Raw genomic sequence first — 72,089 nt, 5'->3', positions numbered from 1 at the left:
CAAATTATAATGAAAACTCCCCAACTTGATTGTGATTGATAGTAGGCAAGCGGGTCTACCGTTACAATGAAAATTTCCTAACCCAGTCTTCATACAAGAAGAGACGTTTGGTGACTTCCCCGTCGCGTTTCTAGGGTAACGTTAAGAGCTATGCAATTTAATACAATCTTGCTTACAACGTGTACACTAGCTAACCTAGAATTCTGTATATAATGTAAAATTCCGTAGCGAAGCACGGGTTCATCAGCTAGTCAGTAATAAGAGAGGTATGTCTTGCGGACAATGGACAGAAGCAATTAAAATGAACTGTAATGTCATCCCGGTTTGATCTCTCCCTGGAAGGAGCCTTAATTCATCCCGTTGCAGAAGATGTGACGAGTTCGAAACCTTACCTCATGTACTGGGGTTCTGTCGTAAGGGAGAGCTGATGAGGATCCATCTGCACAATACAGTTCGCACATTGATTCCTGAAGCCTCCGTAAACAACAACATTTGGAGATCCATGAAGAAGTAGGACAAATGATTCCACAAAACGATCTGATATTGTTGTCATCGACCGGGCGAAAGGTATGGGTATGATGACTGATCCCACTGTAAGATTCGAGGAAAATGAACGGCAGACTCGATTAGTGTGTGAGGAGAAAAAGGTCATATATGAACCATGCCTTGAGGATCTCGGAAATAAGTACGAATTACAAAATGGGAAGTCATGGGCCTTATGACTGGCGCTAGAGGGTTAATTCCTAAGGAGGAGCTGAACTTCTTAAGAATAAACAAAATCCCGGACACATCCAGACCATAGCGGACTCAGGGTTGAAAAATTAATTGGCAATTGTAATACACCACTAAACTTGTACTCCATAACTTGAAGATCCATATATTGGGCTTTCTTTCTCAAATAAAATCTGAAAGAGGCAATCTACCTGATGGTGACAATAGTTATCTTGAGTTATGACTCAAGCCCTGATTAATCCAAACATCATAAAAATAAATATTATTCATATGAACTGATTAGGAGGCCGAACTTTTGATTCCCTAATTGGGACGGCTATCATGTGGATTATCTCTCCCTTGATATAAAGTTTTTTCATGACAAATACTGTGCAACTTTTTTGCTATTTTATGTAATTTCATGTTACCTTGAACTATATTATAGGTCAGTTAAGTTGGTATTGAACTTTTATGTGAATCTGAAAAATATCGTTATTAATGTTTTGCTATTATTGTATTATCGTTATGTTATGTTATGTTATGTTATGTTATGTTATGTTATGTTATGTTATGTTATGTTATGTTATGTTATGTTATGTTATGTTATGTTATGTTGTGTTGTGTTGTGTTGTGTTGTGTTGTGTTGTGTTGTGTTGTGTTGTGTTGTGTTGTGTTGTGTTATTTTATGTTATGTTATGTTATGTTATGTTATGTTATGTTATGTTATGTTATGTTATGTTATGTTATGTTATGTTATGTTATGTTATGTTATGTTATGTTATGTTATGTTATGTTATGTTATGTTATGTTATGTTATGTTATGTTATGTTATGTTATGTTATGTTATGTTATGTTATGTTATGTTTATTGTTTAACAGATAATATAGAAAATTAGTAAGATGTATAATAACTAACTGGTAGTGCCAGTGGCAAATATGTCTTTATGTGGGAAACCAACTGCAACTGACAAAGTTTTTTTTTAAACTGATAACCTTTGAGTTACGGTAACACACCAAAATAATTGTAATGTTTTGCTAAAGCTGGGATGCACAGCTTTTTTGTCCTTCTGATGTTGCATTTTTGTCATATATGCAGTTGTCATAAATACTTACAACTAATCTATACTAGACTTAACTAAAGTTGGCGTCTGACAGGTAAGGTTGGAGGGAGGAGCACTGCACGTGCCATTTCACGATGTTGCCACATTCCAGCATTCCTTTCTACATACTCTTACCCCTCGCTTCCGGCTCACTTGTTCCCTCCATCATTCTGACCGCTGTGATCTGTTGTAGACTACCTGGCCAGGCGGTGTCGTCCCATTTGCGATCACTTTTATACAAACAATCAGGTTCTTATCAGTGACAGTGACAGGTTTGGCAACTCCCAGCAAGACGAGCTGCCCTGAAGTTTTATCCCCATGGCAACCGCAGTCGCCCCACCCTCGTTTCCATGGCAACCACACAGCCACTCCCTTTATCCCGCCTCGGCAGGCAGTAAGCGGACCTCCCTCTAAGAAACGTCAGACGCCAACTCTTATTATTAGCAGTATAGTGCAATTATTTTGCTGTTTTAATTGGTGAAAAGCAATTCTAAGTAACCCGTTACATGCTCGTTCATCTTTAATTTGTCATTTCATGAGTGAGTCTTAAACGTATTTCTGTTACCGCTGTAACCCTGACTGAAAGGTCACATAGTTCTACCAGGCACATCAACATTTGATATACGGTAGTGATAAAGCTATTGAAGAACCAATTTCTGAAGCAACATCACTTAAGCCATTATTAACTGTGAAATAAACTGACCGGAAATGTTAATGGATGACTTGAATTTTCAAAGGAGAAAGCTTGTTGTATTTCCTGCGGATTTTTCATCGATGCCTTTCGAAACAAGGAACGTTGAATTTTATTTTGCATGAAACATATCGTAAACACCCTCAATCACAGTCCTCCAGACTACAATCGCGAGACATCGCAAAGATGAATACTCCATTTTAAATACATTGCGAATCGAATCACTTCGCATACAATTTAAAAACACATGTTCACGGTCAGCTGTTCCCGAAGCAAGGTCTATAGGCCTATACAGGTGAGGGTACGAATGTTACATATGGAGCCGCCATTTTGGGACTCAATGTGAGGGATCCCTACAGCATTTCTATGTTGCATATAGGCGAGTTTCGTAATTAAAAAATGTATTTAGGAACTGTTAAAATTAGTTTTAAATGCTTCGAACCACATGTAATTACCTAATAGTTTACCTATAACCTGTGAATTGTGTATAATTTGCCATCTATAAGAACTCGGGTTTAATAAATTGTGAACAGTTGCAATGTAGGTAATTAAAACCAGATTATAGGACAGAATTATCATAATATTTTTTGAACTAGTAAACCTAATTTAGGGTACCTGAGCATGAAAAAAATAATATAATGATAAAAAAACTGTGGATGGTTAAAATTACATATTAACATATGGTACGCGGGAGGAACCAAAATAAAAGGGTATAGAATCTAGCCTTAAACTGCTGGCAGGAAATTACCTCAGCTGATAGTCTGTTTGGTGGCCTAAAACAACATTATTACAATAAATATTACAGCCATATGCAGGCTACATTTTTTTTTTTTTTTTTACAGTCTGCTTTACGTCGCACCGTCCCTGATAGGTCTTATGGCGAGGATTGGACAGGAAGGAACTAGGAGTGGGAAGGAAGTGGCCGTGACCTTAATTAAGGTACAGCTCCAGCCCAGCATTTTCCCGGTGAAAATGGGGAACCACGGAAAACCATCTTCAGGGCTGCCGATAATGGGGTTCGAACCCACTATCTCCCGAATTCTTGATACTGGCCGCAGTTAAATGACTGCAGCTGTCGAGCTCGGTGGCTATATTCCTAGTAACAGGAAAACATGCATATATTAGAAAACTGCGATACATTACAATAGTGTATGCGCCTCTGTAGCGTAACGGTTAGTGTTATTAGATGCCGTCATCGAGGCCCGGGTTCGATTGCCGGTACTGCCAGAAATTTAGGAATGGCAGGAGGGCTGGCAAGTCTATGTCGTTGAATTGGTATATAAAGCTCTCACCTCCAATGGAGGTCTGCTTGCAAAAAGAACTCACCACCTCAGGATGAGGCTGTGAGTCTATTATTATAATAGAGTGATACAAATAGTACATAATAATAATATTAATAAGAATAATAATTGTACCGGGGTACACCTTCTCCGGCCAGTTAAACTGCGCGCCTTCTATAAGGCCATCTATGTAAACGAGCTTGATCTGATGTTATGCAAGATACTTGGGTTTCAACTGTTAGATGTCTCTACCATCGGTCTAAGTGCCCCCTCTGGCGGGATCAACGATAATTAATTCTTAAGGGAAAATTGATTTTTAGCATTGGTTAACTTTATTTTTTGAAGATTGTTTTGTTCATGTATCAAAGTTGTCAACACTTCTGCTGGTTCCTTCTCCAATATCAATCAACCTATCCGAATTTGGTAAATATTTTCTCTAGCCAGTTATAATCGAGGGGTGTGTACAGGAATCCAGCCTATCGGTAAAGAGTTCTGGAATGTTCCCCTCAAAAATGCTATAAACTCTGGGCGCTTTAGGGCCGAAAGGTCATGCTCATCGCTCCAGTTTAGTGAGTGTGGCGTGTACTAAGGGGGCAGGGGCCGCGGGCTGCGTTCGGTAGGCCCAGCAAAGCAAGATAATGGCAGAATTTTCATAAACATTTGATGAAATGAAAAATGAAATGGCGTATGGCTTTTAGTGTCGGGAGTGTCCGAGGACAAGTTCGGCTCGCCAGATGCAGGTCTTTCGATTTGACTCCCGTAGGTGACCTGCGCGTCGTAATGAGGATGAAATGGTGATAAAGACGACACTTACACCCAGCCCCCGTGCCAGCGAAATTAACCAATTAAGGTTAAAATTCCCGACCCTGCCAGGATTCGAACTCGGGCCCCTGTGACCAAAGGCCAGCAAGCTAACCATTTAGCCATGGAGCCGGACTGAACATTTGATAGCTCCTACAGATAGCTTGAGGGGAAGGTTTCAACCTCTTTCATTTCATGTAAATTTCTTAATCTGGTGGTTTAAATGCGGAAGTTTCGGCCAGTCTGAGGACTCTGTTCTATTCCCTACTGGGAAATATGTAATGTAAGGGAACAAAGAGTGATTACCCTCTGTTGATTCCCATTCGACTTGGTATGGGGTGACGGAAATTCCTAAACTTTAAAAATTCTTAGTACTCTTTTGGTATTTAATGTTTCTCATTTATTCACCCCGCTGTAGAACAGGCGTAGCCTCTGTATTATTGGGCCGTAAGCCCACTTAGGGTTTTAAGTTTTTCTAGGAGTGCAAGTGTTTCGTCTCCTTTGGATTTTGTCCATGGTCGGTTACAACCAGCCTTTACTTTTGTCATTAAGGCCATGTGGTGTGGGCAAAAATGACCCCTGTAAAACGACTGTGGTGTGTAGAATTGAGTCTGCTGTGAAGTCCCTCGTGGGATAGGAAGTTATAAACTGTTGAGCAATAGACAAGCCCACTTCGGGGCTACCTTGTGTAAATTTACTTTTAATTAAGAGCAACTGATTGGTTGGAAGTGCACTATTATAAACTGATGCGTCTGAAAGGCTGAACTATGATATAGTTGGAGCACAAACTCCTACAAAGGGTATATCCCTGGAGTTTCTCAGCTCTTATAAAATGTTGTACCTGCCAAGAGCAATCCAGCTCATTACTGTGAAAATTAGTATTTGTAATTCTCTCACGTTTTGTACCTGATTTTTGGACTTTAAGTCATTGTTGTTGGAGCTGACGATCTGATTATAAGATTGTTTATTCAGATCTATTTATTAAATTTTAAATTACATTTTAAATTAAAAAGGAAAGATAAAATTATTTCAAAATTTATGATGATAACTTACACTTCAATTAATTCCTTGTCCACCCATTCACTCCGGCAGCTTCTTACACCTCTGTGAACCACGGTTATTCCGTAACAATAATAATATTATATATTATACATTATATCTACACTTTCCAGGCCTCTCGAGGCACAACCTACATTTTATAATACAAACAGAACTCACTGTCTTAATATAATATAATATAATATAATATAATATAATATAATATAATATAATATAATATAATATAATATAATATAATATAATATAATATAATATAATATAATATAATATAATATAATATAATATAATATAATATAATATAATATAATATTATTTCAGGTACAGTAGTTTAAATACAAAGTAGGAGAAATCAGAAAATCAATAAAATTTGTCAATTAATCATCTGAGCTTGAAGCTCCCAATTTTACAAATGTTACTTGAGCAATATTGCTCCATCACTCAAGAGTCAAGGAGACAGGTCTCCCACTTTCTTTTACAGAGTTTTACTAACACTTCTACAAAATGGAATGAGCGTCAATGCTCTATGAATTGTCTAGGAGACTGCGCTCCGAACCTCATACCCTTACTGCCTTATCGAGGCAAACTTCAACAATCAGAGCATCTTTGCTCACTAAAATCTACACTTTCCAGGCCTCTCGAGGCACAACCTACATTTTATAATACAAACAGAACTCACTGTCTTAAACTCTCAACAGTCTAACCACTTAACATAAAGAATTTTACAGGAGTATCGAAGACTCATTCTACCGGGGCTTTGTGGGAAGAAAAAAAAAACGCAGGTTAAAGTTACTGGCCCAAAAATCAAAATGATGCGCACGCGGACAGTTGCACTCCTTGAAATTTGCACAAAAGATTAAAACCCTATTTGGGCTTCTGGCCTGAAGTTACAGAGGCTAATCCTATACTACTGAAGTGACTAGATGGAGAGAATTTAAGTCACAAAGCTACAGATAGAAAACGGTTACAAAAACATAGTCACCTCAAATACAAGTTGGTAGGGAACTCGAGAGAGTGTCACTCTCTCTATTCCCGAATTTCGGGTAAGGTTCTAAGGTTAGTTTTGAGATTTACATTTGAAGATGAAGTTTACATTATTGAAGATTGGAAATTTAAGGTTACATTCTTAAAGACAGGAAACCTTCCCCTTGAGCTAGCTTTCAGAGGCTATCACCTAGTATTTAATTGGCTGTCATTACCTTACTGCGCTGGACTGCTTGACGAAGGGCGAGACGCACACACTCAGTAGACTGGACTATAAATAAGACAAGGTAGCTCCAAAAATTGCCAGCTTTTATACCCGAGAAGAAGGTTCTAGAGAGTTCTGGGCTAAGGCCCAACACACCCCCCAATGTTTATTGGATAATTAAATATGTACAAGAAAACGATGATTGGTCGAAAATTAAATACACAAAATTTCCTAATGGTCAATTTTGAAGTTGGCGGAAAGAGGTCGAAGTGTTGACAACTGTGATTCACGGACAGAACAAAGACAAATCAACTCAGTTTAGGAAACCTTAAAATAACAAATTACTTTGCAGTCTTAATCGTTCCTCTTCACATTAGAGGGCATAACATCAATATGTTTTTGGTAGAGACATATGTAGAGAAAAGTCCAAACCTTTTGCACAAGTTGTTGCAAGTTTATGTTGAAGATGGCGTTTTTCGAGGCGCTTCATTTGAATGAACGGAGCGGGTGTACTCTCGCGGTACAATAATAATAATAATAATAATAATAATAATAATAATAATAATAATAATAATAATAATAATAATAATAATAATAATAATAATAATAATAATAATACTGTATTAATAATAATAATTGAATAAGTTCTGTAAATTTTACAGTACTATTATCAAGAAAACCGTGCATAAATGTTAAACAATCTGAGAGGTCATTGATTTATATGAATTTTTAAAAAATATTAGAATTATTACACTAGGCCACCTCTGTGGTGTAAGTGTGATTAGCTACCACCCCCCCCCCCCCGGAGGCCCGGGTTCGATTCCCTATCCTGCCACGAAATTTGATGAGTGGTACGCAAGCTGGAACGGGGTCCACTTAGCCTCGGGAGGGTAACTGACTAGAGGGGGGTTCGATTTCCACCTCAGCCATCCTCGAAGAGGTTTTCCGTGGTTTCCCAGCAGAGATGAGTTTTCCATTTTTATCGATGAATAACATCAACTCGGCGCTCGGGGCAAGACCGACTCCAATACTCAGACCGTAACATAGAAAAAACATGACGGCCGAAGTAGCCGGACTGCTGGTATGGATTAACACGAAAATATTACATGGTACATATTATACCAACGGCGGTAATTTAATACAGTTGTCCCAGTAAAATTTATACACTATTTGACAGTTCATAACAACCAAGCTATTTTCTTTTTTCTTTCCTTTTTTTCAGTTGTGACTACTTGAAATAATGGCTGGAGTCAGACCGAACGTTGAGGAAAGACATCTATATATATAAAATAAGAGTTTTGTCTGTACATTGCTCAGAATTTGAAAAGAATGGTATTTCTGTATCGGTCATGTCCATAGTAACAAGAAAATGCACTTTTTACTTTTCCGTAATTTCTGTCTGTCTGTCTGTCTGTATGTATGTATGTATGTATGTATGTATGTATGTACACGCATCACGAGAAAACGGTTGAAGAGAATTTAATGAAAATCGGTATGTGAAGTCGGGGGATGAGCCTCTACAATCTAGGCTATAAATCATTTTACTCACGCTGAGTGAAATGGTAGTTTAGGGGAAGGCCTAAAATTGAATTCTCAACAATTTATGCTATTAGTGGTTTAATGAAAATCGGTATGTGCAGTCGGGGGATGAGCCTCTACAATCTAGGCTATAAATCATTTTACTCACGCTGAGTGAAATGGTAGTTTAAGGGAAGGCCTAAAATTGAATTCTCAACTATTTGTTTTTAGTGGTTGTATTTTAAAGAAAATGAGTATGCAAAGTTGGGGAATAGGTTGCTACAATCTAGGCTATCAATAATTGTATTCACGCTGAGAAAAATGGTAGTTTAGGGGAAGGCCTAAAATTTAATTCTCAAATATTGTTGTTATTAGTAGTCCTATCTTGATGAAAATCGGAAAGTCGCTATAGTCTAGGCTGTAAATGATTTTATTCACCCTGAGTGAATTGGTAGTTTAGGGGAATGCCTAAAATGTAATTCTCAAATATTTCTTATTAGAGGTGTAATCGATGAATGCTACATAACTAAGGTTATATAGTATTACATTTCCTATTATTCATGTCTTATACATTGTTAACGTACTGGCTATGATCACAAAGATATTAATGAATTTTGATTTTTTTACTAAGTGCATATCAGCGCCGAGTAACGAGAAAATGGGTAAACAGTATTTAATGAAAATCGGTATGTAAAGTCGGAGAATAAGAAACTACAGTTTATGGTATAAAATATTTTACAAATCACAGAGTCGAAAGAAAACTAAATGTGAAGGCCTACAATATAGAAAGCTCATAACATTGATCAACAATATTACATTGACCATTGTTTGTCGTGATGTGCTTTGTGTCTTCTGTTGCCCCTCATCTCCGGTGGATAGGATTACTGCTGCGTACAGAGTATTTTTTATTTGCTTTACGTCGCACCGACATAGATAGGTTTTATGGCGACGATGGGATAGGAAAGGGCTAGGAGTGCCTTAGACCTTAATTAAGGTACAGGCCCAGCATTTGACTGGTGTGAAAGTGGGAAACCACGGAATACCATCTTCAGCGCTGCTGACAATGGGGTTCGAATTCACTATCTCTCGGATGCAAGCTCACAGCTGCGCACCGCTAACCACACGGTCAACTCGCCCAGTCGTACAGAGTGTAACAGCCTGCCTGAATATTGATGGGAAGTAGCTGGGGAGTTAGATAACTTTCTTCTTTAGCATGCCATTCTCCCGGTTTAAAAAATGTTCTGATACTACTGGTACGTAACACACTGGATTATCATAGCATTCGGGTTATTCAATCCCTACTCTGAGGCACTGATTGGAATGAACTGTGTGCATATTTAGCGGAATAATGGTAGATGAGTGTTCAGGGCAATCTGCGGTCTGGTCATCCCAGCCCTGGAACTTTAGACTATTAGATTGGCACCGCAATCTAACCGCAGCACTGTTCGTTAAAAGTGATAAAACGTGCGGCTTTCCATTTGATCGAGTATTTTATATGATAGCATTGCTTTTAATCGCTACATTCATACTTACGTTTTTGTAATGACCTATGTTGATTTCAGGTTAGGAAAACCACAAAGTCAGTCTTTCTGAGAATCCCGTAGCGAAGCACGGGTACATCAGCTAGTCTATATATATAAAATAAGAGTTTTGTCTGTACAGTGCTCAGAACTTGAAAAGAATGGTATTTCTGTATCGGTCACGTCCACAGTCACAAGAACATGCACTTTTTATTTTTCCGTAATGTCTGTCTGTCTGTCTGTCTGTCTGTCTGTCTGTCTGTCTGTCTGTCTGTACACGCATCAGGCGCATCAGGAGAAAACGGCTGAAGGGAATTTAATGAAAATCGGTATGTACAGTCGGGGTGTGAATCACCACAATCTAGGCTATAAATCATTTTGTTCACGCTGAGTGAAATGGTAGTTTAGGGGAAGGCCTGAAATTTAAATATCAAATATTTATATTATTGGTGGTCCTATTGATAAATATTACATAACTAAAGTTATATAATATTGAATTTCCGATCATTTATGTCTTATACATTTTTACCGTACCGGCTATGATAACAGAGATATTCGTGAATTTGTATTGTTGTTGCTAAGTCCATATCAGTGCCGAGCCACGAGAAAATGGGTGAACAGAATTTAATGAAAATCGGTACATAGAGTCCGGGAATAAGAAAATACAGTACAGTCTAAGCTATAAACAATTTTATTCACCCTGGATGAAACTGTAGTTTAGGGGAAGGCATAAAATATTTAATTTTTAAGTACCTATGTCATTGGCCCTATCGAAAAGTACAACACAACAAAAGTGAGAGGGAATACAATTTCCGATCATTTTTTTAAAATTCAGTTTTACCGTACCGACTATGATAAGAGTGGTATTTCAGAGTTGGAAGAAAACTAAATGTGAATGCTTACAATATCGAAAGCTCTTAAAATTGATCAACAATAACATTATATTGACCATTGTTTGTTATGAAGTTCTTTGTCTTTTATGCTGCAACTGAACTCCGATAGATGGGATTACTGCTGTGTACCGAGTATAACAGCGTGACCAAAGAGGATAGTGAGCGTGACTGAATATTGGCGGGAAATAGCTGGGGAGTTACAAAACTTTAGTATGCCATTCCTCTGGTTCATACATTTCCCGATACTTCTGGTACGTAACACACTGGTTCATCATAGTATTCCAGCTATTCGATCCCTACTCTGACGCGCTATTTTGAATGAACAGTGTGCAAATTTAAGGCAAAGATTCACTTAGTAGTAGTAGTAGTAGTAGTAGTAGTAGTAGTAGTAGTAGTAGTAGTAGTAGTAGTAGTATGACCTAGTCTAGAATTACAATTTAGGCATATTCCAAATTATAGTAACACAAGTCACTAAATAACTTAAAATTCAACCCTGAAAAGAGCTGTTCCTTAAGAAAAGCTTCTTCCTCTTCACTTTTATTAAATTCTACATTCATTCCAAATTAGCAGTGAAGAGGGAGTTTCTCCTTTGCCTCCAAGTCAGATAGTTCTTTCCGCCGCCAGTGTAAATTGAGATTTTCCGATTCATCGGGTACTCCTAGGAAATAGATTATCAAAATAACATCGTTTTTTGCCTGGGAATCTCCACTATTCGAACCCCCGCCGCCGAAAAAAGACGAAGAGTTTTCACGGATCACGGCTGTCTGCGGCGTGGTCATTCCAGGTCTGGAACTTTGGACTGTTAGATCGGCAACGTAGTACTGTTCGTTAAAAGAGAGAAAATGTGTGGTTTTTCATTTGATCGAGTATTTCATATGAAAGTATTGCTTTTAATCGTGTTATTCCTACTGACGTTATTGTAATGACCTATATTCATTTCAGTTGGGAAAACTACTAAAAAAGTATTTCTAAGGATGTAAAAAGGCAGGTGGAATTTGAATGTCTACAAATTATAATGAAAACTCCCCAAATTGATTGTGATTGATAGTAGGCAAGCGGGTCTACCGTTACAATGAAAATTTCCTAACCCAGTCTTCATATGAGAAGAGAAGTTTGGTAACTTCCCCGTCGCGTTTCTAGAGTAACAGTAAGAGCTGTGCAATTTAATACAACCTTGCTCACAATGTGTGCACTACCTAACCTAAAATTCTGTATACAATATAGAATTCCGTACCGAAGTACGGGTACATCAGATAGTTTCATTATAAAGTGTGACTGGAAGACTGAGAACATAAGTGCAAAGACGGTTTAGAATGGAGTTTCAACGCGATGCACCAACGAGACTTACAATTACTCATTTGCGAGATAAGTTTGAGGAAGAAGGAACAGTTCAGAATGTCCATAAAAGCCATTCCGGAAGACCACGATCATCTATGAACCCCATAAGAGAAAGAGAAGTCATGGCGCGATTTCAGCAATCACCTAGAAAATCTGTCCGGCAAGCGGCTCGTGAGACACGGGTTCCAAAGTAGAGCGTCCGTCGCATTTTGAAGCATGCCCAATGGAGAAGTTTTCTACATTAGTCCACGCTCTTAATGAAGATGATTATGGGAGGAGAATTGAATTTTGTGAGTGGTACCAAGCAAAATCTGCAGAGGACAATCAATTCCCATACAATGTTGTTTGGAGTGATGAGGCTACGTTCAAGTTAAATGGTTCCATTCATTGTCACAATTGCACCTACTGGGCAGCTAACAGTCTTCATGTGACAGTACAACACCATGTGAACTTCCTTGGAGTTACAGTGTGGTGTGGTTTGTCAGCATTTGGTTTAATTGAACCATTCTTTTTGATGATACCGTTAATGGTGCAAATTACCTCAACTTGCTACAAGAATACGCTATGCCATGCATCCAAGAGATGTTTAGGAATGAAGAATGGTGGAGCACCTTCCCACTACCATCGAGACGTAAGGGCCTATCTTGACGGCCATCTGCCAAACAGATGGAAGTATTGAGTACCCTCCACGCTCAGCGGATTTGACTCACATGGATATATTTCTGTGGTGTTAAACGGAATGTTTACACCACAAAACCAGCTACAATTAGTGAGTTGAGAGCAGCTAATGAAAGAGAATATGCCGAAATACCAACTGAAATAATTAGCAACGTTTTGGATTAAATCAGTCAGCGTTATCAGCTGTGTTTGGACCACAATGCCCAATAATTTGAACACTTTCGATAATTGGCTGGTCTAAATTTGTCTACATTATTTTGATTTTTGAAACGTTTCTCTATTATAATAATTGTTAGTGTTATAGTCATTTAAATAGTGGGAAAATTTCATTAGGACATCCTGTATGTTAAACGTAACATCACAAGGAAAATCACACTTGCATATATGAAAATGCTTCGCCAACAGCTACTCATCACAATTTCTTCTCTATGTAAAAGACTAACTCCGACTGGCTGTAATCAACGCCCAGCCAAAACTACGCGACGTAAATAAATGAAATTTTGAGGATACATTTATGTTACAGTGTGGGTGCTCACTAACGGAGGATTTTTGGATATTCTGTCGCTAAGGGGGTAAAAAAATGAGGGTGAACTGTTTAAAGCAGTACATCTATATCTCAAAAACTTACCATTTTACAGATGCAAAAATTGGTATTTGGAATCTACTTTAAAAAGAAACACGTATTTTTTCGCAAAATTCCCTTAAGGGAGTGAAAAGAGGTTAAAAAGAAGTTGAATGCCTTTTATGAGGATACTTATATCGAGAAAGTGAAGATGTTGCAGACATGAAAATTGGTATTTGGAATATACTCGAAAAGTAAAGGAACACGAATATTTTTGTTTTCGGAAAATCCACTTAACTAGGGGGGAGGTTTACAGGAGTGAAAACGGCCGAATTTTTAAAATTAATATATCAAGAGTATATCTAAAAATGTAACATTCTACCGATGTGAAAACTGGTATTTGGAATCTCCTGTAAAAGTGAAGAAACACGCATAATTTGTTTTCGGAAAATCCATTCAAGGGGAAGTGAAAAAAGTGGGTGAATTTTTATAATGAGCATATTTACAGTACATCTCAAAACGTTGACATGTTACTGACGTGAAAATTGGTATTATTAATCTCTTTTAAATTATAAACACGTATTTCTTGTTTCGAAAAAAAATTAATGGGGGTTAAAAAGGACTGAAAATGGGGTTCAGTTATTTTTATTAAGGTACTGATATCTCAAAAACTGAAGATGTTACAGGCATGAAAATTAGTATTTGGAATCCTAATTAAAAATAAAGAAACACGTATAATTTGTTTTCGGAAAATCCAGTTAAAGGAGGCTTGAAAAGAAGTGATGCAGGGGTTGAAATAATTTTACTATGATACTTATCTACACTGACTTAGCAAATGTCATGGGATAGTCACCTAATAGCTTGTGGGGCCTCCGCTGGACCTGCGAACTGCAGTGAGACGCCGTGGAAGTGAGTCGACAAGTCCCTGGTAGTCCTCTGGACGCAGCTGACACCAAATCGTTTGCAGAGCGGCCGCCAATGCTGGTCTGTTCGTGGGTGCAGGATCCATGGCACGGAGCCTGCGTTCCAGGACATTCCAGATATGCTCGATAGGGTTCATATCGGAGCTCCTGGGTGGCCATGGCAGTCGTTGGACCTCCGCTGCATGTTCCGGGAACCATCACGGGCGACGTGGGAGCGATGTGGCGGCGCGTTATCATCTTGAAACACCGGAGAACCGTCTAGGCGCTGGAAGACCAAAAATGGGTGGAGATGTCTCCGAGCAGCTCAACATACCGCGTACCATTCAAAGTCTCTTCCAGAACAACTAGGGGGCCCATTCCATACCAGCAAATGCACCCCAGACCATAACAGAGACACCAGCGCCCTGGACCACACCTTCGAGGCAGGCTTCATGTGGTCTGCACCATACACGGTGCCTCCCATCGGCATGGTGAAGTTGAAATCGTGATTCGTCCGACCATATCACGTTACGCCATTGTTCCAGTGTCCATCCCTGGTGACTGGCGATAAATGCGCGTTGTTGTGCCCGATGACGTTGGGTTAACAGTGGCACCCGTATGCGGCGCCGGCTCCCATACCCCTTAGAACCCATGTTCCTAGGGATTGTCCACTAGGAGACGTGTCTAGCACGGCCTGTGTTGAACTGAGCCGTGATTTGTTGCATGGTTGCCCGTCTGTCACTATTGACAATCCGCCTCATATGTCGGCGGTCGCGGTCGTCGAGAGTGGCTGGACGACCGGTCGTTCATCTGTTGTGGACGGTGACACTCGCATTCAACCACTCACGATACACCCTGGACACGGTTGATCGTGTGAAGCCGAATTCCCGCACCACTTCCGAAATCGCACTTCCCATCCGTCGGGCACCGACCACCATACCCAGTTCGAACGGTGTCAGCTCACGACGACGTTCCATGTTACACCTGTCACATGCACAGCCGCTGCTCACAAGGTCTCCAATACAACCTGCGCATCAGTGCTCCGCTATCCCATGGCATTTGCTCAGTCAGTGTATATAAATTAAATCGTAACGACCGTTTGTCTGTACATTGCCTATTTTAGAGAAATTATCGTACAATTATCCGTTTCAGGTGTAATAAAGACCATCTGCATATATTTTAGCTTTCGCTTACAGAAAGTTCTCATTTTTATCACTCTCCCCTAAATCAAGATGGCGGCACAATCTGCCAGCCGAGCTATAAAATTGAAATTTGGAAAAATTATAGGTTTTAGCCTGTAACCGACGGAATAATTCCAAGATGTTTAAATTTTTCACTTTATACCCCCGGAAAGTACGGAAATATGGAGGCAATTTTAATGACGATGCAGACTTTCGTTTCGATTTATTTCGTAGCTAAACGGTAAGTCGTATCACAAAACAGATGGCACAATCGAACTCAGCATGAAGAGATCTACAACACTGGTCCGGTGACATTGTGTCGTATTTCCGTCCCTTATACTGTAAGTTATAAAGAGCAGCATTTCTCCATTTTACGTAAATTGTGTACTTTTTACACGTATTTTTATACTTTGGCACACTTAGAGGAAATATAGAGTCATAAAAATTGGCACGTATATTCACACAACTCATGGCCATATCCAAGTCAAATTTCGTTATTCTAGCTTCCACATAGGTATGCGAAACATAATGTAAAGTGTTAAAAATGTACCCAAATTTCGCCCTAAATATGGGAGATAGAAAATGTTATAGGATTAACCGTGTAGAACAATGAAAGGGGCGTGTCTGATGGCGCAATCCGTTTGTTGATATGATGTACGGTTTAGGAGCAGTAAATCTTAAAATGAATCTCTGCACTTATAAACGTACCCATGCTTATCTGTCATGTATACATCTATATATAAAATAACATGTCCTGACTGACTGATTCATCATCGACGAGCCAAAACTACTGGACATAAAGAAATCAAATTTTGAGGATACATTTAATTACAATGTAGGTGCTCACTAAGGGAGGATTCTTGGATATTCCATAGCTAAGGGGGTGAAAAGGTGGGGGTGAATTTTTAAAATGAGTGTATCTATATCTCAAAAACTGAACAGTTTAAAGACGTCAAAAATTGGTATTTCGTATCTCCTTTTAAAGTAAGGAAACATGCATATTTTGTTTTCAGAAAATCCTTTTCAGGGGGTGAAAAACGGGTTGAATACCTTTTATGAGGATATTTATATCTCAAAAACTGAAGACGTTACAGTAATAAAAATTGGTATTTTGAATTTCCTTTTAAAACAAAGAAAGTTGTATTTGTTGTTTTTTGGAATATCTACTTAAGAGGGTGTAAACAACAGTGACGAAAGGGGTGAATTTTTAAAATGAGTATTGTACCGGGCGGTACACCTCCACGCCGCTAATTCAAACATTGCGCCAGTTGAAACTCCTCTATTGGAGGAAGCCTGAACTTTAACAACCACATTAATTCTAAGATTTCTCAGAAGATGTCCCTACTGTAAATTTTGAAGTGTTCTGAACTATGTCAGTTTCGATTCGTTTTTGTTTTCTCTGTAGCAAGAAGTGTGAACATTCTCTTCTAGATGGCACCACTTAAGAACTACAATTGTGCACCCTAGTGCGAAGTGAAGGAACCTTTTTTTTTTTTTTTGAAGAAATTTTGTAGTCATAAGTTTGTTCTTTGTTAAATTTCTTTCTGTCATTGTTTGAGTTGGCAATGTTAATCCGTTCGTTCCGCCAGTTTTGAAATTAGCCAATCCCGAATTTCTTAAATTCATTTTCGACCAATCGGGGTTTTCTTCCCCAACCTGCTCCGTAACCGTGTTCGGTAACCAATAAAATTTTGTGGGCGGATTGTAATCATTCATGAAACGTCTCGAATCTTCCACGAGGATATATAAACTGCTGATTTTCTGGTCTCGGGGCCACTTCAGTAACATCTTTCCTAGTGTGATTATATAGCAGGGGGCGGGAAGCGCCCCTTTCTTCAGGCGGCAGTTCATCCATCAGGTAATGGCCTTTTAATAACTTATTTGTTTGCTAGCTCAGCAGTTTAACCCTCGGGGCAGGTTCAAAACTTTTATCATGTAACCCTTTAAAATGTAAAAGACACTTGGTATAAAGTTCTGTCTCTTTAACTACAAATTGGGATAGAGAGTGCCTTACCCTCTCGAGCTCCCACTCATATTGTTTTGAGGTGACAACATTTTTATAACAGTTTCCCATCTCTTCGTAATGTAATAAAGTTTTATTTCGTGTCACCTCCGTAGTATGAGATTAGCCCTTGCATAAGCGGCCTAGGGCCAAATTAGGTTTTAATAAGGTGTATTAGGAGTGCTGAGTACGCCTCCCCTCAAGTTGGTATTTTGGGGCCATGTAATTGTCCTGTTTCTTTACTGAATAGGCCTCAGTAGGTTGGGTATTTTTACCCCTGTTTTTATGTGTCCGGAGGACAGCTTGAAGGTGGAGTTTGGTGTGGCCGTTGATGGGCTTGAACTTTGAGAGCGGGTGGCTCTTTCTTAAATTTGGGTTCTGTGTGCCTCGAGGAGGCTTTACTGGGTAATTGGGAGCTAGTGCTCCTTGGTATGATTGGGGTTTTCTGCCCCTTTGTTGAACCTTATACATAAGTAAAGTTGGGCTAATTGCTCAAGAATTGTGAATCTGGGGCTCGAAGCCCAAAATCCATTAATAAACTGTAATTGTACTTTCTTAACTTGTTGATATACAACTGAGTTCCTGTTATACTTGTTATTTCTTGACCTTGAAAAGAAAATATAACCTTTGTTAAATTTTAAATTAACTTTAATTTCGTAAGTTGAGACCTGTTCATCCCAGCACCTTCTTTCACCTCTAACTACCACGGATAACTCAGTAACAAGTATATCTACAAAATATCTCAAAAACGTAATATATTACAGACGTGAAAACTGGTGTTTGGAATCTCCTGTAAAAGTAAAGGAACACGCATAATTTGTTTTCTGAAAATCCACTTACGGGGAAGTGTTAAAGGGGGCGAACTTTTAAAATGAGCATATCTACAGTATATCTCAAAAACTTAGCACATTAAAGACGTGGAAATTAGTACTTTTAATCTTTTTAAAATAAAGTAACACGTAAAAAACCACTTGTTGTTGTTGTTGTTGTTTGAGTCATCAGTCCACAGACTGGTTTGATGCAGCTCTCCATGCCACCCTATCCTGTGCTAAACACTTAAGGGAGTAAAATTACTGAAAAAGGGGGTTACATTATTTTTATTAGGATACTGGTATCACCAAAACTGGAGATATTACAGAAGTGAAAGTTGGTGTTTGGAATCTCCTTTAACAATAAAGAAACACGTATTATTTTGTTTTCGTAAATCCAATGAAATGAAATGGAAATGGCGTATGGCTTTTAGTGCCGGGATGTGTCCGAGGACTTCGGCTCGCCAGGTACAGTCCTTTCGATTTGACTCCCGTAGGTGACCTGCGCGCCGTGATGAGAATGAAATGAAGACGACGTATACACCCACGCCCATGCTAGAGAAATTAACCAATGATGGTTAAAATACTCGACATTGCCGGGAATCGAACCCGGGACCCCTGTGACTAAAGGCCAGCACGCTAACCATTTAGCCATGGAGCCGGACGGAAAAATCCAGTTAAGTGGGGAGGAATAAATGAATTGAAAATGAGTTCAAATCTTCCGCCTCTGTGGCGTAGTGGTTAGTGTGATTAGCTGGCACCCTCGGAAACCCGGGTTCGATTCCCGGCTCTGCCACGAAATTTGAAAAGTTGTACGAGGCCTGGTAGGGGTCCACTTAGCCTAGGGAAGTCAATTGAGTAGAGGGAGTTCGATTCCCTCCTCAGCCATCCTCGAAGTGGTTTTCCGTGGTTTCCCACTTCTCCTCCAGGCAAATGCCGGGATGGTACGTAGTAACTTAAGGCCACGGCCGCTTCCTTCTCTCTTCCTTGTCTATCCCTTCCATTATTCCCATCCTCCGACAAGGCCCCTGTTCAGCATAGCAGGTGAGGCCGTCCGGGCGAGGTACTGGTCATTCTCCTCAATTGTATCCCTAGACCCAAAGTCTCACGATCCAGGACACTGCCCTTGAGGCGGTAGAGGTGGGATCGCTCGCTGAGTCTGAGGGAAAAAACAACCCTGGAGGGTAAACAGATTAAGAAGAAGAAGAAGAGTTGAATTCTTTGCTTGATGATACTTGTATCTCGAAAACGAAGATGTTACAAACGAGAAAATGGCTATTTGGAATCTCCTTAAAAATAAAGAAACGGGTATTAAAGACACGAGTATTAAAGGGGGTGTAAAAGGAGTCGAATTCTTTTTATGAGGATACAAAAAAGTGAACTTAAAACAATACACCCCTAGGTTAACTGGGAGATGAGGAATGATGACAAAAATATGCATCTATATGAAACCGCGTGAATTATGAAGTTAAAATTTCAAATGATATCCTAGGTGTTAAATAACAGAAGGTTTGAAACAAATTTAATCGCTCAGAGAGTTAAACGGGGTTAAGATCCAGAAACAAATATATTCATTCCTTCCGCGGAAACGGTTTAACGTACAAAGAAAAAATTCCAAATAGCGGTATATATTTTAAATCCTCAGTGTGAAATAGGAAATATTTTTTAACGTTTCCCCCCCTAAAGTGTTAACTGCGGTTAGCTCCATAAACGAAATTATTCATCCCTCCAAAACAGTTTGACGAAAAAGGTTGTAATTTTACGAGAAGGGCCTTCTTTTATGTCCTAGGTGTAAAATATCGTATACTCCAAAACATGTTTCCCTAAGTGGTTTAGATGGTGATTGACTCTCAGAAACACAATATCCATTCTTCCGAAACCTTTTTAGGCACGAATTTAATTTTTTATGAAAGGCGGTCTTCTGTATCATAGATGTTAATAAATATTTTAAAACATTCACCACCGAGGTCGATAGCTGCAGTCGCTTAAATGCGGCCAGTATCCAGTAATTGGGAGATAGTGAGTTCGAGCCCCAATGTCGGCAGCCCTGAAGATGGTTTTCCGTGGTTTCCCATTTTCACACCAGGCAAATGCCGAGGCTGTACTTTAATTAAGGCCACGGCCGCTTCCTTCCAATTCCTAGGCCTTTCCTAATCCATCGTCGCCATAAGACCTATTTGTGTCGGTGCGACGTAAAACAAATAGCAAACAAAAACAAAAAAAAACCATTCACCCCTTAAAGAGATATCAATTTCTCCATTACTCTTCGACTTACAAAATCAAAATTTCACAGGTTGGTTGCTTTTACGTCCTACATGTTAAATAAGATATGGTTTTAAACATGCAAATTCTTCCGTATGGGGTTCAAATGAGTGTTAGATCAGAAAATAAATAATCATTTCCCCAAAACCGTTTCACGAACGAATTGAGGGCGTATTTTACAGGCTCAGCTGACAGTGGACTCTCCGAAACGTAACACGTTTAAAGAGTAATAAATTTAAGTTTAAAACCGTAGCGACGCACGGGTATCTTGTTAGTCTATATATAAAAGGCTATAATAACTGTAATCAACGCCAGCAAAAATACGCGACATAAAGAAATGAAATTTTGGGGATTACATTAATATTATAGTGTAGTTACTCCCTAAGGGAGGATTTTTCGATATTCCTTCGCTAAGGGGGCTAAAGGGGCGGGTGAACTGTTTAAATGAGTACATATCTATCTCAAAAATTTAACAGTTTACGGACGTAAAATTTAACATTTGGAATTTTTTTGTTTTCGAAAAATCCACTTAAGGGGGCTTGAAAATATGTGATGCAGGGGTTGAAATATTTTTATTATGATACTTATCTACAGAAATAAAATCGTAACGACCGTTTGTCGGTACATTGACTATTTTGGAGAAATTAATGCACAGTTATCCGTTTCAGGTACAATAAAGACCATCTGCATATATTTTAGCTTTCGCTTCCGGAAAGTCCTTATTGTTGCCCCTCTCCCCAAAATCAAGATGGCGGTGGAATCTGCTAGACAAGCTAGAAAATTGAAATTTGGCAAAATTATAGGTTTTAGCATGTAACCGACGGAAAAATTCCAAGATGTTAACATTTTTCACTTTTTACCCCCGGAAACTATCGAAATATGGAGACAATTTTAATGATGGTGCAGACCTTCGTTTTGATTTATTTCGTGGCTAAACGGTAAGTCGTATCACAAAACAGATGGCACAATCGAACTCAGCATGAAGAGATCTACAACATTGGTCCGGTGACATTGTGTCGTATCTCCGTCCCTTATACTGTAAGTCATAAAGAGCAGCATTTCTCCATTTTACGTAAATTGTGTACTTTTTACACGTATTTTTATACTTAGGCACAGTTAGAGGAAAGATAGAGTTATAAAAATTGGCACGTATATTCACACAATTCATGGCCATATCCAAGCCAAATTTCATTATTCTAGCTTCCACATAGGTATGCGAAAAAATGTAAATTGTTCAAAATATACCCATATTTCACCCCATTCAAAAATATTAACTCAGTCTAACCCATAAATATAGGAGATATGAGAAAACGTTGTTGGACCAACCATGTAGAACGATAAAGAGTGCGTCTGATGGGGCAAACTCTATGTCGATATCATGTACCGCTTAGGAGCAGTAAATATCAAAATGAAGGTCTGCCCTTATAAAGGTGCCCTTACTTATCTGTCATGTCTTCGTGTAAAAGGCTAACTCCGACTGGCTGTAATCAATGCCCAGCCAAAACTACGCGACATAAAAAGGAATGAAGTACAGGAGATACATTTATATTATAGTGTGGGTGTTCACTAAGGGAGGATTTTTGGATATCCCGTCGCTAAGTACATCTATATCCCAAAAACTAAACAGTTTACAGGCGTAAAAATCGGTATTTGGAACCTACACGTTCCTTTTTGTTTTCGGAAAATTCCCTTAAGGGTGGTAAAAATGGTGAAAAATGGGTTGAACACTTTTATGAGGATACTTATATCTCTAAAACTGAAGACATTACACACATGAACATTTGTATTTGGAATCTCCTTTAAAAATATGAATTATTTTGTTTTCGGAAAATTCGCCTAATGGGGAGTAAGCAGGAGAGAAAAACGGGTGAAATTTGAAATGAAAATATAAAGAGCATATCTAAAAATGTAACATTCTACAGACGTGAAAACTGGTATTTGGAATCTCCTGTAAACGTAAAGGAACACGCATAATTTGTTTTGAGAAAATCTACTTAAGGGGAAGTGAAAAAGATGGTGAATTTTTAAACTAAGCATATCTACAGTATAGCTCAAAACGTTAACGTGTTACAGACGTGCATATTGGTATATTAATCTCTTTCAAAAAGAAACACGTTTCTTTATGTTCCCGGAAAAACTAATTGGGGGGGGGGGGGGTAAAAGGACTGAAAATGGGGTTGAATTATTTTTATTAGGATACTGATATATCAAAAACTGAAGATGTTACAGACATGAAAATTGGTATTTGGAAGCTTCGTTAAAAATAAAGAAACACGTACGTTTTTGTTTTCAGTAAATCCAGTTAAGGGGACTTGAAAAGAAGTAACACAGTTGAAATATTTTTATTATGATACTTATCTACATAAATAAAATCGTAACGACCGTGAGTCTGTACATTTTGGCGAAATTTTCGTACATTTATCCGTTTCAGGAGTAATAATGACCATCTGCATATATTTTAGCTTTCCTTTCCTGAAAGTCCTCATTTTTAACCCTCTCCTCAAAATCAAGATGACCGAGCTCGGTAGCTGCAGTCGCTTAAGTGCGGCCAGTATCCAGTATTCGGGAGATAGTAGGTTCGAACCCCACTGTCGGCAGCCCTGAAAATGGTTTTCCGTGGTTTCCCATTTTCACACCAGGCAAATGCTGGGGCTGTACCTTAATTAAGGCCACGGCCGCTTCTTTCCAACTCCTAGCCCTTTCCCGTCCCATCGTCGCCATAAGACATATCTGTGTCGGTGCGACGTAAAGCAACTAGCAAAAAAATCAAGATGGCGGCACAATCTGCAAGACGAGCTAAAAAATTGAAAAATTCCAAGATTTTTAAATTTTTCAGTTTTTACCCCCGGAAACTATCGAAATATGGAGGCATTTTAATGATGGTGCAGACCTTCGTTTCGATTTATTTCGTGGCTAAACGGTAAGTCGTATCACAAAACGGATGGCACAGTCTTCGTTCAATTTGTAGTGATCTACAACTTTTGTCCTATGACTTTTTGTCGTACCTCTATCCCTTGTGCGTTTGATTTGGCTGTGCTTCTCGATTGTACGTAAATTTGTCAGTTTATAGGCGTATAATTCATAGCTTGACACACTTATAGGAAAGACAGAGTCATCAATTTCGGCACGAACATTGGACAACCCAGTGCCATATGTGAGCCAAATCCTATTTTTCTAACTGTCACTTTGTTGTGTATTAAGAGAGTTATTTCACACTGACGAAACAAAATTTGATTAAAGGAGAATTGCAATGATAGAGTATTGCGAAATATGTGTCACTTGCACGTTAAACTCGAAGTCCAGCTTCTGCTGAAGGAAAAGTCTTCACAGAACGGACGGTTTTGTCACATAAACTTATTACTACAACACTTGAGATATATGCAATATTTACACGTTGCCAGTGCACAAACTAAATGAAGACTCGCTGAGGGAGAAATATTGTATAACAACTGACTTGCAAAGTCGAAGTGTCTATTCAAGAGCTGAAGATTTGATGATGTAAAGTTTGGAGTGAAGTCAGCTAGTCTAGAGGTAGAAACCTCACGAGCTAGCTTCAGTCAACCTGTTCAGTGAGCTGCTTATACAGAGCGCTTCTGCAGTAAGGTGTAACTAGTCGTTGGATTACTGAATTCTCTGCCGGCCCACTGGCTTATATAGGGTCTCGGGCGTTGACGTGGAGTGTCAGCTGGTCGCCTGGCCAGCTCTGCCGGTGAGAACTAGATACAAGCCACGCTGCGTGCGGGATTCGTATACCAGCACCACAACACACTTAAGTATCCGAAAAGTAATCTACTGTGTGAGAATGTTACCCAAATTTCTCCCTATTCGAAGTTTCTAACTCAATCTAACCATAAATAGAAGAATACGAGAAAATGTCATAGGATGAGCCATTTAGGCCGTTAAATGTGGCGTCTAATGGTGCAATCCGTTTGTCGATATAATGTACCGTTTAATAGCAGTTATCCGTAAATGAAGGTTTGCATTATTGTATACCTGCATATGTTTCCGTATGTCGATTTACATATAGTCGTTGGAGTCGATTGGTAGCTATCTAGAAAGGGTGTGTCTACCATTATGATTAATGCTTTAGAAATCGATAGTGACTGTCATCAGGAGGGCGTCTGCTATTTTAATCAATACTCCCCATATCGACTTTGACTGGTAGTAGAAATGGGGTCCTTTTCCAACGTCTATGTAACTGGCATTAGTAAGGAGGGCCCACCATTATAACAAATCATTCCCTTCTCGATTTGACTGTCAGAAGGCAAGGGAGCATGCAGTTTTCTTCAAAACTCCCCCACCCGTTTGTGTCTGGAAGTAGGAATGGGGGCCTGCCATAGTAACGAAAACTCCCCTTATCGACAAGGGGGCCTTCTATTGTAATGAAAACTTCCCAACTCGATTGTGAATGGCAGTAGATAAGTGAGGGTGCTGTTATCATCACAACTCCGTAACTCGCACTTTACATTGCAAACAACGTATTGAGACTTCCCCTGCTGTTTCTTGGATAACGCGAAGAGGCATGCAATTTAAAAAATCTTATTCACTGCGTGTACGGTTATTTACTTCTATATCCGTATACAGTGTAGATTACCGTAGCGAAGCACGGGTACAATTGCTAGTTATATAATAAACTAGAATCACATACATTCTACTAGATTATTATAGCTGATTATAGCGAAATTTCACTTAGGCAAATGACAGCCCGCCTAGTAGCCATGATCGATAATGAGTCGTCTATATCAGGGCTTCTCAGAGTGCATGCACTGTGCACGGTGCAAAAGACGACTTCGCTTGTTTGACCAGAGTGAAGACCCCCACTCCTCGATTTGGAGCAATAGCGCTGTCTGTCTCTTTCCCCACCCCTGTCTCACTCGCTCCCGCTGTCTCCCTCTTCCTCACTTGCTCCGTAGCGTTCCAAATCCGAGCCGAGTTGAGCCGAGCTTAGCCAAGTAGCCCAGAGACGAAGAGTTGGTCCGAGCCGAGCCGAACGGGACCGATGCACTGTGCACAGGAACTCTGCGCACCAGTTTGCACGCGTGAGATTTTGGGCGTTTGAGAGGCCCTGGTCTATATTGTCTGACACTGTAGTTAGCCGGTTCGAGTCCTGTTGGTCGAAATATTTTCACCATCGGAGTGTTGGCCGGCGAGGTGGCTGTATACAATTTCTAATCACTAGATCGCGTGCCAAAAGCCTGGATTCAATTCCAAACAGTGTTCAAATGGAGTGAGAGCATATGACGCTGTTGATGGTGATTCGTCCATCTGATAAAGATAATAAGCCTTGAGCAGACTCCTTGGTGCTATTCGATAGGATTAGGCTATGTGCCGGCACCGGGTTTCACCTTCCTACTATCATCTATCACGTCATTCATTTCATCTCATGAAATTCTCTGAAGCGATTGACACCAGGAAAGGCATCCGGTTGGAAAATCTACGAAGATTCATCTCACTTCACACCTGACCCCGGTATTATAATGAAGGTTTAAACAGAAGATTGAGTTAAACTGTAACTTGAGTTTAAACCGATGTTGAGTCTTACAATGGCCGGCCTAAGTTAAACTGAGGGAAAAAATTAAATATACGATCTTGGTAGCAGTGACTTGCAAGAAAAGATGACTATCGATAATATTTTGTTTACTTCTTGTAGGTAAACTGGCGGATAAAAACAATAAACGTTGTCCTAAATTTACTTGTAAGAAAATAGAATTGCTTGTGCAATTAGTACAGAAATATTTATGAATTCCTCCGAAATCTCCCATTGTAATAAACATACTACCGGAGGCATAAAATCGCAATGCTATTAGTAGCTGACTGAGGGGTTCTACAGCATGATTTCTGAAATAGAAGGTAGTTACTTTATTTTCTAAAATGTACACTTTTGATATTCAAACCGTTCAAAAAGTCATTTCTGCATTCTTACCTTTTCGTTGCATGTTTTATTCTAGCACCAATTTGCTGAAATAGGGTTATAAAAGTCTGTTTTGTAAGCCTAAACCTATTTAAAAACTCTGTTTCATTCCATATATGAAAGTGACGTGCCCGTGGTCGTTCAATGATTTGAACCACTTCTTCATCATCGCTTAGTATTTCTTCAAACACCTCAAAAATATCTTCGAGATCCATTCGTTCTGCCATGTTGTAAGGTTATGTATTTTTAAACTTCAGTTTAACCGTTAGATGAGTGGCAGTAAAATTAATCTCTAGTTAAACTTAAGATTAAGTTTTATAATACGCTACTAACAGATAAACCGAAGTTTAAACTGAGCCAACAGTTTAAACCTCTATTATAATACTGACCCTTACTCAAATAATATTTTCTCTTAGATTTCACAACACACGATACATGGAAATACAGTACAAAACTGTTAAAATTATATTTATAACATCATTTTGAATGTTAAAAAATAAATTATGGTGCGATGTTCCTCAGTGTATTCACTCTCATCAGAACTATGAAACATAACGTGTTGCCTTAGTTTCTAAGTGGTGGACAACTTCTATGCTCAGCATCCAATGAAAGGAGAGTGCACCAGAAATGATTCTACTAACCCAATTAACGATCTTGGTGATGCTAAGCTTTCATTCTTGGAAACTCGTAAAACATATGTTGACGTACAGCGTGGCATAGCAGCAACTCACATAATGATGGTAAACTTGGTAATGAAACTTTTAGACACCAAAGATAGAATAGGTCTTTACCCATTCAGGTACATGAATGCAAAAACTATTGACTACTTAATGTTGGCTAACCAACACGGACGAGCTTCAATATGATGTAGTCTGCTTGATAACACTTAACCGCAGCATGAATCAGAACAAAATGATGTATGCACACTACTCTTTTGTCACAGACTTCAAAATAGTCATGATCTATATTCCTAACCCACTTCTTTCGTAACGTTTTATTCCAAAAAAAAATTGAAATGGCGTATGGCTTTTAGTGCCGGGAATGTCCGAGGACAAGTTCGGCTCGCCAGATGCAGGTCTTTTGATTTGACTCCCGTAGGCGATCTTCGCGTCGTAATGAGGGTAAAATGATGATGAAGACGACACATACACCCAGCCCCCGTGCCAGCGAAATCAACCATTTAAGGCTAAAATTCCCGACCCTGCCAGGAATCGAAACCGGGACCCTTGTGATCAAAGACCAGCACGCTAACCATGTAGCCATGGAGCCAGAGTTTATTCCTAGGAAAACTTAAGGATAGTTGTGTGAGTGGCATTGCCGTAGTTAGACTTAAACCCGGTTCACAATACGATCAAAACCAACACCTTCTCATATTACTGCGTATAATTACAGATTCTAAGTGTCCACTGACTCATATAAATACACTCGCACAAGTATGTACTTACTACAAAGAAACTAATATTTATCGTCAATTTTCATGAAATTATACCGACTGCATACGAAAACTACGAACCCATGTTTCCAACATTTCCGGCTACTCAATTCGCCATCTTGGAACGATCGAGAGTAGCATTAGGGTCTGAGGATTGGAGTCAGTCTTGCTCGGGGCATAATTCAAAAGCAGAAAGAGAGATCAAGATCAACTACAATTGTATCAGACCTGAAGGCATGTGTGTCCACTAAAGAAAGTAGCAGATGAGAATGATGAATGAGAATGATGTCGCCGTCTGATTTGTGCTGCCCTCTACGGACAAACATACACATGGCGTTCAACACTTATTATTATTATTATTATTATTATTATTATTATTATTATTATTATTATTATTATTATTATTATTATTATTATTATTATTATTATTATTATTTTGTGTGCCCTGGTGTAGTCCTCGCAAGACAGACCCTTCAACAAGGGTGGGCGTGTTAGTGTGACAGAGAGTAGTGTTGTTTGTGAGAAATGTGGGGATAGCACAAAAACCCAGTCCCCGAGCTCAGGAAACCGTTTAAGATTAAAAACCCGATAAATTCCGGGTACCGAGGACCGAAGGCCAAGCCGTGGAGCCGAACAATGAGGTAGACAAACTGTATGAGCCACAGAGTGATATAATAAATAACATTACGGTATTGATTATAATAATGTTATTTTTATAATGTTATTTGCTTTACGTCCCACTAACTACGTGTACGGTTTTCGAGGACGCCGAGGTGCCGGAATTTAGTCCCGCAGGAGTTCTTTTACGTCCCGGTAAATCTACCGACACGAGGCTGACGTATTTGAGCACCTTCAAATACCACCGGTCTGAGCTAGGACACATATTATTGATTTCACGTTCCACTAACAAAGGCTTTTGTAGATGCTGCGGTGCTGGAAATTTTGTCATGCAGGACCTTTCATGTGCCGATAAATTTACCGGCACGAGGCTGTCGTATTTGAGCACCTTCAAATACCACCACTAGCGTGAGCCGGGTTCGAACCCGCCAATTTTGGGTTCAGAAGACCAGCGCTTCTGCCTTACGAGTACACCACTTGGGTCGGCTTCAACACGGTGGTATAGTCAAACCCGTCTGAGAAAGCTAAAACAGTACAAATTGGAATGCGATCGCGCTGAAGTACCGTAACTTTTATGGTTTCTTTAATCTGCTAGAGTCTGTGACAACAGTGCATTTTTACATGCCAAACGATTATACCGGGGTTCGAACCCCCCCAATCATGAGCACAGGAGGTGAGCGATATTCTACTGGTCACTGGGAAGAACCACTATATATTCAAATATACAACGTCGTTATTCATCAACGTACCAAACATACTTTTCAACTGATCAGTACTTACACTTTCTGGCGCTGACTAGCGAGTATTGCAAAAAGACCAAGAGCAGAAGAGTGAAGGCGATGACCCTCATGATGGCACGGAGAAACATGCAGCCAGCGAACCGTTCACACTACTAAGATATACTGCCGCTATCATTGCGGTCGTTAAGAATATCTTAACGGTCTGGATCTTTGGTCATCCCATTCGATTTGAACGCATCATTCTCCTTTCAAAACAACTTATGGAGCGTATATAATGGCGATAAGATAAATAAAGCCATAATTTAAATAGGAGAACAATGATAATCCCCCCAACTTCGTGATACTACTTTTCCAAATCGTACAATTCTAATGAAGAAAAATCCTGTGTTAGTACAATATAAACAATAGCATGTACGTTATGAGATTAATAACAAATAGTGATGTGAGCAGTGGCGTAATGGTAAAGCCTACAATGCCCGGTGCTTAAGAGGCCCGCGGACTTCAACCCCCCCCCCCCCAAAAAAAAATAAACAAAACAATTATACCCGAATGCCAGTCTGCACGGATAAGGTGACATCATGATGGTGTTGTATAATAGGCTGAAAAAGATTGTTTTTAATTCGCAAGTAGTTATTGTGTCCGCCTCTGTGGTATAGTGGTTAGTGTGATTAGCTACCACGCCCGGAGGTCCGGGTTCGATTTCCGGTTTTGCCACGAAATTCAAAAAGTGGCACGAGGGTTGCAACAGGGTCCACTCAGCTTCGGGAGGTCAACTGAGAAGAGGTGGGTTCGATTCCCACCTCAGCCATCCTGGAAGTGGTTTTCTGTGGTTTCCCACTTCTCCTCCAGGCAAAAGCCGGGATGATACATAACTTAAGGCCACAGCCGCTTCCTTCCTTCTTCCTCGTCTATCCCTTCCAATCTTCCCATTACCCCGCAAGGCTCCTGTTCAGCATAGCAGTTGAGGCCGCCTGAGCGAGGTACTCGTCATCCTCCCCAGTTGTATCCCCTACCCAGAGTCTGAAGCTCCAGGACACTGCCCTTCAGGCGGTAGAGATGGGATCCCTCGCTGAGTCCGAAAGAAAAGCCAACCCCGGAGGGTAAGCAGATTAAGAAGAGGAAGAAGAAGTAGTTATTGTTATTGCGTTGAGTGTGGTACAGCCGTCTTTCTTTGGCCTTTACCTTAATTTTTTGAAGTTTCGGACATCTTCAATTTTTTCCCCCCGGATTAATGTTCACAGAGGATTGTTGCCTCTTAAAACAATAATCACCACCACCACCACCACCACCACCACCACCACCACCTCTCTCAAAATGACCTGCGCGAAATTATTATAATAAAAACAATGAAAAATGGTACCAGAATATCACATTTTATACTTAATTATTCCTGTTACTATTTCTTCCGCAGAAACAACCAATTTTTCGAAACAGACTTTATAAAGACTACCTACAAAATGGTACGACCCAAGATAGACTTAGTGAACTCTGTCTCTTCAGCATCGAATGGAGCATCCACTGAGGCCCCTGGTTATCCGTATGCGCCACCTATCTCCGGAGAGATAGGTGATATGTGACGTACCGATACCGGTGCGCTTAATTGCACTCATCTGTCGGTCATTATATATATTTTTCCATTTAAAAGGTTTTAGTATTTTATGTGTATTTAATTAATTTGGGTGATTTGTTTTTAACGGTAGGCGTGAAGAACGTTTTAAGAATTCAAAAATAAGGTTCCAGAAGGAAGCCATCACTTAATTTAATCGATTACAAATGTTAAAAACATTTAAGCTCTTTAGGGTTTTTCGCGAAATTGTGGTAATTTCACGATTGAAAAAGCGAACAATGTGCTTCGGTATGTGGCAGACCCTGGTGTTAGTCCATTGTTGCCTGTTGCTTTGGTATGACAACGGGACTGTACCGGTGGTATTTTCGCAGACTGACACGTTTACATAAATGTGAGGTGCGGATGTTACATTTTGAAAAAGCAATATCATTTTGAATGAGCAGCATTTTATCGGCATTTAGCGGCGCACTTTGTCTCGGCTCCGAGAAGCAGTGCTCCATCTGGTGTTTTTTGGCATTTAAAGGCGAATTTAGAAGGCTATGGGGTATAAAGTTTAAGGAATTGAGATTGTCTTGGTAATCTTGGGGGGGAATTAGTTTATGGGGGTGGGGTAATTACTGATTAGGTTTTCTAGGGTCTCGGCTACTCGACCCACCAAGGGGTTCCTGGGTTTTGGTTGGAATTGATAGTCATTGAAATCATCAATGACTTTGCATCCTAGAAAGCACGCCTCATGATCCAGTTTCTTCAGACTTTAATGTAAGTAAAGTCTTAACAATGCATAAAAAAGAAAAGATAGTAAGATATATTTATGTTGTATTTCAATCCCTCCAAATATTTAATTTTCAAAATTAATTAGATTTATGAACTAGCATAATGTACCAGTTCTTCGCTTGGAATTGGTAATGGATTTCAGGATTTCTTCATGACTTTATAGGAAGTTACATGACTGCATTCAAATGTTTAATATGTTTCTACAAAGGCACGTGGCAGTAAGGTGAAGTACCATCAAACTGAACAAAGTGGAGACAGAATGGGGAAGATCACAGAGTTTATTGAACGATAAAGCCCTGGTCCGAAGTTGTGCGTAATTCTCCCTATTTCTCGGCTACGTATTGTTGTTCGTCTGAAACCGTGAGTGGCAATGTAGATGAAGACTCGTGAAACCAATCGTTGACGATAACCTCCCTTATGTCCGACTCGTTGGCTGAATGGTCAGCGTATTGGCCTTCGGTTCAGAGGGTCCCGTGTTCGATTCCCGGCCGTGTCGGAGATGTTAACCTTCATTGGTTAATTCCAATGGCCCGGGGGCTGGGTGTTTGTGTTCTCCCCAATATCCCTGCAACTCACATGCCACACATAACACTATCCTCCACCACAATAACACGCAGTTACCTACACATGGCAGATGCTGCCCACCCTCATCGGAGGGTCTGCCTTACAAGGGTTGCACTCGGCTAGAAATAGCCACACGAAATTAAAAAATCTCCCTTATTATCTGTTCTATAGAAAAGAGTAAAATGGTTCTTTAGTTCAACCAATTAACCCTACAGTCCGTAAAACAGTCCATTAATGTTAACTCACTTGTAATCCTCCTATCGAGAACGTGCACTTAAAAAATTAAAAATTGATTTCCATTAAGGTTGGTCATGTATATTTTGTGGAAGGAAAATCACTGTTTCGACTTCCTAGAAATCCCAAACCAGTCCGGGATTTTAAAAATAATATTGACCCTACCCAAGGAAATATATAAAGTTTGGTAGAAATAATTATATAAAGTACTTTCCCAATCATAAGAACTCGATAAACGGACGAACAGACAAATCGACAAAAAAGCTTAAAAACATCCGCTCGAAGTTAGACTGGAAAACTGTCCGTTATTGATATCTCCCTTGTTAATCCTCGTATCGAAATGATGCATATGAGAAAAAAGTTTTAGAGATTGATTCCCATTAAGGCAGGTAGATTTCCATTGAGTTTGGTTGTACATATTTTGTGGGAGTGCAAAATCACGCTTTCGGTTTCGTATAAACCCCTAGTCAGTTCAGGGATTTAGAAATAATATTGGCCCTAAAATCTACCCAAGGACAGGTGGATTCTAAATATGAATGTTGGTAGAAATATATCGAGTGTGGTTTAAATAAGAACTCAGACAAACAGACAAAGAGAAAAACAGACACCAAAGCTAAAAAGTATGCGGATGGTCATTATTAGACCTGAAACGGATAACCAAATGAAAAATTCTCCAAAATAGTCAATATACAGACACATGATCGTTACGATTTTATTATATAGATGAATTAGTTTTACAGCTTTTTAATCTTACAGTAAGTCCTTCGTATAATATATATTAAATCGATATAGACTGCATTAAAGTTAGGCTTGTATCTGCTGTAGTTAAACTTATGTATTTTAATGACAGTTTTTATAAGTATAATTTATTTGAGGAGTCCCAATTTTGTTTCCTGCAGGCGGACCCGTACCAAATCCGTTACGCCGCTGAGTATTCTTGTTCCGTAAGGGCCAATTCTGTGCATTCCATTAAAATGGATACAGTCTTGAATGAAAAGTGCCGAATCGTCTCAGGACATCACAGACCAACTAATGTCGAAAAGGTATATCACACTTGTGGTATAGCACTATCTCCTGTTCGACAGCAAGTAGCAGATAAAACTGAGAAAATGAAACAAGAGATGGACAGTCGCCATCCTCTTCATGGCCACCCAGCAGTAAGACAAATGTCTTGGATCACAGAAGAGTTTCATGATCAACATGAGGCCTGCAACAGCTAAACCAAGCGCATGTTCAACATCAGGCCTGCAACAGCTAAACCAAGCGCATGTTCAACATCAGGCCTGCAACAGCTAAAACAAGCGAATGTTCAACATCAGGCCTGCAACAGCTAAAACAAGCGAATGTTCAACATCAGGCCTGCAACAGCTAAACCAAGCGCATGTTCAACATCAGGCCTGCAACAGCTAAAACAAGCGGATGATCAACATCAGGCCTGCAACAGCTAAACCAAGCGCATGTTCAACATCAGGCCTGCGACAGCTAAACCAAGCGGATGATCAACATCAGGCCTGCGACAGCTAAACCAAGCGCATGTTCAACATCAGGCCTGCGACAGCTAAACCAAGCGGATGATTAACATCAGGCCTGCAACAGCTAAACCAAGCGCATGATCAACATCAGGCCTGCAACAGCTGAACCAAGCGCATGTTCAACATCAGGCCTGCAACAGCTAAAACAAGCGAATGTTCAACATCAGGCCTGCAACAGCTAAACCAAGCGGATGATCAACATTAGGCCTGCAACAGCTAAACCAAGCGGATGATCAACATCAGGCCTGCAACAGCTAAACCAAGCGGATGATCAACATTAGGCCTGCAACAGCTAAACCAAGCGCATGTTCAACATCAGGCCTGCAACAGCTAAACCAAGCGGATGATCAACATTAGGCCTGCAACAGCTAAACCAAGCGCATGTTCAACATCAGGCCTGCAACAGCTAAACCAAGCGCATGTTCAACATCAGGCCTGCAACAGCTAAACCAAGCGCTCTCAGGAATCAGTACTGGCAGCAACAATCGACATTACCTGGCTGAAATAAGCCAACAGAGGGGACTCCAGCTCATGCCTCACAACCATGGCCAGTGTAAAGAACGCTTAATAGAAAATGAGGCTATATACAAAATGATGCCAGTGACTGCGGTGCTTTTCACAATCTGGAGCATCTGTAGCACTATCCAAATTGCCATGTGGAAATTCAGCGTGAAGATTTTGACGCAGTCGATGACAAGGCTATAGAAGCTGCTGCATGCTGGAGCGACTTCAACATTTGAAGAAAATCGGATACGATAAGAAAACGCAAGTAAATTCGCGTCCTCATCCCGAGGTGGTGCATCTCTTATTAGGCATACCCCCAATGGTGGTGAGCCGAATGTATCATTTGAACCACACAGCCGCCCTCCTGCTATTCTTAAATCTCTGGCAGTTCCGGGAATCGAACCCAGGCCTTCGAGGACGGCAGCTAATAGCATTAAGTGTTACGCTACGGAGGCGGACATCGGATCATCACAAATAATTTATTATTAAATCAACAAATGAATGTTTTGCGGTGGATTTGAATAAAACGACAATATTTAGTTGATTTTGTTTCCGGTTTTTGTTTAGTGTGATAACGGTTGAAAATATGTTGTTTGTACTGATGTGTGAATTAGTAGCTAACTGGGGTCAATTTCGTAGAGGAAGCGGCAGTGGCCTATTTGTTAGCTACCATCCTGGTATATACCCGGAGTCGAGGTGAAAGCACAAAATATCACAGGGGTTTAACTCACCCGTATTACCTAAAGTGACGTTCATATGGTTTGAATTCAATGTTATACTTAAGTCCCATGGTTTATGATCACAAGTGTTGGCCAGAGAACGTCGAATAGGAAAGACAACGGTGAGGAGACTAGCACAAGTTATTTAAAGCAATTTCCGCCTCCGCTGACGCTACACGGTCATCAATCCATGCTCTGAAGCCGACAGCCTCTAGGAAAACATCCCTTTTAGACGTCCCTTACGACAAGTAAGGGTTGCCGTAGATGTATGGCTTGTCCCACATAGAAAAGGCATGTGAAACGTGAAGGAGCATTTACTAAATTTGTTCATAAGCGTCCTTCTCGTGACTTCATATTTTTAAAAATCCGGTATTCGTTGTGATAAACGATGAACGAGGTATAGATTTATCCAAGTTCGATCCTGCAACAATTCCTTACATATTTTGAAGAACAGTATATACCGAATTCCAAAGACCAAACTACAACTGAGCTCTCACCACATCATTTCCCCCTGTGGGTGGGTGCGGTAGAATAACACCCATGGTATCCCCTGACTGTCGTAAGAGGCGACTAAAAGGGGACCCAGGCGCTCTTAGGAGCGGAGTTTGGCGAACACGGAGCCCTTAGTTGAGCCTTGTTATTGCTTCTACTTACTTGTGCTAGGCACCTCACTTTCATCTGTCCTATACGATCTCCCTTGACCATTTCTTTTCCGACCCCGACGGTATTAGGTATCGAGGCCTAGCGACTGATTCATTTTCACGCCCTTCGTGGCTTTCTACCGATTCCGTTTTAATTATTTAAGAGGTATGGAACAAAAGGAAGCTACGGAGCTAGTTACAAATACGGAGTTTAGGAGGCGTTTAGTACAGTCATAAAGGCTTGCAAACTGACTGCTAAAAGACATAACTGTCTACAATGAAGTTGTGTGTGTGTGTGTGTGTGTGTGTGTGTGTGTGTGTGTGTGTGTGTGTGTGTGTGTGTGTGTGTGTGTGTGTGTGTGTGTGTGTGTGTGTGTGTGTGTGTGTGTGTGTGTGTGTGTGTGTGTGTGTGTGTGTGTGTGTGTGTGTACAGGATGTGCACTGTAAATCGCGGAGTAAATTACACAGTGTATTGTTGTAACAAATTTCCTGTTGCCCTCATGCTCTGAAAATGAAACAAATAAACATTACTTCATTCGATTGTTAAATATGCTACAATTGTTGTTGACAGTTGCTGCACATATCCCTGAATTAGCATGCTTCCTGGCAACCAGAAGCAACTTCAATAATGTCAAAATTCTAATAATTAAAATATTTTAAAATAAAATGTTCAAAATACCCCGCCTTTTTAACAATATATCACTGTTTCCCTTATAAATTCAAAGTTTAAAAGAATTTTCGTACTTTTCCTTTTTTTAAAGTGTGTATCAAACCTCCACGTACAAAATGAACCTCAATCACTAATATAGACTGTGATTTAGATATTTTTGTCGAGTTTTAATTCCGAGCACCTGAAAATATTAATATTTTTGTAAATAAATATGTTATATAAAATCTAATATAAATCCTATTGATCTGAATGAGGTACAGATTGTAGTACAACACTATGGGAGGAAACCCTGAAAAATTCATAATTATCTGTGAAACAGTAAGAGAGTTATGAAGGAACCAGTAATATATTGTCAAAAAGACGGGAAATTTTTCACATTTTATTTAAAATTATTATAATTAGAATTTTGACATTATTGAAGTTGCTTCTGATTGCTAGAAAGCTTGCCAATACAGGGATATGTGCAGCATTTGTCAACAACGTTTGTAGCATATATAACGATCGAATGAATACTGGGATATTTTTCCCGTGTTAAGCTGGGTCTCCCCCTTAAACTCCTATCAACACAAAAAGTACGGTAACTGTTTTACCGTGATGCGCAGTGTATCACCAAGTTCTGCTCCATGTTTTGGTGCTGATCCGATAAAATTCTCTTGCAGGCTGAGAAGGACCGTTCAACATCGCAGGAAGTCACCGTGCACATTTTAAAAGATAAAATTAGCTGGTTGAAATATCTTCCGAGGTCTCTTCTTGTTCGCCACTAATTATCTTGCAAAGAGATAGAGAACTCGAATAACCAAGACTTCGCTTCACGACTGCTTGGAGTTTTCTAGAAACTCTGACCAATGAAAGGCCATCCCAGATTCTGAAAAAGGTTTAGTGCTGTTGTACGCAGTTGAGGCACTCGGACATACTGTATTTCACAGACATGGTGTTAGAAATCTATATTTTAAAGGAATGTTAAAACCAGCTTCAGCAATTGAAATATATTCTACATGAGATGAAGTTTGCCAGTTATTTTACTATAGTCTGAAAATTAAACGAGCCGACACTTTTTTTAAAATAATAACTTAGAAATGTACAAAATTTTACATTATTCATATAATATGGAATATTACTAATAAGTAAAAATATATAAAATGAATCACAAGTACAACCACATCAGAACCACAACTCGCCGACATATTTCATTTTCAACTGTCTACAAGAAAAAGGAATTGAATATGTAATTGCTAGAGTCCGGACTTTCATGCATTAATAGGTTAGAATGCAAAGTTACTGAAGCGAGCAGCAAGTATAGTCTACCTTCACAACGATTATGCTATGCGGATTGCATAAATATAGGGGTACGGCTCTTCAGAACCCCTACAATTTATGTTACCCTTGCTACATTATGAAAGCGGATGGCCGACACTTTCTACTAACCAAATTCGTTTGCAATCTAACCTCCTTCTGCATAAAAATCCGGGCTTTAGTAATTACGTAAGAATCCGGTACGTATTGATAACCCTGTCCTATGTCACTTACGACCAAGTAGGTCCTCTGAAAAAACTCATTCTACGTTATAAGCCCGGAAGAAGCGTATCATTACTGGTATAAAGTGTGCAAAGTTATTTCATGTATTTTAATTGAATTGGATTATCCTGTTGTCCAATATGTGTGCATATTCTCCCTTTCAAAAGATGTACTATACCCCTATATTAACGTACAGTACGCATCAGAGACTTGGACATTGCCAGCAAGAGATGAGAGTGAGATGAGAGTACCTGAGGAGTATGGTAAGGAAGATAAGGAACGACAGAGTAAGAAATGTTGAGATCAGAAAAGAAATAGAGATAGAAAAACTGAGTGATAGAATGGAGAAGAACAAATTGAGACGGTATGGACATGTTAAGAGGATGGAGGACGGAGTATACCAAAAACAAGTGTCGGAGGCTAAGATAAAGGGAAATAGGGTAATAGGGACGCCCAGAGGAATATGGATAGACTCTGTTAAGAACAGTATAAAAGAAAGAAGGCTAGGCTGGAATACAATTACTGAAGAGGAGAGTGGTGGAAGGAGAGGCAACGGTGGGGAAATACCACCAGCACCCCGATCTGCAGGAGCGGGACAAGGGAAAATGAAAACGATGGTGATTTACCCTTTCACTACCCTGAACAACCCGGAGTTAAATGTATCGCCTTTATTGCTCTATGTAGGGACTGAGACATCATAGCCGTGTACTAGTTCACCTCTTTGACAACTTGTTCAGTTGTGATGTTTGTATTTATGCTTGTGTTTGTAATTAAATGAAGTAGGGTTGGGAAGGAAACGGCTATGGTCTAGGTGGTAGATCCAACCTGAGCACAAGGAGGGCCATGACTCAGAATATGTCCAAGATGCTCAGTCCCATTTCATAGCAACTGGTATCCCAACTCTCAGGACCGCTCATCAGGCCACTCAGCCGTTCGCGAGCTAGGACTTGGTTACAGTAACCCATACCACGAACCACTAAAGCATAATTAAATTATTAGATATTTCAAATAATGTGTAATCCTCTAAAGGAACCGAGAACCGGGCTGTAATTTTACCTTCGTACCTACCAACAAGCGTTGTTCCTTTCTTGGAATGCGTCGTCTACCACGAAATGTTTGAAATAGAAGTATTGTACTAAAGTTAAAAGACTTACAGTACTTCACTACTTACTGCAGTATGATGGCTATCGTTATGTTTCAAAGTGCTACAAAAGCACATTAAATTTCCGTATTATTGAAGTGTTAAGTGTTAAGCTCTCTTATCCTGTAATTCAGCCTTAAGTGCACTTATAGTTCCAGTTGATATCTTTAAAAAATGTTCCAGTCCTAATTCCATAATAAGACGAGATAAAATACATTGATCAGCCAGAACATTATGACCACCTACCTACTATCGATATAAATCCGTCCAGGTGATAGCACCGTCACCTGACGAGGAATGACTGTTAGTCAGACACACGCACGGTGCATGCAGTATCAGTGAGCGTGTTGTCCGTGTGTAAAATGGGGAAGGCGCGCGATCTATCCGAGTTTGACCGAGGACATATTGTGACGGCACGAGCATTTCGGCAGCCCTAAAGATGGTTTCCTATTTTCACACCAGGAAAATGCAGGGGTTGTACCTTAATTAAGGCCACGGCCACTTCCTTCCAACTCCTAGGCCTATCCCATCGTCGCCATAAGACCTATCTGTGTAGGTGCGACGTAAAGCCACTAGCAAAATAAAACATTTCGGAAACTATACGACTTGACAGGTGTTCGAGGAGTGCCGTGGTGAGTGTCTTCAACAAGTGGCGAAACTAAGGTAAAACCACGTCCAAATGTCGAGGAGATGAGCGGCCAGCCCTCATTACAGATGTCGGACGTCGTAGACTGGGCAGACTGGAAAAACAGGACAGGCGGCGAACTGTGGCGGAATTGACATCAGACTTTAATGCTGGGTAGAGTACAAGTGCACCGAACACTTCTAAGAATGAACCTCTGTAGCCGACGACCCATGCATGTGCCAATGTTAACACCACGACATCGGCAACAACGACTGAAATGGGCACGTTACAATCGTCACTGGATGTTGGCGCAGTGGCAGGGCGTTGCATGGTTTGATGAAACCCCATATCTTCTTCATCATGCTGATGGGAGGGTGGGAATCCGTCGTCTTCCAGGGGAACAGCTCCTTGACACCTGTACTGCGGTACGGAGACAAGCTGGCGGCGGCTCATCCATGGGTCCAGTGGAACTCATGCAAGGCACCATGACGGCCGAGAAGTACGTTACACTGGTTGCAGACCACGTACACCCCTTCGTTATGACAATGTTTCCCAACGGCAGTGCCATTTTTCAACAAAATAATGCGCCATGTCACAAGGCCAGGAGTGTGATGGAGTGGTTCGAGGAACACAGTGGCGAGTTGCAATTGCTGTGTTGGCCCCCAACTCACCAGATCTTAACCCGACCGAACACATCTGGGATGTGATTGATAATGGCGTCATAGCTCATCGCCCCCCTCCCCGGAATTTACTGGAATTAGGTGACTTGTGTGAGCAGATGTGGTACCAACTCCCTCAAGCGACCAACCAAGGCCTCATAGCTTCCATGCCAAGACGCGTCGCCGCTGTCGTCCGTGCCGCAGGTGGACATACAGGCTATCAGGTAGATGGTTATAATGTTCTGGCTGATCAGTGTATTGCGAAGTACTTTGTTATATCGCACTTCCTCAAGAATAGTGACACAACTCAAAATGAATGTTTTCGAGAGAAAGCTTAAAAGTTTAAAACACCATACCAAATATAGAATAATATTTTATCGGATAATATTTTAACAGATCATTTCCAAATGATACAATTTTTGTATACATTTCATTACATTTCCACAGAGTTTCAACGAAATAAATCACAACTAAAAAGTGTGAATATTCTTCACTGACGACGTTCAGTACGCTGAAGTGGTATAATAATATTTTTGATTTTTCGCAAGAAACAAAGGAGTTACAATTATGACTAGGGCCCAGATGTTTATGACCTAAAATTCTTAAAAATATGCAAGCATTTATGACCTTAGAATGTATTAAAATATGACAATAATATGACTTTAAATATTTTTAGTCACATTTTAGAAATCTTCAAAATCTTGCCGCTTTAAATTAACATTATATTCCCGCACATTTCCATCGCGTTAATTACTTCCTGTCAGCTTTATTAATTGTAAATGTTTGAGCCGCGTAGGTGGCGATGAGGAAAACGAGAACATTTACCAACCTGAGTCTAACTACTACTACTATTACTAAAATGTTCTCATTCCTCCCTTAAAGGGTACGGTACCAACGCGCCGTCTCTCAGATCCGGAGATTTACTACAGTGAAGGAGATGCACGGAGGTGACGGGGTTGGTGATCGTGGCCTGTACTAGGGAATGTCCCGGCATTTGCCTTAGTGCAGGAGAATGGAAAACCACGGAAAACCATTCTCAGGACAGCTGACGGTGGGGACCAGCCGTGAGGTCCCGTCCTTTCCTGTCTCCCGAATACAGAGGCGTAGAGCGACGGTAGGGCCGTGGCAACCCCTCGTTTGGCCGATCAGAGTGCAGAGCTGTTGGACAACTTGTGGGCCAAGGCCCCTGATGTTGATGTCGGTAGTGACTTTTGTTGTCTTGCCAACATTGATCTCTAGTTCACACTCACCCCTTGCTCTCGGAAGTCGGTCCACGACGACCACCATCTCCCTGACACTTGTTGCTATGATGAACGTATCTTCTACATAACTGAAATTGCTGATCGTCTTTCTCCCTAATGGAATGACTCCTTCCCAGGTTTTCAGCACCTTCCTCATAATGTCCTCTGCGTAGATGTTATAAAACAGAGGCAACAGGAAATGGAGCCCTGCACTGTCGCGTTTCGCTGGAGCGTGAGCAAGGGATCAGTTTGTTGGCTAGTACACCGCTAGATGGAGTGAGTGTGCGAGGCTTTTTCGCCCGCCAGTGAGCTAGGAGCGAATGATGCTGATGACAAGCAAGTCGCGGTGATAGTTTCTTAGTGAATATGGAACGGAAAACTAAAGAGATGGTGAAGTATAAACTTGTAAGTCACGAATACAGTTTAAGGAAGCCAGTAGGCTTCAAAAGTGATGTGTGGGGAAAAGTTTGCTATTGCAATTAATCATGATGGTAAGCAGGTGGACTATGCATCCTGTAAACAGTGAACATATAAGGCTACAATACCACATCTGAGGTAATACAGGGACGTAAATTCAATAACATTACCATTGAGGTCATACGTCTGTAAAGTACGTGTCGACAGAACACAGAGTACTGTACCACAAGCTGTTAAAAATTGCTTGCGCAGAAATGTGTACTCATGCGCACTTCATATTTATGTCCTTTTAGATTCGTGTCGGGTGATGGCTTTTGTGAGAAGTCCCAAGAACTACTGCAGTAAATATTAATGCACGATATAGAAGAGTAATTGCGGATGGTATTCTACCCCTTTCTAAAACCATCTCGCATAACACAAACATAGGTCGCCGAAATAAGTGCGAAGATGCTCATTAGGTTGACATCCTTCGCCGTCCGATGGTTTTCTACACTGCTAAATCAGTCACGTAGTACATTCCCTACTGAAAAAGTGAGCTAATCCGTGAGGTGTCACCTCGAGACGAGTCCAGTGCCTACGAATTCCACACTTTGGTGCACCGAATCTGCTAAAAGTAAACTTCCAGAACACCGTAATTATCATGTTTCCATACTCATTTTATAGTCCGATTACCACCACTCCGACGATGACCACCGCTACCACCACCACCACCACCACCACCAACTTCCGTCAAGCAGCCGCTGGTACCGGACGAGTTGGCCGTGGGGTTAGAGGCGCGTGGCTGTGAGCTTGCATCTGGGAGATAGTGGGTTTGAATGCCACTGTCGACAGCCCTGAAGATGGTTTTCCGTGGTTTCCCATTTCCACACAAGGCAAATTTTGGGGCTGTATCTTAATTAAGGCCACGGCCGCTTCCTTCCAACTCCTAGGCCTTTCCTAACCCATCGTCGCCACAATATCTGCCTATGTCGGTGCGACATAAAACCACTAGCGAGCAGCCGCAGTTGCCTACCACTCGGTTATAATGTCCAGCCACGCTGCTCCAAATTATAAAGCCAGGTTTATTCCCACGACACCAGCTCCATCATTGGATAATTCAAGACTTCAATTTCAATACACGACTATGGCTCCATAACAGGAAGAAGCTTCACGGCGCCTGGTGATGAACTCGTAACCAGCACCACCTCTTGCCACGCCATGTGACCAGCCGTTACCAATGGATGTCAGCACTCAGAACGATCTTCCATCTTCTATCACCACCACCACCACCACCACCACCACCGACAACAACAACAACAACAACAACCGTCTCTCTACTTCCCAGCTCTCCTTCTTCGCTGTAACCGGCACCTGACACCCAATTAATCACTTTCGTTTCCTTCGACTTACCCCGTCAGGCACACGTTCTTTTCTACTTTCCAACCCCTCCCCTGATTTCCGATCACGCCACGCCATACTTGACACCCTGCTTCGATTCAACATTCGCAGGGAGGACATCGTAGACATCAGAAGAACTACTGCCGAAATTATCGTCCAGGTTAACGGAGACGCTGCAGCCAATCTGCTCACCACTACAATCGGTTCTCAACTCCTAGGATCAAGCACCCCACTTCAACTCCTCCCGATCCCAATCATTAATGCTCCGCCTCCCCTCCACGCTACAGACACCTCAGCTGCGTAATACGATGTGTAGACTCCTCTATTATGACGGCAACATCCTCTCCGAACTCAACGCAGAGGGCATCCATCCAAAGAAAGTAAAGCGTTCCGAATAAAGAATTACCGAGCTCGATAGCTGCAGTCGCTTAAGTGCGGCCAGTGTCCAGTATTCGGGGGATAGTGGGTTCCAATCCCACTGTCGGCAGCCCTGAATATGTTTTTCCCATGGTTTACCTCCCTGGGTTGGTTTTTACCTCGTACTCAGCCAAGGATCCCATCTCTACCACCTCAAGGGCAGTGTTCTGGAGCTTGAGACTTTGGCTCAGGGAGAAAGAGCTGGGGAGGAGGACCAGTACGTCGCCCAGGCGGCCTCACGTGCTGTGCTGAACAGGGGCCTTGCGGGGGGGGGGAATAGACAAGGAAGAAGGAAGGAAGCGGCCGTGGCCTTAACTTACGTACCATCCCGGCATTTGCCTGGAGAAGAAATCGGAAACAACGGAAAACCACTTCGAGGATGACTGAAGTGGGAATCGAACCCACCTCTGCGCGGTTGACCTCCCCAGGCTGAGTAGACCCCGTTCCAGCCCCTTTTTCCACTTTTCAAAAATTTCATGGCAGAGCCAGGAATCGAACCCGGGCCTCAGGGTATGGCAGCTAATCACGCTAACCACTACACCACAGAGGCGGACAAAATTAGTTTTCAATGACAGAAACATGACACATTATTTCGTCTGTCTTCTTGACTATTAAACCTAAAAGAAAATAATTTAATTCTAAATAATTTAATGTCCGCATGGTTTATTTAAGTGCTGCAATTCACTCATGAATTATGGCACAAAGTTATTCACTGCGTACGTCCTTTCATCGACGAGAGATTTCCCATCGTAAACAGCTGTGACTCTTGGGATATCTTCAGGCGTATAGTCTGATATAATGGTAATCATTTTAGGCAACAAAGGCGCAATTACTGTCGAAATCGTTTGAATACTCAAGCATTTCACTATCATTCAGCCTTGAATTTGTCCCAGCAAAGAAAGTGACGCAAGGAGTAGTAAAATAGATGTAATTATGATACGTAAAATATGGCGAACATATATGTCAACGAAACAAAATGATCTAATCAGCGTAGTCGGAAGCCAAACACATAGGCCTATTCGCAAGTACAACTTCGAACCGCCACAACATAAACAAGGCCAATAGATTTAATTTTTCGAAAACAAAAATATTTCGTAGGACTGGTGGATCTAATGAGTAAAATGAAAAATGGTGCCTTTAAGTTATTGTCGGGATCATCTAAAGCAGGGCCTCTCAGAGTGCATGCACCTGGCGCATGCACTGTGCACGGCACAAAAGACGACTTCGCTTGGTTGATCATAGTGCAGACCCCTACTCCTCGATTTGGAGCAATAGCGCTGTCTCTCCCTTTCCCCACGCCTGTCTCGCTCGTTCCACCTGTCTCCCTCTTCCTCACTTGCTCCGTAGCGCTACACATCCGAGCCGAGTTGTGCCGAGCTTAGCCGAGTAGCCCAGAGACGAAGCGTTGATCCGAGTCGAGCCGAGTGGTACCGATGCACTGTGCCTAGGAACTCTGCGCCCCCGTTTGCACGCTTGAGATTATGGGCGTTTGAGAGGCCCTGATCTAAAGTCATTTAGTAGCCACACAAATGACAAAATACGTCGATATATGGGCGCCCTGAGTGTTCTTGACATAACCGTTCGCGCAGATAGATCAGTGCGTTGAGTACACGGGGGTTAATTAAGGTAAATCCCCAGCATTTGCCTGGTTTGAAAAGGAGAAACCACGAGAAACCATCTTCAGGGCTGCCGACAGTGGGGCTCGAACCCACCATCTCCCGCTGCGCTCACAGATGCGCCTCCAGCGAGCTCGGTATCCTGAATACTAATGGCAGCAGTGGTATAACAGTAGTTGTAAACAGACTATCACGACATGCTGATCCAATAATTAAAGAGCGTTAAGCCAAGTTTAGCTTACACTTCTTAATAACTCGTACTGTAAAGTGGTACTCGACAAGCGGAGTTATTCTGGTATTGTTTCTAGTCCGCTTCTGTGGTTTAGTGGTTAGTGTGATTAGTTGACACCCCCGGAAGCCCAGATTCGAGGACTGGAACGCAGTCCACTCACTCTTGGGAGGACAAATGAGTAGAGGAGGGGGGGAGTCGATTTCCACCTCAGCCATCCTCGAGGCGGTTTTCCATGGTTTCCCCATTTCTCCTCCAGGCAAATGAGGGGATGGTATATGACTTACGGCCACGGCCGTTTCCTTCCTATTTCCTTATCTATCCCTTCCAATCTTCCCATTCCCCCACAAGGCCCCTGTTTAGCATAGCAGGTGAGCCCGCCTGGGCAAAGAACTGGTCCTTCTCCCAAGTTATATCCCCGACCCTAAGTCTTTCGCTCCAGGACACTGCTCCCGACATGATAGAGGTAGGATCCTCGCTGAGTCCGGGGAAAACCAACCCTGGAAGTTAAACGGATAATGGAAATGAAATTATGTTTCTATTTTCCTCTACTGCACATATTTCATTGTAGTCTTGAGTAGTTCAATACCAGGTCCAAACGTTCATGCGATCAATAAGAACCATACTGATTTATACATATACCGTCGTCACGCTCACCATTTGGGACTCCAATATCTGCGGGTCTTCTTGCTAGACAACAGTCGTGTTGGTAAGCCAACGTTCGATATGAATTGCGCGTGCCACTGGTTGATAATATCGGCTGATTCATGATGTATATTTAGGGTTTATGCCGTGTAGTGAACTATATATGCGCTCTAAACGCGTTTCTGAAGGAACCTTGCATTTATTAGTCAGGAGAAAACAGAAAAATGAAACATGACGCATCAAAGGTTGCTTAAAGAAAGCAACAACTTCAAATGGAGCCCTAAGATGTAATAGGGACGCTATTTTAGCCCCAGGCTAGGGACAACGAATGGCAACAGAAGAGCATCATTTTCTGATGGTTCTGATAATAGGAGTCCTCTGCGCCCGGTGTTTTCAGTTGTTAGGCATCCCAACGAACGTCATTGATGTGATGGTCGATTCTCCTTTCTCTCATACCAAGAAACAGTTGCCTTTAACCACTTAGTGCGCCATCACAGCAAGACTTTTGCAAAAACATGTATTCGACTGGTATTTACACAATGTATCAAACTGTCATACGGTTGTGTAAAAAGTACGTGCCAATTATAATCTTTCGATTGGATGTGAAATTAACGCTAAAAGTGATGGAATACTGACAGAAAACGTGTGTAAGTTTGTGAAGCGGCAACTAGTTTTACATCCGGTATGCTTTCTGATATGCTCGAGGCAACAGTCACTGTGGCGTAATGAACCAAGTACGGAGATGGTAGCGTGTCTGTGTTTGAGTGGTGGGTCCGAAACAACTCACTACAGACAAATAATTTTATTCGCATCTTGAGCTTCAAGGATTGAACACAATGTCAATCGTGCGGCATTCAACAAGTAGGACGCATTGTCTGCAAAGAAGCAAAGACATGCAACATCGGACCCTCCTCATGTGTCACATGGTGGGCGGCGTGGAGCATAATATTCTTTGATATCTCGTAGCCTCATGCCATGGGTTGTGGCTTAATATTACTTCTGAATGAATGTGATAACCCAAAGCTAATGAACATGAATTGTTTGCTAATATCAATTTGTGGATTAGGTTTACTTATTAGCGCATTGGATACATTAACATCCACAGTCTTCAGACCTCGCAATCGCTTAGCGTAGGCCTAGATAGAATTGGCACGGACCAATACGCCAATTATGAGGTTAACTAGATCGGGGATTTTAATCGCTTATGATTAATTCTTCTGGTTCAGGGACTAGGTGTTTTTGTCTGTCCCAATTCTCTCCTTTTCATACTCAGACAGCACGCCACACTATCAACAACCACAGAAACACGAAATAGTGATTTCATCCCTCCATATAGGATTGGCCTCAGGAAGGGCATCCGGCCGTAAAATAGGGTCAAATTCACATGTGCAACGCAGTTCGCACCTGCGATCTCACAGGCGTCAGAAAAGTGGTAGTAAAATAATAAGAAAATATACTTCTAAAGGAGCAGCAGCAGCAGTAACAATCACAGATACAAAAGTCTATGTATCTTATATCTATCTATCTATCTATCTATCTATCTATCTATCTATACACAACTGAAACTGTAGTTGTTTGTGTGTGTGTCTGTCTCGCATTAACTCAGAATCTACTGGACCGATTTCGCTGAAAATTTCACAATTTGTTCTAATTACTCTTGAGGCGGTTTTGGAAGTGGTTTGAACGAGTAATTTTATTTAATGAACTTAATTGTAAAGCTGCACCAAGATTATACCGACTTGATGGATAGTTTGTCACTAAGCAACAGCATCTTCCGCTGTATCATGATAGTCCGGCAAGAAATGCTGTACATAGAAGGATGGGAACACGCCGCCATTTTTTCAAAGAACCTTTCTTACTAAAAGATTCATTACCGTGCCTGTTATTTGGAAATAGCAATCCAACGTGGACCATCTTTGATAGGTCTGCTAAGTTTGAATAATGTAGCTGCCCACTAAATGTGAATAAATATTTAATGAACTGTGAAAAATGTAGAATATCAACAGTGGAATGACACGAGTTATCATCCACTCCTAACTACGATCAACGAGCAAAAGCGAGTCTATATAATCTATCTATACATAAAAATGGATGTACTGTATGTATATGTGTATAGGGTCTAAGACAGAACGCAGTGTGTTCGTACTCTGCGCTATGGCAGTTGCCTCAGCCGAACTTCAGTCGCGTGGAGCCGCCCTGCTTTAAGGTTATACAGTCTCATATGAAATCTTACATTATAGGCCTATTAGATGCTGGAAGTGTCGTCCGTCCTCCGTTATACAGGAACTGCATCTAGTAACCACATTCTGACTGACGAGTGAGTCCTGCCACTGTGATGTTTCTGATTTCATTCGTAATGTTTTCTTTGAGTTCCTCTAAGGTGTGAGGATTTGTTCAATACGCTTATACTTTCACTTTACCCTACAAGTAAAAATCACATACTGTTAGATCTGTAGAACGAGGAGGAAATAGACCAGCACTGATCACAAACACTTCAGAGAATGTAAGAAAAGAATCTTCTGTTGTATGATCAGGGGCTGAATCTTGTATACACCGGGTGGTTCACATGCCCCTTATTTTTTCGGAGGTAGGTAACCCAACTAACGCATATATCATGGTCATTCGAAAAAACATTAGTACCTGCTTCTTTATGGCCTTGGTACAATTACCGTTTATATAATGCTCGCGAATATGGTATAAATAATAATCAGCAGTGTTATTTCTATTACTTAAACTATTCTGAATGTGTAAAACGATCACAGCTGCGAATAACACTAATATACGTTTGGACAGGAAGTGTCTATAAGGACTACAAGGTGCTAGCTACGCACTACGGCTCGCGGTAACTAAAGTGGATGAATTACGCATGTTGCGTCAGCCAAGCTGTCTGGTAGTAGGTTCGATTCAGAGTCTGATACACTTTTTAACGCCATTTACAGTGACTGTAATATGGCCGCATATTATCCTGTTCCAAAGAGTGAATTTCTATTTCGTTCTGAAAAGGCCTGTTTTTATCCGATGGTACGTAGCCATATAGGACGAAGGCATGATGGTCTGTAGGTAGAAAGTCGGATATCTTGCATATTCAGTGTAACAAATGTTCGAAATGTTGACCACCTTGAACTGTGCAGATTTCATCACGCCGTTGTATAGACATTCTTGTACATTGTAACTTGTCAGGTGTAGCAGCTTGGCATTCCTCGGTGATCAATTGCCGAAGATGACCAGGATCTGAGTGGCTCAGAGGGTTGAGGCACTAGTCTTCCGACCCCAAGTCTGCAGATTCTATCCTGGCTCAGCCCGGTGGTACCTGAAGGTGCTCAAATACGTCAGCCTCGTGGTGGTAGATTTACTGGAACGTTAAAGAACTCCTATGGGACTAAGTTCCGGCACCTCGGCGTCTCCGAAAACCGTATAAAGTAGTTAATGGGACGTAGAAACAATAAAATTATTATTAGGAAGGTGTCAAATGGCGTTAGTTAGGGTGATCTGGTGGAAGAGTGAACGGGTCCTCCCGTTCCTATCCATTGTTTTTGGATATGAAGCATGAAGATGGCTCCGGACGACTAGTGATCCGCGAGGTTAGGCCCCGTCCTGATGAAATCACATTCGCAACCGATGACTGGCTGATGTTGGTCTGTTGTGCAAATGTTCGTGTACTAACATGAGGATTATTCTGGACAGCGTCCAAAACAGTCTCTTCATTTGGACCAGACGTTATAGGGGCATCTCTAACGAAAGTTACACATCCAAGTGTCTGCTGTTGACCGCAATCTTCGTTCAAGGTTTTGCAACGTATTGGTAGTCGGAAGTCTTCTGTCAGGAAAACGCTCGTGATAGGGATGTTGCGACTAGACTGCGTTCTGCCTTGTTTCCCCATAAATGAGCAACATATCAGCGCTCTCGTCACTGGAACATATCGTAAGTGAATGAATACGTGTCCGCCTCTGTGGTGTAGTGGTTAGCGTAATAAGTTGCCACTCCCAAAGGCCCGGGTTCGATTCCCGGCTCTGCGACGAAATTTGAAAAGAGGTACGAGGGCTGGAACGGGGTCCACTCAGAATCGGGAGGTCAACCGAGTAGAGGTGGGTTCGATTCCCACCTCAGCCATCCTGGAAGTGGTTTTCCGTGGTTTCCCACTTCTCCTCCAGGAAATGCCGGGATGATACCTAACTTACGGCCACGGACGCTTCCTTCCATATTTCTTGTCTATCCCTTCCAATCTTCCCATCTCCCACAAGACCCCTGTTCAGCATAGCAGGTGAAGCCGCCTGGTGGAGGTACTGGTCCTCCTCCCCAGTTTTACCGCCGACCAAAATATGAAGCACCAGGACACTTTCCCTGAGGCGGTAGAGGTGGAATCCCTCGCTGAGTTCCAGGGAAAAACCAACCCTGGAGGGTTAAGAAAGATTAAGAAAGAAAGAAAGAAAGAAAGAAAGAAAGAAAGAATGAATGAATGAATGAATGAATGAATGAATGAATGAATGAATGAATGAATGAATGAATGAATGAATGAATACATGCTGTGATGTAACCTAGTAAGTGTGCATAAACATTGTGTGTCCGTTAAAATGACGCACGGTCGGTCGGTCAAAAATGTAAAAACCGTGCATAAAGTTCGAATAGAACCACTACATTACCGGAATTCAGACACCTTGTGTCCCCGGCCCTTAACCGACTCAGCCACAAAGACAACATACGTTGGGCTGCATGGCTAAATGGTTAGCGTGCTGGCCTTTGGTCACTGGGGCCCCGGATTCGATTTTAACTTCGTCTGGTTAATTTCACCTGCTCGGGGCTGGGTGTTTGTGTTCGTCCTAAATGTATAAGTTCGATTCATCAAAGTCGATTCATAATTAATAATCAGAAACATACAAAATTGTAGCTGGCTAAATGGTCGTTAAGACCGAAAGCAAAATTTTAAATAAAAAAGGGACAACATACAAGACGCTTGCTAAAGTATCACTACTTAAGTGTGGCCGTTCGACATCGAAAGTTAATATCCGTGTCAAAGTATTCAATAACGCTTTACAGTGTTCATTTAATATTTTAACATAATTTAACCATACTTTCTCCACAAATTTAGCAACAATTCAACGTACTCTTCACACGAATACATCGCGAGAAAATGAATAAGTGCTATGATGTGACCTGGTAGGTGTGGATTATTATTTGTGTGCGTTGGACTCGGGAGATTGTGGGTTCGAATCCCATGCTGGCCGTCCTGAAAATTGTTTTCCTCGATTTCCCATCATAACCACTTGACAAATGCTGGGACGGTACCTTAATAAAAGACCAAGGCCGATTTCATTTCCCAGTCATTCCCCCAACGATCCTTAGGGGAATTACGCCAAATAAGAGCGCACCCCTTAAAACCAATAGCAAAATAAATATGCATTGTTATTAGGGCCCGGATGTTTATGCAGTAATAGGTTAGAATGCAAATTTACTGAAGCGAGTAATAAGTAGAGTCTACCCGCACGACGGTAGTGCTATGAGGTTTGCATAAACATTAGGGGTTCGGCCCATTAGAACCCCTAGAATTTATGTTACTCCCACTACATTACGTTAGGATGGGCTAGTCGACATTTCCTACTAATAAAATTATTTAGTAACAAAGTTACTTAGTAGCAAATGTCAACTAGCCCGCTCTAACGTAATGTAGTGTGAGTAACATAAATTCTAGGGGTTCTAACGGGCCGAACCCCTAATGTTTATACAAACCTCATAGCATTACCGTCGTGCGGGTAGACTCTACTTGTTACTCGCTTCAGCAAGTTTGCATTCTGACCTATTACTGCATAAACATCCGGGCCCTAATTATCATTGTATCCTCGCTAAATTGGAGCACCTCTGTCGATCAGAATATTTGCCTTAAGCTGGATTGGAACAACTACGCTGCCAATACTCACAGACGTTGTGCTCCAGCTCATAACCGATTCAGCCATGAAGTCAACATACATGACACTTGTTAGAGACTGCTTGCTAGAGGGTTAGTACTGAAGTATGGCCGTTCCTCCTCAAAAGTTAATATCCGTGTCGAAGTCTTCAATGATGGTTTACAGTGTTCATTTAACTTCTTTACAATACAGAACACGTGGCATAGCCTATTAATTCGGTCATATTACGGGTATCTGTGTTATTTTAAGGCGCAATAAAGCACATGTTTGTAGAATGATCCTTAGTATTTGGCGCGGAATTGTGTATAGTAGTTTTTCCTTTGCTAGGTTCATGGATCAATTTACAGTGATGACAAACAGGTAGAGGAGAGCCTTATCGACCATGGGCCATAAGGAGGAATTTCAAGTTACTTGTTCATAAAATTAAATTATAAGGAACATTAGGTTACACGCGTTATTTCGGTTGCCTATCTCCAAAAAATAAGGGATGGTGAACCGCCCGGTATGTAAAAGTGAATCTATGTTTATCTCTGATATAAAGGCCAAAGGCAGGCATTTATACAAGTGGAGGCACATGCTTCCCCTAGTCCACCGTCATGGCATTGTCCTACATAAGAGGCATGCAGTGGTGTCTCAACGGTGCACTCTCCGCCAGTGTCTTGGAAAGGTGTAGCAATCCAACTGATGAGCCCCCTGCTGCACTGGGGCGAAACGCTGGTAATTTCACGATTGAAAAAGCCCTGAGAGCTTGCATGCTTGTTTGTTTGTTTGTTTGTTTGACTCGAATGGACTCAAAAACGACTGGACCCATTTCGCTGAAAATTGCACAATTTATTCTTATTATTCCTGAGAGGGTTTAGGAAGTGGTTTGAACGAAATCCGATAGGTATTATTTTATGTTGAGTAATTGTATGTATTTAATTTAATTACGAGGCCGCGCCAACATTTATATCAACCTTGATGGACAAATCGTCCCTAGGCGACAACGACTTACTCTGTGTCACGATGGTCCGGTAAAAATACTGCGACTTACTCTGTGTCACGATAGTCCGGTAAGAAATATTGCGACTTACTCTGTATCATGACAGTCCGGTAAGAAATACTGCGACTTACTCCGTGTCACGATAGTCCGGTAAGAAATACTGCGACTTACTCCGTGTCACGATAGTCCGGTAAGAAATACTGCGACTTGCTCTCTATCACGATAATCTGGTAAGAAATATTGCGACTTACTCTGTATCACGATAGTCCGGTAAGAAATACTGCGACTTTCTCTGTATCATGATAGTCCGGTAAGAAATACTGCGACTTGCTCTGTATCATGATAGTCCGGTAAGAAATACTGCGACTTGCTCTGTATCATGATAGTCCGGTAAGAAATACTGCGACTTGCTCTGTATCATGATAGTCCGGTAAGAAATACTGCGACTTTCTCTGTATCATGATAGTCCGGTAAGAAATACTGTGACTTACTCTGTATCATGAGAGTCCGGTAAGAAATACTGTGACACTCTGTATCAAGATAGTCCGGAAAGAAATACTGCGACTTACTCTGTATCATGATAGTCCGGTAAGAAATACTGCGACTTACTCTGTATCATGGTAGTCCGGTAAGAAATACTGTGACTTACTCTGTATCATGATAGTCCGGTAAGAAATACTGTGACTTACTCTGTATCATGATAGTCCGGTAAGAAATAATGTGACTTACTCTGTATCATGATAGTCCGGTAAGAAATACTTACTCTGTATCATGGTAGTCCGGTAAGAAATACTGTGACTTACTCTGTATCATTATAGTCCGGTAAGAAATACTGTGACTTACTCTGTATAATTATAGTCCGGTAAGAAATACTGTGACACTCTGTATCATGATAGTCCGGTAAGAAATACTTACTCAGTATCATGATAGTCCGGTAAGAAATACTGTGACTTACTCTGCATCATTATAGTCCGGTAAGAAATACTGTGACTTACTCTGTATCATTGTAGTCCAGTAAGGAATAGTGCGACTTACTCTGTATCATGATAGTCCGGTAAGAAATACTGTGACTTACTCTGTATCATGATAGTCCGGTAAGAAATACTGTGACTTACTCTGTATCATTATAGTCCGGTAAGAAATACTGCGAATTACCCTGTATCGTGATAATCCGGTAAGAAATACTGTGACTTACTCTGCATCATTATAGTCCGGTAAGAAATACTGTGACTTACTCTGTATCATTATAGTCCGGTAAGAAATACTCTGACTTACTCTGTATCATGATAGTCCGGTAAGAAATACGTATACCGGAGGATGGAAACATGCCATCATGTTCTACGTAGTACTTTTCTACATCTCCTCTTAACCCATTTGAGCACCGGACGAGTTCGCCGTGCGATTAGGGGCGCGCAGCTGTGAGCTTGCATCCGGGAGATAGTGGGTTCGAAGCCCGCTGTCGGCAGCCCCGAAAATGATTTTCCGTGGTTTCCCATTTTCACACCAGGCAAATGCTGGGGCTGTGCCTCTTTTAAGGCCACGGCCGCTTCCTTCCCACTCCTATACCTTTCCTATGCCATCGCCGCCATAAGACCTATCCGTGTCGGTGCAACGCAAAGCAACTAGCAAAAAAAATTGAGGAATTTCAACCAAACATGATACAATTATGACTTATTATCCATAGACAAACAATGTAGGGTGAACCACCGCTAGCACCCCTAGTGGTGGGAGTTACAAGTTGCATATAAAAATAATCGAAAATAGTGTCGAATTCATAGTTTTCGGGATTATTGAGATGAACAGTGACACTCTGGATGCCGTTAAAATCAAAGTAAGAAGAAAATTTCAAAAAATAACCGAGATTGTGGATGTACGGGTGTATGTTCCAGCATAGCTCTCAACCAAACTTAGTACAAATATGACTTACTATTTGGAAAAAGTACTGTGGAAGCAAGACACCCCTGGCCCCCTTAGAAGAAGGGGTAAAATGTAAAAATAATCGAAAACGAACGATATTAGCATCGAATCCATAGTTTTATGGGTCGCTAAGATGAAATGTGACAGTCTGGATGCCGTGAAAGTCGAAGTTCAGTCCCAATCGGAATAGGGGTTAATATGGGTGAAAAAGAAAATGTCCAAAATGAACGAAGTTACGGATGAATATGTGTATGTTCCAGTACAGAATTCAACCAGTCTTGGTACATGTATGACTTACTATCTGGGAAAATTACTGTGGGTAAGGCACCCCCTAGGGGCAGGGGTGGTAATGGGTGAAATAAAAAGTAACAGAAAACGTTCAATATAAACATAAAATCCATCGCTTTCAGGGCTGCTGAGGTGAACTGTGACACTCTGAATCCCTTTAAGTCATAGTTCAGCCTTAATACATCATATCACATTGCGTTTACCCTCCACATGATTCAGTCAATATTGCTGATCAATTAAACATCCATTTCTTAGCAAAACCTCTTTAAAAATCTTAGGAAAGTTCTCACTCCATCAAGTCTACACGGCTATTCATATACAGGATAAACCCTAACTCCACCGACAAACTTTTGGACGTTGTTCAGGGATTCCTTCTGGGTGAAATCAACAATATTGTAAGCTACTCTAAGTCTCTATAGTTCAAATCTATAAGCTCTAAAGTTCAAATTAAAATTGAGTGTTCCAGAAACTAAAAAACTAACAGCGCGTTACTCATCAGCAGAGACACCATCATCATCCTTTTCCCAGTTCAGCTCCATGCCCACTTAAGGTACTCCCTAACGTTACGCCCCCCTATGAATAAAGCATATGTATTAAGCCTTACACTATTTTCCTAGTCCCGTTTAAACAATGTGAAGCCGCCCTCTTGTTCCAAGTTCAGCCCAGGCCCCTGAGATTGCCTTCCAGTATTACACCCCTATGCGCTAAGTCTTACACCATCTCTCTAGTTCTATTAGTACAACACGTAGCCGCTAAGGTAATGCAGGGAAAAGCAGCCGGTTAACTTAACATCTGGTCAGCGTGAGGTTAAGCCCGCACAATTAGCTAGGGTGTAATGTCCGAGCTGGTGTAGAGAAGGCCAGTCGGTTTGGTTAACGCCTGGTCAGCGTAAAGTTAAGCCTGCACGTTTAGCGATGATGTAGAGAAGGGCAACCGGTTATGTTAACGCCATACAGCGTGAAGTAAAACCTAAACTCTTAGCCATCATGTAAGGTTAAACCTGCTATGTTATGCGGTTAGCCTCGACATCGTACTTAGGTCTGTAAGGTTAACACCTTTGTAAGGTTAATGTTGGGGTCAAACCGTGACCAGCTCGGACGTCAAGTCCGTCCCAGTGCAAGTATCCAGGATACCAAGGACCATTTACAACAGTTGTGGGCCAGATTGCCTCAGGAGAGGATACAATGGCTTCATGACACACTTGTCAACTGAATCAGTGCATACGCCCAGGCCATAGGGGGTGCAACATCATTCTGATAAGTAGGCTCGTTCTGCCAAGTTCCTCGTAAATTTGACTCGATTTTGTAATGCTGAGTTTAACGAAATAAGGAATGGGTTATTTATTCACAACTCATAACATTTTACTGCACATTATTCTAATGAGTCCGTCCCTGTGATGTATTGGTTAGTGTGATTAGCTGCGGGGGTCCGGGTTCGATTCCCGGCTCTGCCACAAAATTTGAAAGGTGGTACGGGGGCTGGAATGAGGTCCGCTAAGCCTCGGGAAGTCAGTTGAGTAGAGGCGGTTCAATTCCCACCTCAGCCATCCTCGAAGTGGATTTCCATGGTTTCCCACTTCTCCTCCAGGCAAATGCCGGGATGGTACCTAACATACCGATTAAGAGTATTAGAGATTCCAGGGTTTGCTATAGATGTCGATTCTAGAAATAAGAATTAAAAATCAGGAAAAGAATCATGTAGCCACCCCGGTTTCGATTCCCGGTCAGGTCAGTGATTTATAACCTGAATCCGAGTGCGAGTTTGAGCTTCTCTCAGCCTACTTGATTTTTAAAGCCACGACCGCTTTCTTCCCTCTTCCTTGCCTATCCCTTCCAATATTCCCATCCACCCGCAAGGACCCTGTTCAGCATAGCAGGTGAGGCCGCCTAGGCGAGGTACTGGTCCTCCTCCTCAGCTTAATCCCCCAAACCAAAGTCTGAAACTTCAGGACATTGCCCTTGAGGCGGTAGAGGTTGGATCCCTCGCAGAGTCCGAGGGAAAAACCAACCCTGGAGGGTAAGCAGATTAAGGAATAATAACAACAGTAATAATAATAATAATAATAATAATAATAATAATAATAATAATGGCGTGTAGCCTCCGAAGAGACCTGGTGCACGTCTTTCGATTTGACACCCGTAGGCAACCTGCGCGTCGCGATGAGGATGAAATGATGATGAAGACGAAACATATACCCAGACCCTATGACAGCGGAATTAACCAATTCCCAACACTGCCGGGAATCAAACCCGCGCCCCCTGTAACTATAGGCCAGCACGCTAACCATTCAGCCATGGAGCCGAACTTCTTAACGGTGAATCGAGTCCACATCCATCCGGGTGCAAAGAGTATTGCTTTACTATCTCGTCTAGGCAGTCACTCACTTGAGTGAAGTATACTTGAGAACACAATACGAGGAATATTACAATGTAGTAGCTGAGGGATTCGACATGAGGAGTAACTGTAATTTCTGGAGCAACAGGAGAGTTTAGCTGCGTCTTTTCTTGATAGCAGTACTCATTCCCCACAATCATACATAGAGATGTAGCTACCATAACTCCACGCACAATGAATCTCGTAAATTAATTCCGTTCAAGATAATTAATTCAATTTATGTATTTAACACGACACTACACTGTATACATCTTCATGGGACATAAAGAGACAAAGAATGGCCATTATCCTTCAATGATGAGTTTTAATGAGTAATAATTTAAAAAGCGGTACATTTATCGTCCTCTGCCAGCAGCAACTTGGTTTTTCTTGTTAACATCAGCGAACTTCTGAAGTCGGGGCCTAATTTTGTTTGTTGTAGTACTAATAGTAGTAGACGTTGTCAATGCACAGGGATTTCAAATCAGGTTCTAGTACTATAGAAGAATAGTTGTGTTTATTTCACTTACTAGGGTAGTAGGCTGGGACATCCCTTCCCCAGGATCTGGTACCTTGACGTGGTGGGGAGGCTTGCATGCCTCAGTGATCCCGAGAGCGATGCTGGCGGGAGCTTTTTTTAATGGTTTTTATTCCCCGCCCAAATGACGGGGCGGGCCCCCTAGACCGTAACGCGATCTCGGGCCAAGAGAGGTGAAGATAACTGAGAGATGCGATAAATGAAAAAGGTGGGTAAGCGATTTGGTAGAATGAATAAGAAATGGCTACGGTGTTGTTAATGTAAGAGGATGTGCATTAGGCATGAAGTTTTTATAGATGGGAAAAGTTAATATTTACATAAGAGTGGCGGTTTGGAAGTTGCTTGAAAGGGTGAGGTGATGAAGTGTTGAGACGATGTGGTAGAGAACGGTTGTGAAGTATCGTAGATGTTCAAGTGTCGGCGGTGGGGGGAAATAGATATCCAGATGGTGAGAAGATGGGCGGACGTAGTGTGTAGATTGAAAGGGAGGATGATCTGGCGGAGTGTGACGAAGTGGTGTAGGGAGGAGATGTCTAGAGCGGGGAGGAGAACGAGAAGGTTCGAGTTTATGAAGACGACCGTCGAGGGTTGCACTGTTGGCGATGAGATGGTAAATAGTTGAAGACGCATTAAGTACGTGCGGCCATAGGTGTTGAAAATGCGGAACGCCTTCCGGACTGGAATGGCGTGAAGACGGAGGTGACGTTTAACTTCTGTTGCTGGAAGGAGAGGGTCGACGCCGCAAACAACACAGCTGTAGACAGTAGTACTGTAGTAGATGAGGTTGACGGCGGAGATGACAGTTGGCTGGCGGCTGCTGCTGATGCGCTTGAAGATGGTGGAAACGGAGTCGACGGTGGTGCTGGTGTAGCATCAGTTGGTGGTCGGCGTAGATTGTTGGGGGGAGGAGATGGAGCACTAATTGAACGAAGAGGTAATGGCATAGAAAGAAAGTGGGCATAAGCGGTGAGGGATGGGAAGACGTAAGAGTCGTCATAGGTTAGTAGGAAAAGGTGAGGGCAGAGGACGTTGTGGTGGTGATGGAGGTGGTGGTAGTCATGGTGTAGAAAGGTAGTGGGAAGGCTAACATCCAACGAGGAGTCGGCCAATCTGCTTTGTTCAGGTCGGCGGGAGCTTGCAGTAAAGATGGATAGCCACCCGGCCGATCAAAAATAACAGGAGTTTCTTCAAAGGAGATCAGCGAGATCCGCTTCAAGGATGCGTTGTGTGTCCCGAGAAGTGATCGATGATGGAGGTAGGAGCTTCGGCACCTGGCAGGATCACTCTAGCCGGTAAGGAAATCACTTGCATGATAGGAGATAATTGGCAGTGATATGCCTGAGCCCGGCTCGGGCTGCTCGGATAGATGACGTCAGAGTTCGAACAAATTCGAGCCAGAAAATTTGATAAGGATGTGTAAGAGTATTGTGCTACACAATGCCGGTTCGTCCTCTGTTTACTGTTACTTCCGTGTCATTTCTATACCCGTGATCAGAAGAATTCGGGTGGAAAGGTAAACAGGTAACGTTTGGACGTAGATTTTGGTCAACCCTAAGAATGTAGGAGAAGCAAGCAAAGCAACGTCACTTGTGTTTGTCTTCCAGGTGTGGCTTGTGACGTTACGCACTCTATTTCCTCGGGAACAGATTAAGACGTTTATATTGTTAAACATTCTGGCTATACTGTCTTTTCCTAATCAAGGAAAATAATTAATTAACTGTATTTAATTGTGAAGTGAAATGTGCACGATGTAATCCCGCCCCAATACATATGGCATTTAAGTGTTCGAGTAACGCTGACAATAACTCCATAGGAACGGTTTTTCAAACACCCTTGCGTCTCAGATAATCATTATTATTTAATGCCAGGTTATTTTTACTCTGGTCGTGGAGGATAAATATAAAAATAATAATAATTAATAATAATAATAATAATAATAAAATACCCCATGGAAATAAACTCAGCAGTTATTTAAAATTTAACGGCTTTATTAAATGTGGAAGTGTTCATTGTATTTATTCACTTTGTTCTTACAAAATGCACTCATTTATTTTTGACCTACTTAGCACATTTTACTATGATATTATGAGTATCTTTTTTTTATTACAACTTACTCATCTATCATCCTTTTTCGATTGCGAAAAATATTCTTCATGTTCAGGTATTTTAAATGTAAGCACTGTCTCTGTCTTTTAATTTTTATTTAAAAATATAAAATAATTTCTTATGGCTATTTCTAGCCGGGTGCAGCCCTTATAAGGCAGACCCTTCCGATGAGGGTGGGCGGCATCTGCCATGTATAGGTAGCTGCGTGTTATTGTGGTGGAGGATAGTGTTATGTGTGGTGTGTGAGTTGCAGGGATGTTGGGGACAGCACAAACACCCAGCCCCCGAGCCACTGGAATTAACCAATGAAGGTTAAAATCCCCTACCCGGCTGGGAATCGAACCCGGGACCCTCTGAACCGAAGGCCAGTACGCTGACCATTCAGCCAACTTTTTACTTCATTTTAACCCATTTAATTTTTTCCCAGTTCCCATAATTATATTAAGAAAAAGCTCGGTGTGATATTTTGAGTAAAAAGTATGTCTTGAAATAAAATACAAATCGCTGGACTAAGTGAATTTCTTGCGTCCAAGTTTGATATCTGTGCACATTTTAGTGCAAAATACAGAACTTCTTCTTTTGACAGAGCCTGCAAATTTAAAGTATAGTATTTTAATAGGGCCTATATTGACGAAAATAAGGGTCATTCTTTCTTACAATTATCGTGCGCAATGTCATTTAACAATGTCATGGTCGAGACCGCTAACATTTCAGCCAGCCTTTGCACAAAATAATGACAAAGAGATAGGATTTGACGTACTACCCCGTGTGGTTCCTCCCTTAACTTCCCTCTGTAGCGAATATTCAACGTCGAACATGGTGGACGTGTGGGTAGGTGGGGAAGTAAGTTTCTTCTCTTCTCCACGTGTTTGTCCATGTTAGATCCGCCACTCGCTCTCTCCCTACCCTCTCGCTCTTCACATGTGAGCATGTGTTACGCGTGTGTAAGCAGGTACTTGGCGGTTCTGAGGGCTGTACTGATTTCTTGTCTCAAATGAATATTTATAGCCACGAGATGTTAATGAACACTAGTATACATAATATAATTTCGACCCATATCTACGATGATTCGTTACAAATGCCTCCATCAGAATAAGCTAAACCAATAGTCTATTAAAATGTGTTGCTTGGGACGTATAAAAACACAAGAAGGAGTATTGTCTTAACATTACATGTGTGGAAATAGTTGCATATTTGAATGGTTATAAGTAAAGCCCGGATTTTTATGCACTAACAGGTTAGATTGCAAACTTATTTGGTTAGTAGAAAGTGTCGGCCACCCGCTCTTTCATAATGTAGCAAGGGTAACATAAATTATAGGGGTTTTGATGGGGTGTACCCTTAATGTTTATGCAATCTACATAGCATAGTCGTTGTGAAGGTAGACTATACTTGGTGCTCGCTTCAGTAACTTTGCATTCTAACTAACCTATTAATGCATGGAAGTCCGGATTCTAGTTATAAGACTAAAATTTTATGATAATTTGTCCTCAGTTGTTGACACATTTGTTATCAGTTCATCCGATGTGAAAATAGGTTTGTACCTACAAAGGTTGTTAGGAATGGTAAAGATCCACTATATTATAACAGAGAAGTAACGAGACTAAGAAGGAGGTGCAGGTTGCAAAGAAAAAGAGTTAGAATAGGCTGTGGAAGTGAGGAGAAATTGAAGGAACTTACTAGGAAATTTAATCTAGCAAAGAAGTCAGCGAAGGATAACATGATAGTAAGCATAATTGGCGGCCATACAAATTTTAGTGTAACAGACCGATGTATCTTTACATCGGTCTGTTTTCAGACCAACTTTGCTTTACGGGAGCGACAGCTGGGTGGACTTAGGATATCTTATTCATAAGTTAGAAGTAACAGACATGAAAGTAGCAAGAATGATTGCTGGTACAAACAGGTGGGAACAATGGCAGAAGGGTACTCGGAATGAGGAGATAAATGCTAATTTAGGAATGAACTCGATGGATGAAGCTGTACGTATAAACCGGCTTCGGTGGTGGGGTCATGTGAGGTGAATGGAGGAGGATAGGTTACCTAGGAGAATAATGGACTCTGCTATGGAGGGTAAGAGAAGTAGAGGGAGACCAAGACGACGATGGTAAGACTCGGTTTCTAACGATTTAAAGATAAGAGGTATAGAACTAAATGAGGCCACAACACTAGTTGCAAATCGAGGATTGTGGTGACGTTTAGTAAATTCACAGAGGCTTGCAGACTGAACGCTGAAAGGCATAATAGTCTATAATGATAATGTATGTATGTATGTATGAATGTATGTATGTATGTATGTATGTATGTATGTATGTATGTATGTATGTATGGAAGAGTGTGTATAGGTACTTTAAGGCAGAAACAGATTCCAAGAAGGATACTCCAGGAATCATTAATGAACAAGGGGAGTGTGTATGCAAGGATCTTCAAAAGGCAGAAGTATTCAGTCAGCAGTATGTAAAGATTGTTGGTTAAAAAAATTATGAACTTCGTAATCGTTTTGCCAATTGAAGGGAAATTATGTAGGAGAGGCGGATGGCTGGCTCATTGTTTATATGTACTATTTTATTTTCCTGAAGGTAAACAGAGTGACGTAAACTTAACTCACACTTACTTGAAATAAATCTTATATATGGAAATTTCAGGTCTTAGTTTTTTTAATAATCATATTTACGAACCATCTAGCAATGTGTTAATAATGCGTAACAGAATGACATCGCCTTAGTTAATGCGTATTCAGTTTTGAAAAATTTTAAATAGGCTAATTTCTTCTTCTTCTTCTTCTTCTTATTATTATTATTATTATTATTATTATTATTATTATTATTATTATTATTATTATTATTATTATTATTATTTTTATTATTATTATTATTTCTAGCGTTTTCCCGCTTGTGCAGAGTCCGCTGTTCTAATGTTGCCTCGCCATTCTAACGGACTATGCGCATTTGTATGGTGTGTAACTGGCGCTCTGTGGCTTTGTCAGCTGGTCGACATTCAACACCGTATAAAGAAACACGGTATGCGTTGGACTTCAGACGTTGTGGCATACTTATGTCACAGAGTACCCCTGTGACTTCCCACCATCTCATCCATGCTGTCTTTATCCTACTTTGCACGTCATCATGTATCCCACCATTAGTCTGTAGGCGAGATCCTAGATACTTGAAGCTAACGGTCTTCGTTAAGGTCTCTCCACCAACTTGAACTGAGCCGTTGCTTAGGATGGTTTCCAGATATTCGGTCTTCTTTTTGTTCATTCTAAGACTGTACTGTGAGATACGGCCGTTCCAATCTTCAACTTGGCGCTGCAATCCACTTCTGGGGTATCAGCAAGTGCGCGTATGAGTCCAGGTCCCATGTAATTGTGTCCATGACGATAACAAAGAGCAATGGGGACAATGCGGAGCCTTGGGGTACACCGACTTTCACTGGGAAGCTCTCCGAGATCCCGACAGCGCAACGAACACGACTTGTGGTGTGCTAATGTGATTAGGCATAAATGAATCATAAACTCTGAAATATGTGAATATAATACCCACCACTTGTTTGATCATTTCCTCCTTTAGTCGCTTTTTGGTGCTTTATATTGATCATAATCCTTAACACGATAAATGATATAATGTCGTTTTAGATTCAATTTCTTCAGTTGGTTCAAAACTGTATGACAAATTGAGCATTTTGAAACCCTTTAGCGTACATAAATAAGTACAATACTTCCCACTCTTGTCGAAACGACAACGAAGTCGGAAGTCTCTGGTTTGAACCTTCCGCACTAACCTCCGTTATTTAACTGAGACTAACTAGGAAAGCAACCTACAATCATACAGTGCATGAGATCACAGCGGACTGTGAGTTTACACCCCTGTGCCAATGCAATGCGCCAGCTGCCCGTGAAGCAGCTCGCTGCGAGTTTCACAGCATCTGCACATCACTTTCCTAGAGAGTAACACCGTCTCTCAGGCCAGGGAGATTTGTGGCAGTGGTGCGATATTCGGAGAAGGTAAGGTGGGTGCGGCCGTGGCCTAAAATAGGAACTGTCCCGGGATTCGCCTTAGTGCTAGACAATGGAAAACTACGGAGAACCATTCTTAGAACAGCGGTCGGTGGAGACCAGCCCGTCTCCTGAATGCAGAGCTGTACAGCCACGGTAGAGATATGGCCACCCGTAAACCGAAGCCTACTCTGATTGGTTGGTCGGCCAGAATGCAGGACTATAGAGCCACGGTAGAGATATGGCCACCCGTAAACCGAAGCCTACTCTGCTTGGTTGCTCGGTCGGAATGCAGGACTGTAGAGCCACGGTAGAGATATGGCCACCCGTAAACCGAAGCCTACTCTGCTCGGTCGGAATTCAGGACTATAGAGCCATGGTAGAGATATGACCACCCGTAAACTGAAGCCTACTCTGCTCGTTCGGAATGCAGGACTGTAGAGCCACGGTAGAGATATGGCCACCCGTAAACTGAAGCCTACTCTGCTCGGTCGAAATGCAGGACTGTAGAGCCACGGTAGAGATACGGCAACCCGTAAGCCGAAGCCTACTCTGCTCGGTCGGAATGCAGGACTGTACAGCCACGGTCCAACCATGGTCGCCGTTACAGCTGAAGCTGACTCTGCATCCACCGACCGTGGTTGAGGGGTAAATCGAGAAAATAAATCTGATTTGCAACAAGTGTGAAAGTATGAGTATGGGATGAACCAGTGTTGGTTTCTTTTTTTTATTTTTTTATTACAATCTGCTTTACGTCGCACCGACACACATAGTTTTTATGGTGACGATGGGATAGGTAAGTGTTAGGAATGGGAAGGAAGCGACCATAGCCTTAAGTAAGGTTTGCCTGATGTGAAAAAAGGAAATCACGGAAAACCATTTTCACGGCTGCCGATAGTGGGGTTCGAAACCACTGTCTCCCGAATGCAAGTTGAAAGCAAAATGACCCGAACCGCACAGTCACTTGTTCGGTATGAACCAGTGTGTCACGTATCAATAATTATCAGAATATGTAAGAATCAGAGGAATGGCAGGCTAAAAAAGAATCTCACTTCCTAGCTGCTTCCCGTCAGTATTCAGGCAGGCTGTTCTGCTCCGGTAGCTAACTCCTTTAGCTCACGTGGTTCGCAGTAGTAATGCCATCCATCGGAGATGAGTGGCAGCAGAAGAGACAAAGCACATCACAACAAACAATAGTCAATTAATGTCACTGTTGTTCAGATTTAAGCACTTTCAATATTGTAGGCCTTGAAAAATGTCTTAACAACAATTAATAATCATTGCCCCCAGTGTTGGGTGCCATATGAAATTTGATTAAAATAACAAAATATGAATAAAATGAAGTACTTGATTGCCTAACGATTGAGCGTCATTTGTAATATAAAAACAAACTAAAACCAAACCCCATGGCGCAACAGTCCCGAAGGGTCATGGCCTACCAAGCGACCGCTGCTCAGCCCGAAGGCCTACAGATTACGAGGTGGTGTGTGGTCTACGCGACGGATCCTCTCGTCCGTTATTCTTCGCTTTCTAGACCGGGCCGCTATCTCAACGTCAGATAGCACCTCAATTGTAATCACATAGGCTGAGTGGACGTTGAACCAGCCCTCAGATGCAGGTAAAATCACTGTCCTGGCTGGGAATCGAACCCGGGGTATCCGGGTAGCAGGCAAGCACGCTACCCCTACATCGCGGGCCAGACCATTTGTAATTCAAGACATCTGAATAAATAAAAATCTCAAATAACTTAATAAAATAATTAATCGATATGTCCGTAATATGGGCGCCAGAGTTCACTTAAATGGATCTCTCAAATTTTAATAGAGCATGATAATACTCTCTCTCTCTCTCAGGGCGTGTACATAAAGCTGCGTACTGGTACATCTGCTAACCTTCTGAAAACGACTCAATAGATAGAAACTGCACTTAGGTTCATCATTAACTCCACAGTTTATAAAATAATTAACGTATTCTGAAAAATGTACGTGTATGAGCACCTCATCAACACACCAAAATACACTCGTGTTCATAAAAACAGAACACCTTAAAAAACTATAGATAGGAAGTTCATTTACACAGGACATGTTCATTAGTATGTTCTGTAGAAACGATTAGGATTTCAGTCACCTAGGTTAAGTATGTGTCCTGTTGCCCAGTAGGCACTGGGTCCTCCATGGGCACTGATAACTTGTTCCATGCATGATGGCATCGATGGAATAAGACGCGAATGGCGTTCTGGGTTACAGCAATTCATGCTGCATTCACCTGGTTCTACAGTTCACCTTTGGTGGTTGCCATTGGGTCACAACGCCACACCTGTTGTTTCATCATATTCCACACATTTTCGTTTGGCGACAAGTCCGGTGATCGGTCGGGCCATGGCAACAGTCTGAGATTCTGTGACAACAAGAAGGCACGTGTTCGTGCAGCAACATGTGGCCGCACTTTGTCCTGCTGAAATATGGCGTCTGGGGTGTCGTGCAGAAAGGGTATGGCTACGGGACGCAGGATATTATTCACGTAGGTCAAACTGGTCACAGTGTCCTGGACACGCACAAACTGTGATTTGTTGTTGTACTCAATAACACCCCACACCATAAGGCCTTGAGTTGGTGCTGTATGTCTTGTGCGAATGCAGTCAATGTGATGCCTCTCACCCTGTCTGTGGCGAACCAAAATGCGACCAACATTTTCAAACAAACAGAACCTGAATTCGTCCGAAAACACTATCTGCTGCTATTTCCGTCCCCAGTGACGTCGTTCCATACCCCATTGAAGTCTAGCATGTTCGTGCACATTAGTCAAAGGTAGGCGGAGAAGTGGACGACGCGCCGGTAACCCAGACCGTAATAAACTGTGACGGACTGTCACTCCTGATACGATGTGTTACACCGTTCCACTGTTGCGCCAGAGCCAAGGAGGACGCAGATCTGTCCTGCAATGCTATTCGGTTGAGGCGTCGATCTCCTCGGGGGATGGTCTGGGTGGTGCGACCAGATCCATCCCATAGTGTTTTACGGCCTTCTGTAAACCATTCTGTACACACCCGTTGTCCTGCCGACACGCTTCGTACCACACGGGCAGCCATTTCCTGGACGGATGCATCACGTTCTCTCATGCCAATAACGCGCTCTCTTTCAAACTCACTCATTTGACGGTACGTTTCTCGCATACGTCTGCGAGGCATCCTGCACGTCTGCTCAAGTCACACTGATCCATTACCTTCGGTTTATAGAGACAACGAGAGCCGCAGGCACATTTTACCAGTCGGCGGTGGTATGGTGAGATACCGATGTGGATCTTGAACCTGACGGCCGACATGGTTCAAATGCTAAACATTTCTTCAGAACATCCTATTGCACATGTCCTGTGAATATGAACTTTCTACCTCTAGTCTTTCAAAGTGTTCTGGTTTTTGTGAACATGAATGTATACATAGAATACACTCGCAAATTACTGCTGGAAGACTCCATATTTACACAATTTACCAACAACAACAAAAAACAACAGGAAACCAAAAGCGAGGACCAAGCTACCATTTGTAGTTAGCCCGATGATCACTAATTATAAAACATACATACCGGGTGATTCACCAGCCCATTATTTTGTCGGAGACAGGCAACCCAAATAACGCGTATAACGTTTAGATCCTCAGAATTTAGCTTTCTGTCCGGCTCCATGGCTAAATGGTTAGCGTGCTGGCCTGTGGTCACGGGAGTCCCAGGTTCGATTCCTGGCAGGGTAGGGAATTTTAACCATCATTGTTTAATTCCGCTGGCACAGGGGCTGGGAGTATGTGTCGTTTTCATCATCATTTCATCATCATCACGACGCACGGGTCACCTACGGGGGTCATATCAAAAGACATGCATCTGGCGAGCCGAACTAGTCCTCGGACACTCCCTGCACTAAAATCCATACGCCATTTCATTTCATTTAGTTTTCTGAACAGCAAATAACTTAAAATTTATCCTTATGGTCAATAAGGCCCACCCGTACCATTGTGTCATCACTGTAAATTGATCCATGGACCTAGGAAAGGAAAAACTACTATACACAACTCCGCGCCAAATACTAACGACCATTTTAGTACGTTTACATGGGGATTGATATCGATTTGAGTACACTTACCGTATTGAATACGATCCCCGTTTACATGTAGTAGGCTATTCGCGTATCGTACTGAATCTGCCAGGCAACATCAACGTACGCGAACGATGCAGAACTGTAGTAAAATCGACATCACCTCTTAGAATTTAAAAACTACCGCCTCTGAGGTGTTCTGGTTAGCGTAATTAGCTGCCACCCCCGGCGCCCGGGTTCGATTCCCGGCTCTGCCACGAAATTTGAAAAGTGGTACGAGGACTGGAACGGGGTCCACTCAGCCTCGGGAGGTCAACTGAGTAGAGGTGGGTTCGATTCCCACCTCATCTATCCTGAAAGTGGTTTTCCGTGGTTCCCACTTCTCCTCCAGGCAAATGCCGGGATGGTACCTAACTTAAGGCCACGGCTGCCTCCTTCCCTCTTCCTTGTCTGTCCCATCCAATCTTTCCATCCCTCCACAAGGCCCCTGTTCAGCATAGCATGTGAGGCCGCCTGGCCGAGGTACTGGTCATTCTCCCCAGTTGAATCCCCCGATCCAAAGTCTGAAGCTCCAGGACACTGCCCTTGAGGCGTTAGAGGTGGGATCCCTCGCTGAGGCCGAGGGAAAAACCGACCCTGGAGGGTAAACAGATTAAGAAGAAGAATTTAAAAACGCCAAATGCAGGAGAGGCAAATAGTAGAAGCCCAGGAAAAAACTTTCAGTTTTGAAAGTATGTATGGTATTCCAAGTGTAATTGTTGCAATAGGTGGAACCACATTCCAATTTTACCCCAACAGAAGGTTATCGTGATTTTGTTAATCGGAAGGGCTGTCCGTTTTATAATATGATTGCAGTTGCTGATCATTTATACAGGTAAATATATTAACTGGCGTATTATATTTGTTATTTCGACAGAACTTTGATGATGATGGTTTCGTCAGAACAAACATGGAGTGTGTGCGCTGTCGTTTTCAATACGATCTCAGTACGATCCACGTTTACATGAAACTCAATTCGAACCGAGTACGATGCGATCCCAGATTTTACCGTATCGACCTTGAGACTCAGTCCGAACTGATTCTCCGTTTACATGGCGTTTTCAATACGGAAAGAGTACTCAAATCGATCTGAATCCTGCATGTAAACGTACAATCTGTAAACATATGATTTATTGCGCCTCGAAATAACACAGGTATCCGTAATACGATCGAACTAATAGGGCATTTCACGTGACCCGTAATCTAAACAAGTTAAGTGAACACTGTAAACCATCATTGAAGACCTTGACACGGTTATTAACTTTCGAGGTGGAACGGCCATACTTAAGTATTAAACTTCTAGCAAGCAGCGTGTATGTTGATTTCGTGGCTGAATCAATTAATGTCTGGAACACAGGGTGTGTATCAGCAGCGTAGTGATGCGAATCTAGTACGGAACAATTTTTTTGAACGACAGAGGTACTCCATTATAGCGGAGACACAATAATTATCAATGTGTATTTCTTCTTCGTCTTCTTCTTCTTCTTAATCTGTTTACCCTCCAGGGTTGGTTTTTTCCCTCGGACTCAGCGAAGGATCCCACCTCTACCGCCTCAAGGGTAGTGTCCTGGAGCTTCAGACTTTAAGTCAGGGGATACAACTGGGGAGGATGACCAGTACCTCATCCAGGCGGCCTCATCTGCTATACTGAACAGGAGCCTTAGTGGGGGATGGGATGTTTAGAAGGGACAGACAAGGAAGAGGGAAGGAAGCGGCTGTAGCCTTAGGTACCATCCCGGCATTTGCCTGGAGGAGAAGTGGGAAACCACGGAAAACCACTTCCAGGATAGGGGTGGCAGCTAATCACACTAACCACTACACCACAGAGGCGGACAATGTGTATTTGCTATTGTTTTTAAGGGGTGCGCTCTGATTTGGCGTCTTTCCCGTAAGGATGGGTGGGGGAAGGATTGGGAACAAAATAGGCATTTGCCTGGTGGTTTAAAACGGGAAAGCGAGGAAAACCATTTTAAGGACGAACAGTATGGGATTCGAATCCACAACCTCCCGAGCCCAATGCACACAAATAATAATCCACACCTACCAGATCACATCACAGCACTTATTCACTTTCTCACGATATATTTATATGAATAGTGCGTGGAATTGTTACAATTTTATGGAGAAAGAACAGTCGAATTAATAATGCCACGTGCTACGTACTGATAAACCAGTAAAGCATTATTGAAGACTTTGGCATGGATGAAAAATGAAATAATGTATGGTTTTTAGTGCCGGGAGTGTCCGAGGACAAGTTCGGCTCGCCAGGTGCAGGTCTTTTGATTTGACACCCGTAGGCGACCTGCGCGTCGTGATGAGGATGAAATGATGATGAAGACAACGCATACACCCAGCCCCTCTGCCAGCGGAAGTAACCAATTATGGTTAAAATTCCCGACCCAGCCGGGAATCGAACCCGGGACCCCTATTACCAAAGGCCAGCACGCTAACCATTTAGCCACGGAGCCGGACTTTGACACGGATATTAACTTTCGATGTGGAACGGCCATACTTAAGTAGTAATCCTTTAGCTAGCGTCTTGCATTTTGTCTTTGTGGCGGAGTCAGTTAAGGGGCGGTAATACAAGGTGTCTGAATTAAAGTATAATGTAGTGGTTCGTTTCCAACTTGATGTTTGTTCCCTTAATTTTTGATCGGCAGACCGTACACCATTTTAGGGTACACACATTGTTTATGCCCACTTACCAGGTCACGTCACAGCACGTATTCATTCACTCACGATATATTCCAGTGACGAGTATGCTGATATGTTGCTCATTCATTGAGAAACAAGGTAGAATACAGTCCAGTCGCAACGTCTCTACCACGAGCGCTTTTCCTGACAGAAGACTACCCACTACCAATACGTTTCGAAATTTTGAGCGTCGTGCTGAAATCTGCATTTTGCGTAAACCAAGGTTGTCAACAGTTCGAACACTTGTTACACTGAGTATCAAGGGTACCCTAGTTCCTATCCACAGACCATCATGTCGTCGTCCAACCTGGTTACGTAACATGGGATAAGAATGGTCCTTTCCAGGGCCAAATAAAAATTAACTGTTTGGAAAGGCTGATAAGTGGCCATATTACAGTCACTGTAAGCGGCGTTAATCAAAAAAGGAAAGTGTACCAGCCTGTAAATACAGTAGAACGTATTAACAGACAGCTTGGCTAATCAACGCGTAATTTAGCCATATCAGGTACACGAGCCGTGGTGCGTAGGCAGCACGGTGAAGTCCTTTTAGACACTTCCTATACAAACGTGAGATATCGTTATTCGGAGCTGTGATCGTTTTACACTTTCACTATAGTTTAAATAATAGAAATAACGCTGCCGCCAATGATTTCTACAATATTCGTAAGCATTATATAGAAGGTACAGTTGTACTAAGGCCATAAAGAAGCAGGTACCAAATTTTTTACGATGGCTATAATATACGCGTTAGTTGGGTTGCATACCTCCGAAAAAATAAGGGACTGGTGAGCCACCCGGTATACATAGCACCCGCCCCTTACCCATACGGGTCGCCGGCGATATATCTACAGGGTCGTGAACTGGGTTTTAAATCTATTGGCATAATATATATATA

This window comes from Anabrus simplex, chromosome 5 (genome assembly GCF_040414725.1).
Source record: "Anabrus simplex isolate iqAnaSimp1 chromosome 5, ASM4041472v1, whole genome shotgun sequence".
NCBI lineage: Eukaryota > Metazoa > Arthropoda > Insecta > Orthoptera > Tettigoniidae > Anabrus > Anabrus simplex.
This window is presented reverse-complemented; position numbering follows the sequence as displayed.